Source organism: Poromitra crassiceps (assembly GCF_964638095.1).
Source record: "Poromitra crassiceps genome assembly, chromosome: 4".
Lineage (NCBI taxonomy): Eukaryota > Metazoa > Chordata > Actinopteri > Beryciformes > Melamphaidae > Poromitra > Poromitra crassiceps.
Window position 1 is genome coordinate 62363011 of NC_139626.1, and position 50467 is coordinate 62413477.

Sequence of the window (50467 nt, forward strand, 5' to 3'; positions counted from 1 at the left end):
ATATATTAGGGATGTCCGATATTATCGGCCTACCGATATTATCGGCCAATATTAGCATAAAAAAATTGATATCGGAAAATATCGGTATCGGTTTTCATGCCGATTTTTTTTTTTTTTTTTTTTTTTTTTTAAATACAGGGGGAGTCTCACTGAGAGCAATGTGTTAATACCTGGGTTATTGGAGTTATTGGAGTGGGTTACGGGATTTATACAATTGCTGTGAACTAATCAGATTGCTTGATTTGAGAGAGCTGTTTTATAAATATATATATACTGTATATATATTATAGATGGGAATAGATAATTTTTTTTTAATCTAGATTAATCTAGATTAATCCTGGTCATTAATCTAGATTAATCTAGATTAAAATGGGTCATTTGAAGTCTGTCGAAGCCATTCAAAATATGTGTGTGCAACATAAATAATGACTAGAAGTAAGTCCTTGTGAACAGGTTTCTGTTTATTCAATTCAACTTGAATAGCCAGTAGGCATTTAAAGGTAAGAAACAAGCAGGTTACACACATGGTTTGTCTTCATCTGGACAAAAGTTCTATCCTGAACTACCTGGAATGAGATCACCGGGATCACTCGTGAATATTCATGAGTGTGGCTCCCGCACGTCAGAGAGGCTGGGAGGAGGAGAGAGAGAGCATGATGCCAGAGCCCGGCTAGCTGCATCTCTCATGCACAGCCGGCACGGAGCATCGGGAGCGTTTGGAAGCGTTTGAGGGCAAATCGGCTCACGACTCGTGCTATAGCCTACACGGTGCCACACGACAACGATGGACTGACGGAGGAGAGCGCAAAAGAGAGAGAGAGAGAGAGAGAGAGACAGAGAGAGGGAGACGGAGAGAGAGAGAGACGCCGCCGCCTCGTGTTTTTGAAGCATGCACATTATTTAGAGCAGATGACTGCCAGGTCAGTAGTGTAGGCCACTGGAAGATGACTAGAGAGCAGGTTCGGTTGTTCACGCCCCCCCCACATTAGCCAGGATGGGGGAGGCAGACATAAATGTCCGCGCTTACATACCTGTTCCATTCTAAAGTGATAATCATCATGGCCTGCTCAATATAAGTGGACCCTGCTACCAGACAACTTTGAGAATAGATTAACGGCGATAATTTTTTTATCGCGCGTTAAGAGTCTCGCGTTAACGCAGCCGTTAACGGCGTTAACGATCCCATCTATAATATGTGATATGCAGAATCAGATAGTTGACAGATAATCGTTGAATCCTTTGTTTAGATTTATGTTGACATTCAGATTTTAAAGCACATTCTAAGTAAAAAAGGGACTTGATATTTATCTGAATGCTTGTAATTACTGATGAAAAAGTAGCCATGTGCAGTAATAATATAGAGAATTGAGGATGTGATACTTTGAGCTGTATCCAGATGCATCACGATGTATATGTACGAATATACATCATAGTCTCAGCTGAGACTATGATGTATATGTACTATTATAAAACGGCTCTCTCAAATCAAGCAATCTGATTGGTTCACAGCCATTGTATAAATCCAGTAACCCACTCCAATAACCCATGGCCATGGGTTATGAGTTGCCATGGCAACTCTCTTACTAAAAGGCTTTGGTTACCTCAAATGACAATGTACAAAAAAACAAATGGCGGAGACAGCTGTCAGATCCTTGTGAATCGATCTTCGCTTATAACTTTACTAATACTTCACAGAAAATTATGTTTTGTACAAGAATAGACGCGGGCTAATGTCTTTGCAAAAAAAAAGGCTGTTAACCCCGCATTTAACCCCGCATTTAACCCCGTAACGTTAGTTGGTGTCGGGCTTTCCAGAAAGCTCTCAGCTTCTCAGCAAGCGCCAGGATTGGCCAATGTCAACTTCAGTCTCCAGAACGATCCAATCAAATCACCCGCACGTTCTTGCGGTCCCGCCTTACAGTAGTGTTTCAACTGACTCTACCAGAATGCCATGGCAGTCGGACTTATAGTATTACTATTATTATTATATTATCATACTTGGAAAACCGTTTTATAAAAGCTCGAGCGTGTGTTGTGGCATATATCCCGCTGCTCAGCAGTTATCCCACTCGGCCTGCGGCCTCGTGGGATAACAGCTTATTTGCCACAACACACTAGCTCTCATGCTATATTGCTTAAATATACATCATAGTCTCAGCAGAAACTATGATGATAGTCTCAGCTGAGACTATGGCTGATGATGATCTGAAGACCGAAACGTTCTTTTTTCTGTTTGTATCACTTGTCACTTTTTTTTGCACTATGCTGAATTAAAGCCGGATTTTTTGCATCCGTATGCCTCATTTTCTGAAAGTGTGTGACCCCTCTTCACTCTTTGTATATTAGCCTATATGAACGAAACGTCTAATTACAGTAAGTGCAGGCTTTGGGATATATGGGGATATCCACTGCATAACTGCGCTGCAGCCCTTTGATGTGTTTCAAATGGTTTATCGTTTATCGATATTGAATCCGAACTTGTTCATCCTTGTTTTGTTTTTCCACTTGCCCAGAATTGCCTTCCCCCAGATGGATTATTTTCAATGTCATTTGTAGCATTGTGCTTTAGGAAACTATTGGCCTGCTTGTCATGTATCAAGTCTGCCTTTCTTATCTCTACTTCCCCTTTTGCCCCTTTATGTCTCAGTAAAAGCACCCTGCACTCAGCGTGTTGGAGGCTGCTGTCACAGACGTGAAGCTGTGGCTTTTAAGGGGGATGGACATGATCACACCTGTGAATACTTTTGGCCATAAACACGCCTATATGGAGGTTTGCGCCGAGGTGACGACAAGCGCAGCGGGGCAACACGACCACAATTAGCATTGCGTGCAACGTTATTCGTGCACAAAACGGGCGCTGGCGCAGAATTACTGCCTTTGTGACAATAGAGCCCTATATGTGACAATTTACTGACAGAGTCACTGTGATTTATTATTATTATTATTAGTAGTAGTAGTAGTAGTAGTAGTAGTATTTTTTTTTTTTTTTTTTTTTTTTTAAAGATCCCCCTTCCCCCCCATATTCTCACTAATTTCACTTAGCCAATTTTCCCCTTGCTGCTATTCCCACCAGTTCCCTTCCGCTCCAAACAGGCACCCCGAACGAACAGGGCTAGTGTGCTACAGTGACCAGGACACATACCCCTAATCCGGCTTCACACCCGCAGACACAGCCAAGTGTGCCTGTATGGATGCCCGACCAAGGTAACATAGGGGCATGAACCTGCGACCCTTGTGTTGGTAGGCAGGGAATCTACCGCTACACTACCCGGACGCTCAGATGTGAAGTTGTTTAAAGGGGACCTACTATGTTTTTTTCTGGATTTCAGTTAAATACACATTTATGATATCAGATATGTATGGCTAAACATGGTCAACATTTTACGTTAGGTTAACATGTAGAAATGCTGCCTGTAAGTCAACAGCCCAAGGTGATTAACAGCTGAAGTCAGGGAGAAATTAGCTGTGCTGAAAAAACAGCTAAAACTGAAATGGTAGAAGTGTGTGTTAGAGGGTACACAAAGGACAATACTCTCACAGAGGACTAAAGAGATAATTTAACATCTAAAGAAACCAGAACATTTCACATTTGAGGAGCTGGAATCAGAGAATTAGGACATTTTCCCTTAAAATAAATGGCTCAAAATGATTAATAGATCATCAAAATGTATTAAATCAATCAATGTAATATTTGGCAATGAATCGATGAATTGACTAATCGTTGCAGTTCTTTATCAGTTTTTATCAAATGTATTTTTATGCATTTTCAAAATACGTATTTTTTTTTTGTTGTGTTTGACATCAAAACTGTGCCACTCATAAGAGGAAAAACAAGCCAGTCACGCGCACTCACTAGCTGAGTGAACCTGAACAAGCTTACTCACACAAAGTCACTAGCTGAGTGAGAGCCAGGGATGTATTACACAACGGGCCTACAGCCCAGGGGCCCAGGGGCCCAAGAGCTCGGGGGCCCCATAGCCCACCAGCTGAGGTGAAGACTAAATGCCAAACCATTACACAGCATGAGTTAAAACAAACAATACACAGAGATCGAATGCAACTTCAGCACCACAGACAAGGAAAGCTCCATGCCACCAAATACAACCTCAATAACTGTAGCAGGCATTCACTTCAGGTGAATGATAGCCGCTTTCACACCGGCCTTGAAAGCCGCAAATTGCACGGAAAATAGGATCCGCGCCACCGATGTGAAAGTTGTGAACGCGGGTTGGTGGCTAATTGTTGTACGCCTTTCGTTCCGCCAGTTGACCTTGTCACAGCGCCGGGTTACCAGGCAACCCCCCTCCACTTGAAAGCGTAGGAGCAGCAAGCCGGAACGGTGCGAATGGTCATCTCATTCATAAAGAAATTACAGGGGAAATCACCTCATGCAGCAAGAAAGTGCATGAGTGAAAGTAAAAAAAGTAGCCTATACAATCATGACTGCAGGGATGCCAGGAGGAATGCTCCGTGCCTGTAAGTAGGTTAGGCTTTATGCTCAAACGATGTTGACATTAGTAGGTAAAATTAACGGATATAATAATATGCTTCAGAGGACTATAGTTGTCTGTGGCGAGTTGGTCTGAGGATATTCCCTCTGGGAACCAGCTCTGTGCATTCCCTTACAAAAACTACTAACGTTATAGTAGTCATGTGCATTTATAGTCTATAGGCTACTATTCCCCTGATGAACGTTATGCAGACTGCAGCTGTTTGATATGCGGGCGTCGTCTTTCAGAACGGGCCCTAATTAGGCTACTTCATGGGAATCATTTGCTTTACAAAAAACTGGAAGCAAAAGATAAGAATTAGCCTTGTACCTAATAGGCTACATGATGGTGCATCTGTGATCCATAAAGTCGATCAGATGAACATCGAAAGCCTTGTTACCATGCTGCACGTTGTTTTATCAGTTTGATCCTTAACGACCGCAGCTGCACGTCGTTGGCTGGGGTACATCAGCAATGTTTGGTTGTTGAATGAATTCGTTCATCATACAGTAGCCTAGGCTACACTAACCTATGAAAATATTCATTTGGGCTAGGAGGAGCTGGGTGGAAATGCCTCCGGTCGCCTTTCAATCCGGGAGCGGTGGCTGTCGCCTGAAAGCACACCCCAGGATGGGAATGTGGCGGTGCTGCTTGGCTGTGTGTGAAAGCAATTTCTGTGGCGAGGCTGCCGGCTTTGTGGGCCTTCTGAACTGCAATTTTGCGCGATATGTGTGTGAAAGCGGCTGAAGTGACAGTGTGACCTGCAGAAGGTGAAAGCAGCAGCACATTGCAGGATGAACCTGGACTTTAGTCCTGACCAGCCCACCACAATCAGCCAGACACTAGCCATCCTTGTTGATTATTTCACAACACAATCGGTCAGCTCCATGGCTCAGACTAAACTGTTCCCGGCTTGCCCATTAATTGGGTGGGCGTGGCTTTTTTAAGCACTGTGATTGGCTCGAAGGTCTGAACACCACCAGCCAGCAAACATCGCGTAAAAACTAACCAACTCTGTTGTTTAAGCCACCAAATTCTTACTGCTCTGTCATATATTTTTTCAGACCGTCATCAGATCAGTGTGGCCAACTGAATATATTGCAATGTATAAGCTGTCCGTTATTATGGTTGTTATAAGCATCAGCAACCGCACGTCCAGTTCAAAGAGAAAACCTTTCAAGAAGCATCAACTCGACCAGTTCGTTCTTCACTCTTTTAAGTTGTGATAATGATCTCTCACCCGTAAGTCGACAGTTAGTGACAGGGTGAGAGATCTTTAAATCGTGAAGATCTCTCACCCACAGTGAACAGGCAGGGTTAAGAAAAGCCTGACTGTGGTGAGCACACTTGGGGAAGTAGTTTTCAGCCTACCTTTTCTGAGCAGTTCCTCTAATCAACATGTTTTCTCTCACCACACAAAATGCCTGAACTGGATACATTCAAATGTGATGGAGGGGGGTGGCACCTACACACCAATCATGATTCTTTCTCATGATACATATATTCTTTTAGTATTGAAGATTAATTTCGGCCACGGAGTAGGCCTAATATATAAAGAAAATATGACGAAGCATATAAATAATTTAATTTGAATGTGTGGTGCCCCCCCCCCCCCCCCCCCCCCAACAAGGCAAATTGCCTGGTGCCCCGGGCACTCGCCCGATGTGATATATGGATAAACCTGCCCAGAATCTTGGTTATTATTCTGGCCTTAATTGTGTGCATGTGCCCTGTGAGGGGGGCCCATCATGTCATAATCTGGCTATAGAGACACTGTGGAGCGCGTCATCATTCAGAAACCACGCCCAAAACGGGGGAAAACAGAAACCCCCCCTCCAATCCTGGCGTTCTCCTATGTCGTGTGCATGGTTGCGTGTTGCACAAAAATATCGTACTGTATATACGGAAGATGAACACTCCAACTTACTTCCTTGAGAGCTAGTTCCAAATTTTTCTTCTCACCAATTCTCAATGGCTTCCTTGTTTTCCTCGGGAGTACAAAAAAACTTTAACTGACGATTTTTTACATTTGTTGTCTGCGCACTGTGCGCAGCCCACCACACAACAGCTTTTAACTATGTTTAATTCAAGGAAATTGATGCTGGTGTGTGGAAATGAACGGAGCTTTTCCCCCGTGATGGGCGTGGCCTATTTCATGCAGTGTCTCTATATGGTTGCGTGTTGCACAAAAAGATCGTACATACGGAAGATGAACACTCCAACTTAGTACCTTGAGAGGTATCCACATTTTAACTGGCGATTTTTTACATTTGTTGTCTGCGCAGCCCACCACACAACAGCTTTTAGCTATGTTTAATTCAAGGAAAATGACGCTGGTGTGTGGAAATGAATGGAGCTTTTCCCTCGTGATGGGCGTGGCCTATTTCATGCAGTGTCTCTATAGCGACACTGCATGAAATAGGTGTACATTTCCACTAAGGTGGACAATAAAGTAAATCAAATCAAATCAAATCAAAGATGCTACTGGTACTGTATGTATGTATGTATGTATGTATGTATGTATGTATGTATGTATGTATGTATGAATAATTGAATGAAATTAATAGTGATCAGAAGTTTTTGATTTGTCATTGAAATGAGAAAGAAACCAGTATTTTGTAAAAAAGTAAAATAAAATCAGCAAGTATTTGTATCAAAATACGTTTTGATGTATTTTCGCCCATTGGCCGGCCCGGCCCCCACATTGAGAACAACTGGAAAGTCTCTCTCCCCTCCTCTCTCTCTCTCTCCCCCCCTCCCTCACTCTTCCTCCCTCCCTCTCTTCCTCTCTCTCCCCCTCTCTCTCTATCTCTTTCTCCCTCCCTCTCCCTCTCTCTCCCTCTCTCTCTCCCTTGCTCTTCCTCCCTCCCTCTCTTCCTCCCTCTCTCTCTAAGTGCTGTTAGAATCCTCTGCCCGTAAGGTTTGGTCAGTGTCATAAGTGATGTTTTGCTACTGTAGGTGTCAAATGGCTGGAGGTGCAGTTAGACCCTTTTAGCAGCAAACAAAACTTTACTTTTACTGTTAGAGCTTTCATGTTTTGTTTCATTCAAACGTACGGGTCATGATTTCACTTGTGTCCTTTTGACACAGAAAAGATCTCACCCAGCCCTTTCAATCAAAATATATAATACTCATATTCACCCAAAGTAACACTTGTCCCCCTTTGGGTCCAAGCCCTCGAAACACCATAAACACAACATGAGAACATCATCATATTGATATGAGAAAGCACAAAGACTGGTTTGAAAATGTGTGTGAGGTTGTGGGTTTGAATCAAGCTCAGGACCTTTGTCACATGTCACCCCCCCCCCCCCCCAACACATGTTGAGCTGGATCAGCTGCTGTTACCATGTGTCAGCATCACCCAGATCTCTCTCTCTTCCTCTCTACCGCTCTCCCTCGCCCCTCTCTCCCCTCTCTCCCTCTCTCTCTCCCCTCCCTCTCTCCCTCTCTTCCTCTCTCTCCTCTCTCCCTCTCTCTCTCCCCTCCCTCCCTCTCTCCCCCTCCCTCTCTCCCTCTCTCCCCCTCTCTCTCCTCTCCCTCGCTCTCTCTCTCCCTCCCTCCCTCCCTCCCTCTCTCCCCCTCTCTCTCCCTCCCTCTCAGAAAGTGTAGGTAAGTTATGGCATCATGTTACTTATGAATAGAAGTATAGTGTTAATAAGGTATCCACCTTTTTGCTGGGGACCCTCTGGAACCTCCTCGAGGACCCCTGTGGGTCCCCGGACTCCACTTTGAGAACCACTGCAATAGAGTGTGTACTTGTGTGCCTCTGTCTTCACACTGTGGGCAGGGTGTTATTGAGTGGAGCGTCAAACAGAACTGCCAATGTGCTGATCACTGATAATGTCACCATGTGACACCATCTGACACCCAAAGGCGCAGTAGTAGCTTGTAACCATATATGGACATCGCATCTTTGAATCCAGCTCAGGACCTTTGGCAGATGTCACCCCCCCCCCCCCCATCTCTCTCTCTCTCTCTCGCTCTCTCTCCCTCTCTCTCCCTCTCTCTCTCTCTCTCTCTTTCTCTCTATCTCCCTCCCTCTCTCCCCCCCCCTCTCCCTCTCCCTCCGTACCTCTCTCTCCCCCTCCCCCCTCTCTCCCTCTCTCTCCCTCACTCTTCCTCTCTCTCTCTCTCTCCCTCTCCCCCCTCTCTCTCTCTCTCTCTCTCTTCCAGTGAAGCAGGTTGAGGCTTGGAGCCAGAGGGGTTCAGTGTGTTATAGTAGATTTGACAGTAGAGTTAAAACACATGTTGATCTGGATCAGCAGCTGTTAACATGTGTCAGCATCACCCAGGTGGCTGCTACACATCAGGCTGTATGAGATGAGTGGATGAGTTCATGCTGTCATACTAGTGTGACTTATGTCAGCATGTCCTCTGTCCTCTGTATAGCTGATGTGTGCTGAGCCTTCTGCACAAACTGACTGTCCTGCATCAGACCCCCTTCTCACCAAACACCATCAACTCACATGTACTCGCACTCGCCCTGTCAAGCCCCGCCCCGCTGCTGCAGCTTGGTTGGCTGCCTTGCTGTAATTCCGTCTTCATTTGGTCTATTTCGGTTTAGGCCCCTCCTCTCGTCTTGTCGCTTGCGATGTCCTGACGCCAGGTATCCCAGCATGCTTTGCAAGCTGGTGAGCGACAAGATGGCAGCGAGGGAAGGAGGGGCATTTTGAAATCGACCAATTGAAGACGGAAATACAGCAAGGCAGCCAACCACGCTGCAGCAGCGGGGCGGCGCTGACTGGGTGAGTGCGAGTACATGCGCGGGCCCATCACCCAGGTGTTACTTATGTCAGCATGTCCTCTGTCCTCTGTATAGCTGATGTGTGCTGAGCCTTCTGCACAAACTGACTGCCCTGCATCAGCCACAGGTGTTACTTATGTCAGCATGCATGTTGAGCTGACCTAAGTGCTGTCAATTGATATATATATATAATATTCATTTTCACCCAAAGAAATGCCATAAAAACAAGATGAGGAATCCATCATAAAAAAAGTTATTAGCAAAGAGTATCAAACAATAGTATCATTTTTTTAAGTCCATGACTGCAGACTTTGTTTGACAAAACACTTTCTGCTGTTCGACAGATATGAATGAACTTCAGGCAAAATGCAAATGGTTGTTGCTTAGAACAACAACAGCCAAACATATCAAGTCACAAGTGTATTATGTGATACTGTACAATACCTGACACAGCCAGAAGGAAGAGAAGAAATCCACTGACTCCTGCTGTCAAAATCATACTGGAGCTGGGTCCTCTCCTCTCTCTGTCCAGGCTTCAGAGACGTTCAACAGGTAAATCATGGACATAACATGAGAAGTCTATCAGTTAGTCACATCAAAATCAACTTTACTCATATTTAACTGGCAGTCTTCTGTCCGTTCTACCGCATTCATAATCACGCACCATGTGAACACAACTTAACCCAAACATGTTTTGGTCTGCAAAATAATATTACATTCAGTAAAATATAACATTTCAAATGTTTGTTAAATCTTTCAACTAAGATATAAGAGATAAAGAGTCTCACCGAAGAGGACGGCGTCTTGAAGGGGATATTTTGCTGCGTGGCTCCTCTGTGGTCAACAAACAGAGACACTGACTGAGCATAATGGCCACCTTCCTCTTTACATCGTCAACATGGCACAAAGCATGCTGGGAAATCACCCAGTTTAAGGGCATTTTCACACCTGCCTTATTTGGTTCGATCTGAACCAAAGAGACAGAAGGGAAGGACGTCATCTTGAAGAGGAACTGTGCACTTCTGTGGTCAACAGAGACACTAACTGATCATAACACAGCTCAGTGGCATAAGGTAGTCACAACAGGCCCTAGTACACATTAGTTACTAAGTGTACACACACACACACACACACACACACGCACAGACACGCACACACACGCACACACACCATTAGACATAATATAAATGTTTTACCAACTTGGATCTTACAGTTGAATGAGTTAGGCTATAGGGAAAATAGAGAAGTCATAGTGAAGCCATCAGCATGGTCTCATGGCAAGTGGTCTATAAACAAATAATATCAGAAATGAAAAGAAGAACAAAAAGACCCACACCCTGGCACCTGCTCACCTTCTAATATACTTCTTATTTTTGTTAACTACTCCTTATACTGTTTATTTAAAAAAAACTGTGAATGTTGTTTACCCCTGACTGAATAAATTCAATAAAGTATTTTAAAAAGTGACACCTGGTAACAAACAGTCAAGTCAACATGAAAACAAGCATCAGCACCTGAGAGCAGAGGAGCTGATGTATTTCACTGTGGTTCTGAAATGACCGCTGACTTCAACATGTTTAATGTTGATGAATGTTGAATAAGCATCATTTTGTTACAGATTACTACCAGTGTTGGGCAGTAGCTTGCTACAAGTAGCGAAGCTACATAGCTTAACTACATTTCTCAGTAGCTTGGTGGTAGCTTCACTACTTTTGAACCAAGTAGCTTTTTCAGTAGCTAAGCTATTTATAGACCCAAGTAGCTTGTAGCTTCCCGCAAAAGCTACAAGCTACTCGCCAGAGAAAATCCATGAGCAAAGCACGCAGTGGAGATTTCTGCTGCGGTTTGGATTAAATGGGAGGAGACATTGCATATGTCAAGTGTGCCTGTGTAGCCAATAAAGCACTTCCAGTTCCATTATGATGGACAACAAGTGTTGTTTTCTCATCCTTGCTTTTTAGCATCCTTGCCTCTCTTGCAGCAATACCCGGCACTACTCTGCCTCTGATTGGGTTGGGTCTAGGCAATGAAGACTGACGATTGGTTAAGGATAGGGCAAAATATGTCATGTGCTGGTGAAGTCACATCAGCAACGAACTGTGAAAGATGGCAGAGCCAGAGGGAGCCACTGGCAGTGATGAAGAAGACATTCAGGTTTTATTGTCTGTTTTTGAATATTGTGCCAGTGAGAGTTTCAGTGTGTTTTATAATATAATAAACAATCAAAATTAGATTTTCTTTTGCCTGCCTATTTGTTTGGTGGAAAGTTGTTCTTTGACATGAAGTTAATTCAATGTGAGAAAAAAAGTAGCTTTGATGTAGCAAGCTGCTTTTGCCATGTTGCTCATAGCTTAGCTTGCTACATTTCTCTGGGGATAGCTTCAATGTAGTTTAGCTATATTTAATCTAGAGTAACTGATAGCTTAGCTTACTACATTTTCCAAGTAGCTTGCCCATCACTGATTACTACTGACTATTTTACAACAAATAAGAAGAAAAGAAAAGCATGACAGAGATGGTTTTGTCTTTCGAGGGCATAATGTAGCAAATGGCACCACTTTAGATCTAATGTGTGTTCTTATTTCAACACAGGCTTATTTCTGGGGTGACAATTTGAGTCATTAGTCAAGAGCCCGTTCTCTGCCCAGTACGTTGTTAGAGAGCCTGCTCTCTCCACGGCCCCTCTACCCCAGGAGCCCCTGTTCCCCAGGGGCCTCTCTACCCCAGTGCAACCACACGGTTTATATTTACACCCCTGATACAGCTTTAACATGCATGGCACAAAGCATGCTCGGAAATCACCCATTTTAACAGTGAAGATGATACTGTAGTTCCTGATTGAACCACATTGATATCGTCCACAGGAGTCACAATTCACCATTCTCAAATCACTAATGGCCCATTTCCACCGCTGGTATCAGCGCGGCCCCGCCCAGCTCGTCTCGCTTTTTTGTCTCATTCCACCGATCAAAAACGTGGACAGCCCAGGTTGAGTCTGGGTTGAGTCATGCTAGTTTTGGTCCCTGCTTTGTTGAGGTTCCAGCACTGTGGACCCGGTACCATACAGTGATGTGAAAACACTGCAGACGACTGATTGGTCAGGCAGAATCGTGTTTACTGTATCTAAACTGTCAATGCTGGATACGAGTTTAGTGGGGCTTACCTTCTCTTCTGTTATTTCCATCAGTCTTTTGTGTTGCTGCCTTCGGTTCTGGTGAAATAAAATCGATCTCCTTGCTCAGCTTTAACATGGCGGTGGTTTTCAATTGTTTTGAGCGAGAAAAAGTCAGCTGCTCGGGGAAGCCCTTTGTAGTTGTGTGCAGCGTCGGCTCCGCTAGGCCGGAGGCGGGGGTTTAGTGAATCCGCGGTCTTGCCTGGTGAGTTGCCGCCGGGGAGAGGCTTCCCTTCTCCCTGTAGCGCAACTCCCGTCCCCCGTACAGTGCATGCATGTGAGTTTGAGTAACAACAAAGTGATATCCATTCTCCTGGCGAATTGTAACATTTGCCCATGTACACTGTAGGTTATTTAGAGGCACCAGTATTTCATAACCAGTTTAAAAGTTATGTGTATGGATTTCATTTTAACGTTATATGTAGGTTTAAAATACATGCTACAGCATGCGCTGGGACGCGTCATCAGTGATGTTAACTGGGGTCGTAAGGTGTTTCGGGTCTCTCAACATCTTACACCCTCGCCCAGTAGACCCAGCCGAGGCCAATTAAGACCCCGACTCACGTCCCAGCAGCAGCCGCTCACGGATCAGCCTTCCTACTCTGTCTGCAACGTTGCCCGCGGAAGGGTTGATCACGCCCAATCCGCTGCAATAGAGTTAGTGCTACACCGCAGTATTGTAAGGCCCTTTGGTGCATGGAGGGTCTAGGCCCTGTGGGTGACTCCAGACCGGGCTCCTCCTTCGTCTCACCAGACCCTCCCTGGGAAAAGGCAATCCTACCATAGACAAAGAGGATACCTCAAGGAGGCCTGTGCGCTGCACGTCATTCGCCTGCGCCGAGCACCTCGCTCTAGCCTGAAGGACCCCAGGCCGCGCCGTTCTTTACACAGATTTTCAGGAGGCTGATCCGTAGCGTTTGTGGATTTCTCCTCACGAGAGAGCCAGGCTGGGGTTATACATTATAGCCTACTTGGGCTATGGGCGGGGGGCAGATATGCGGTCGCAATGACGACCAGGTGTGGGCGGAGGCGAGTAAACTTGCTATGGAAACAGAGTCTATATCAAGTAGAGATGAGTAAGACTAGATCGAGTAAAACTCTTATATGTGGTGGAAATGAGCCATTAGTGGATTTTCATCACACTCTGCCACGCAGTTATGCAGAATGAAGGCTCTATCCCTGTTAACTGCAGGTGACATGATGCCTCCCTGGTGCCTCGCTGAAGACTCATCATGCAGACAACTTCAAAGTGGGGGCTCGTCCCTGCCTCTGATTGGCAATCATCACTGGTCATGCCTAAACCCAACCAATCATCACTGGCCATGCCTAAACCCAACCAATCATCACTGGTCATGTCTAAACCCAACCAATCATCACTGGCCATGCCTAAACCCAACCAATCATCACTGGTCATGCCTAAACCCAACCAATCATCACTGGTCATGCCTACACCCAACCAATCATCACTGGCCATGCCTAAACCCAACCAATCATCACTGGCCATCCCTAAACCCAACCAATCATCACTGGTCATGCCTAAACCCAACCAATCATCACTGGCCATGCCTAAACCCAACCAATCATCACTGGCCATGCCTAAACCAAACCAATCATCACTGGTCATGCCTAAACCCAACCAATCATCACTGGTCATGCCTAAACCCAACCAATCATCACTGGTCATGCCTATCATCACTGGTCATGCCTAAACCCAACCAATCATCACTGGTCATGCCTAAACCCAACCAATCATCACTGGTCATGCCTAAACCCAACCAATCATCACTGGTCATGCCTACACCCAACCAATCATCACTGGCCATGCCTAAACCCAACCAATCATCACTGGCCATGCCTAAACCCAACCAATCATCACTGGTCATGCCTAAACCCAACCAATCATCACTGGTCATGCCTACACCCAACCAATCATCACTGGCCATGCCTAAACCCAACCAATCATCACTGGCCATGCCTAAACCAAACCAATCATCACTGGTCATGCCTAAACCCAACCAATCATCACTGGTCATGCCTAAACCCAACCAATCATCACTGGTCATGCCTAAACCCAACCAATCATCACTGGTCATGCCTAAACCCAACCAATCATCACTGGTCATGCCTATCATCACTGGTCATGCCTAAACCCAACCAATCATCACTGGTCATGCCTAAACCCAACCAATCATCACTGGTCATGCCTAAACCCAACCAATCATCACTGGTCATGCCTACACCCAACCAATCATCACTGGCCATGCCTAAACCCAACCAATCATCACTGGCCATGCCTAAACCCAACCAATCATCACTGGTCATGCCTAAACCCAACCAATCATCACTGGTCATGCCTACACCCAACCAATCATCACTGGCCATGCCTAAACCCAACCAATCATCACTGGCCATGCCTAAACCAAACCAATCATCACTGGTCATGCCTAAACCCAACCAATCATCACTGGTCATGCCTAAACCCAACCAATCATCACTGGTCATGCCTATCATCACTGGTCATGCCTAAACCCAACCAATCATCACTGGTCATGCCTATCATCACTGGTCATGCCTAAACCCAACCAATCATCACTGGTCATGCCTATCATCACTGGTCATGCCAAACCCAACCAATCATCACTGGCCATGCCTAAACCCAACCAATCATCACTGGTCATGCCTAAACCCAACCAATCATCACTGGTCATGCCTAAACCCAACCAATCATCACCGGTCATGCCTAAACCCAACCAATCATCACTGGTCATGCCTATCATCACTGGTCATGCCTAAACCCAACCAATCATGACTGGTCATGCCTAAACCCAACCAATCATCACTTGTCATGCCTAAACCCAACCAATCATCACTGGTCATGCCTAAACCCAACCAATCATCACTGGTCATGTCTAAACCCAACCAATCATCACTGGTCATGCCTAAACCCAACCAATCATCACTGGTCATGCCTAAACCCAACCAATCATCACTGGTCATGCCTAAACCCCACCAATCATCACTCTGTCCTCATCAGTGGTGCAGTCTAGTCCCCATCGAATCCCCATCAAATTGATGAATTGTTATTATTTCGTTATTATTCATTATTTTATTTACAAGTTAACACAGCTTCAGAATAGTATTCATTACTATTCCATTCAGACAAAGTTAATACAATAAAAAAAGTATAGAATAATGACTGTTTTGATCAAAGTTTCACTGTTATCTCACTATACCTACAATACAAATTTGGAACTCTGGACAAAATCACCTTTCCCTGCAGTTTATCTACCTGCTATTTGCTAAACAAACTCTCTGAAGTGAAACGTCTTCTGTCACAAAACTATATTGTTATTCATCCTTGGATGAATAACTGCATAAATCATAAGTAAATAAATAAATAAACAAACAACCAGTGGATGAATGAATGATTGCATAAATCACAAGTAAATACATAAATAGATAGATAACCAAATAAATAACTAATATATCTCTTGCTACACTCCATTTCCTTGTCCTTCTCCTCAGGCATATGCTAATGAGCAAGAGAGCATGTGATAGCAAGGCAAGTGTAGTTGATCACTACAGCATTGTAGTAGTGACTGTGACTACAGCGTGTTCATGAGCCACACACCCTCTGACAGAACTTCTCAGATGGTATCAGAGGTGGAGAGTGGAGACTCCAGTCACATGACTTGCACTCGCGACGCAATTTTAATCACTTGAGACTTGACTTGCTGCGGGAAGAGAAGACTTGAGACGTGACTTGCTGCATGAAGAGAAGACTTGAGACTTGAGTCGCTGCATGGAGAGACTTGAGACTTGACTCGCTGCATGAAGAGACTTGAGACTTGACTTGTTGCATGAAGAGAAGACTTGAGACTTGACTTGCTGCATGACGAGACTTGAGACTTGCCTCGCTGCATGAAGAGACTTGAGAGTTGACTTGCTGCATGACGAGACTTGACTCGCTGCATGAAGAGACTTGAGACTTGACTTGCTGCATGAAGAGAAGACTTGAGACTTGACTTGATGCATGAAGAGAAGACTTAAGACTTGACTTGATGCATGAAGAGAAGACTTGAGACTTGACTTGATGCATGAAGAGACTTGAGACTTGATGCATGAAGAGACTTGAGACTTGACTCGCTGGATAAAGAGACTTGAGACTTGACTCGATGCATGAAGAGAAGACTTGAGACTTGACTTGCTGCATGAAGAGAAGACTTGAGACTTTACTTGCTGCATGAAGAGAAGACTTGCGACTTGGGTTCTGGTGACTTGACTCTGACTTGTTGACTTGAAAATATTTTAAAGTCTTGAGTGGAGATCTCATATGTGTGTAAATGACTTACCTCGAGACTGATAAGATCCCGCCCCCCCAGGAGATGACTGAATTGTCTGTTTTCTGGATTCATATGGAATGATTGAATTTATTGAAGTTGAAACTGATTATAGAAATCAAAACTCATTATGATCTGACCTAGTTTTTATCCTATTAAAACCATATTGCATTGAAAAGTCCTTATATTGATACTGGACTGGCCTGACTTGCTGTTCTACAGACTTGAGACTGGACTTTAATGACTTGGTCTGGCCTGACTTGCTGTTCTACAGACTTCAGACTGGACTTTAATGACTTGGACTGGCCTGACTTGCTGTTCTACCGACTGCAGACTGGACTTTAATGACTTGGACTTGACTTGGTGCTCAGGACGTCCTCTTCATTCCCTCCCTCCACATCATCTCCAGCAGCTTTCAGAGCTCTGCTCCAGCAGGATTGGTATAATACAGGTTTATTCACATAGACACTTTATATACTTGATACTCCTCACTTCAACACAGTGTCAGAAAACATGAGGGTTGAGGCATTGTGAGATCTTTACATCTGCGTAACAAACACAAAAGACATCAACATATTTTGGCAAAATGAGTGCAGCCATGCACCTGAACAGAAACATGTCATCAGTCTGAGATGTTCAGATCATTCCAGGAGCTATTTTATGCCGTGGAAAAACACATCAAACTACTGAATGAAGCCAGGAATGAAAAGTACATGAACAATAAAAAATGGTTTTTAATAGTGTTAAAGAGTTTTAGGGGGGTTTACTATACAGGCACTAAATACGATATTCAGCCCTACTATATGTCAGAAAACCACCACCTAGTGAGACAGGCGAGTAAAGCCGTTCTGAGCAGTGAAGGAAGCCACACCCCCCGTCTTGAGCTTGAGAATGAATGTGAGAGAGGGAACTGCCATGTTCCTAAAACAAGGTGTTAAGAGCATTTCTGTATTTCTGAAAGCACACACCCACTCCCACACACACACACACAGACACACACACACACACAGTCTGTCTGTCTGCACACAGCCTGTCTGTCTGCACACAGCCTGTCTGTCTGCACACAGTCTATCTGTCTGCACACAGCAGACAGCTGGGAGAGCGATGCGAGAGCATACAGTGTTGGAAGACATGCTATATACTGTATGGTTTAGTCTGATGCTGCTGCTCTAGTGCGACATCTAGTGGGCTAAAAATGCATTTAGTGCCTTTAAGTAACACATCTAACACATGAGGAAGGTCAAAAACTATTACAATGATGTACACACACACACACACACACACTAATTCTCTCACACACACACACACACACACACACACACACACACACACACACACACACACACACACACACACACACTAATTCTCTCTCTCTCTCTCTCTCTCTCTGTCACACACACACACACACAAATTCTCTCTCACGCACACACACAGCATTAATAAATAGGGTTATATACTGCTTCCATCCACAGGTGTGGCTAGCTGCTGTGTTCAGTCACGCTCGCCTGATGTTGAGTGTTGCTTAACCTGGAGGCTTCTTTTCACTAACTCCTCCACCACCTCCTCCACCACCTCCTCCATCACCACCTTCTCCTCCTCCACCACCTCCTCCTCCACCCATTAAAGCTGCACGAGGCAACATTGTGAAGTCAAACTGCAGCCGTCTTCTCAGCCTAAATCACAACAGCGTAATGAAGATGCTGTAAATGTCTCTTATTTAGCCACATTGGATTCTGCTGGTCTCCTAAGCAGCAGCAGAGGAAGCTGGCATGGCCTCACCAGCGCCTCCTCTCTCGTCTCTTTGGTGTCAAGCGGCACAGAACAGATGGCTTTACTGACACCACATCACCAGACTTCTGGGTAATGAAGTTTACATTATTCAAACCTCTCGCTCGCCAGTCGGAGGCGCCGACGTCTTGTCAAGTTGCCTTGTGCAGCTTTAAAATCCCCCTATAAAGAGCAGCAGAGCCAACAAACACCTTCTGACAAATCATTGTGAAAAAGCAACCTTGGTCCACAGCACAAAACCTTCTAGTTTCACAATAGCGCCTCTAAAATTGTTGAATGTGAACGTCACTTCCTGCCTGAGTCCACCGCTACTTCCTGCCTGGTTACAGAGCGGGCCGAAGCCCCACCGAGTCAGCCCGGCAGCGAGTTGCGGCTAAGCAAACATGACCTTCTAACATTTTTAAAGACGTTTTTTTGTGAAACTACAACGTCTTTGGGCTGAGGACCAGCGTTACTATGTCACAATTCTTTGTGAGACTGGGTTGGCGCAGCAAACAGCTGTTCTCCCACCGTTTTTGATACAATAGTTTTGATACAAATAGCCGAGCTTGCTGACTGACGCTCGCCTCTATAGGACGAGGCTTTCCTGTTTGAAGCTGATGTTCTTATAGGCAGTCCTGGGTCAGATCATCTCGTGTGCTGCTGGGCGTTTGCTGTGCCGATGAGCTGAGCCCGACCGCGGCGCCGCGCCTCAGTTGAACTCCTCCTTGTTGATCCACATCAGGCTTCGCGTCTCGTTGGGTTTGCACTCGTACACGATGTCGCTGGATTTGTTGCCGAACTGGCAGTGCTCCCGCTTGTAGTAGTTGTAGTACTTCACCTGCCACACCGTCTCAAACTGGCCCGCCTTGGGAAACTGAGAGAGAGAGAGAGAGAGAGAGAGAGAGAGAGAGAGAGAGAGAGAGAGAGACACACACACACACACACACACACACACACACACACACACACACACACACACACATGCTGAAACCTGTTGCAGTGTGTAGAGGACATCCTGGGCTTTTCAGTCAGATCATATTTGTTGGCTTGTAACCATGACAACATGACACATGCCCTGTCTCTTCAAAATGCCATCTTCTAAACCACGACATTTTCTGTGTGCAAGAGAGGTAAGTGTTTAATGATACCGTGTATTAACCACAGTTGAGTAGGTTTTCAGTGGTATGCAATAAATGTAACCCTCTGAATAGGAGGGTTGTCAACGTCCAGTATGGTGGACAATAGGACTTGCAAACTTACTTTTTAGCTGATTTTTGAGGAGACACACCATTGTCTAAATAGTAGAGAATCGTGTTGGAAATAGTTCAAGGAAGCTCCAACAAAGAGTTTTCAGATGATGAAGATGAAGTGGTACAGGTTACTGTAGAGTTTTCAGATGATGAAGATGAAGTGTGACAAGTTACAGTAGAGTTTTCAGATGATGAAGATGAAGTGGGACAAGTTACAGTAGAGTTTTCAGATGATGAAGATGAAGTGTGACAAGTTACAGTAGGGTTTTCAGATGATGAAGATGAAGTGGGACAAGTTACTGTAGAGTTTTCACATGATGAAGATGAAGTGGGACAAGTTACTGTAGAGTTTTCAGATGATGAAGATGAAGTGGGACAAGTTACAGTAGAGTTTTCAGATGATGAAGATGAAGTGTGACAAGTTACAGTAGGGTTTTCAGATGATGAAGATGAAGTGGGACAGGTTACAGTAGTGTTTTCAGATGATGAAGATGAAGTGGGACAGGTTACAGTAGAGTTTCAGATGATGAAGATGAAGTGGGACAAGTTACAGTAGAGTTTTCAGATGATGAAGATGAGGTGGGACAAGTTACAGTAGAGTTTTAAGATGATGAAGATGAAGTGGGACAGGTTACAGTAGTGTTTTCAGATGATGAAGATGAAGTGGGACAGGTTACAGTAGAGTTTCAGATGATGAAGATGAAGTGGGACAAGTTACAGTAGAGTTTTCAGATGATGAAGATGAAGTGGGACAAGTTACATTAGAGTTTCAGATGATGAAGATGAAGTGGGGTGGCTTTAGCTCAGGAGGTAGAGCGGGTCGGCCAATGACGCAAGGGTTGGCGGTTCGATCCCCGCTCCCTCACAGCTGCCGTCGCTGTGTCCTTGGGCAAGACACTTAACCCTCCTTGCTCCTGATGGTGTGTAGCCACCCTGCGTGGCAGCCTGCCGCCATCGGTGTATGAATGGGTGAGGTGTGTAGGCACCCTGCGTGGCAGCCTGCCGCCATCGGTGTATGAATGGGTGAATGTAGACTATCCACTGATTGTAAAGCGCTTTGGATAAAAGCGCTATATAAATGCAGGCCATTTACCATTTACCAAGTGGGACAGGTTACAGTAGAGTTTTCAGATGATGAAGATGAAGTGGGACAAGTTACAGTAGAGTTTTCAGATGATGAAGATGAAGTGGGACAGGTTACAGTAGAGTTTTCAGATGATGTAGAGTTTCAGATGATGAAGATGAAGTGGGACAAGTTACAGTAGAGTTTCAGATGATGAAGATGAAGTGGGACAAGTTACAGTAGAGTTTCAGATGATGAAGATGAAGTGGGACAGGTTACAGTAGAGTTTTCAGATGATGAAGATGAAGTGGGATTAGAGTTTCAGATGATGAAGATGAAGTGGGACAGGTTACAATAGAGTTTTCAGATGATGAAGATGAAGTGGGACAAGTTACAGTAGAGTTTTCAAATGATGAAGATGAAGTGGGACAAGTTACAGTAGAGTTTCAGATGATGAAGATGAAGTGGGACAAGTTACAGTAAAGTTTCAGATGATGAAGATGAAGTGGGACAAGTTACATTAGAGTTTCAGATGATGAAGATGAAGTGGGACAGGTTACAGTAGAGTTTTCAGATAATGAAGATGAAGTGGGAGAGGTTACAGTAGAGTTTTCAGTTAATGAAGATGAAGTGGGACAAGTTACAGTAGAGTTTTCAAATGATGAAGATGAAGTGGGACAAGTTACAGTAGAGTTTCAGATGATGAAGATGAAGTGGGACAAGTTACATTAGAGTTTCAGATGATGAAGATGAAGTGGGACAGGTTACAGTAGAGTTTTCAGATGATGAAGATGAAGTGGGACATGTTACATTAGAGTTTAAGATGATGAAGATGAAGTGGGACAAGTTACAGTAGAGTTTCAGATGATGAAGATGAAGTGGGACAAGTTACAGTAACCTCTACGTTCACATTTCACTCTTGAAACGGTTAGCCAATCGGAACAGAGGGGTCGTTAATATTAATGAGCCTTATAGACACGGCTACAGAAACAGCCTGTTGTTGGTAAGCCTTAGAGAGATGCTGCAAAATGAACGTGTCAAAATGGATTGAGAGGGTTTTTGGAACATGAGACCACACACAGCTTTGAACAGACCTCAATATACTAAATACAATTCTGGAGAGTGGAGAATATCAGAACATCTTGTTTACTGGAGAGTGGAGGATATCAGAACATCTTGTTTAGGTCTCAAAATACAGCATGACTCCTCTCTTCACGAGAGGTTTGCTCGCTTGTTAAAGGAGGGCTTTGGCAATTTCCAACCCACTTTGTATCATTACAATGTCAGTAGCCTTTACCTGCTCTTCATGTTTTCCTGAGCTGAGAGCTCTGCAGTTGATTCCAGGCACTTCTGGGTAAGAATGACACAAAACACGTCTGAGACAGAAGTGAGAAGATGTTCTGCTTGAGGGCAGCTGGTCCAACTACAGATTTGTTTCTTTTTATTTTTTCTGTATGTGCACATCCATAGAGAATCACATGGAGAGCCTTAACGAGCATTAATGACCCATACCAGCAGGCGGGGGCAGAGTTTATCCAGGCAGACAAACAGGGATTTCTCAATGCAGAAAACATGTAGAGAAGGTAAGCACTGTACACTGAGATTATAATGATACAAAGCGGGTTGTTGTGACTTTTGTGACAATTAAAGATAATTAAATGATAGTGATCAGGCAGTTGACAGCTTATTAGAACACAGAAAAAGCAACCACAGACAAATTAACTTAATTGTTTGGATCATAAAAATAGAATTGTCCATTATTTATAGTCTAGCAACAAGTCCTCAAAAAAGGCTTTAGTTTTTGAGATACCCTTACCCGAGGTAGAACAAATAACAACAATGATTTTTCTTATCTTTAGGGTCTCCCATTAATGAAATTGATTCTTGTCAAATTTAATTTTTTGGGAAAACATTTATTTTTTGGTTGTTCTTTAGAACTACCCCAATCCCTGAAAAGGAGCCAAATTAGGCCAGTCCGAATAGGGGAAAGGTGACAAAAAAGCCTATAACTTGAGAATGCTCACTCTTTTCCTCACCAGATCTACTGAGGTATGAACCAGGTGGCTGCCCTACGTCACCAAATAGTCAGAAAATTATTTACATAAAAAGATAATGAATTATAGTCCTGTAAATATAGCTTTAGTTTAGGCAGAAATTGTACTTTGTGGTGATAGAAACGTAGGACTCCATCACTTTTCTCTCATTTATCAGAAAAACAGAAATCCATGAAAAATATACCATTACTGAATTGTCTGGGGTGCTATTGAACACTGACCAGTAGTTGTATGGAGATATCTGGTACAGTTCTATTGCAAATTAGATTTCTTTAGACATACCTCTTCTCTGAAACAGTCAAATTATGTCATTCTGAATGGGGGATAAGTGGCATAATAGCCTATAAGTTAAGAATGCTCACCCTGAAGGTCATCATATTTGGAGAGGGAAATACCAGGTGGCTGAACTACATCACCAAATAGTCAGAATGTGGGTAAACCAATAAAATAAAAAAGTTGATCTAAATTACAAACCGCCTGGAGCAGCTGTAGCTCAGGAGGTAGAGCGGGTCGTCCACTAATCGCTTTGGATAAAAGAGGTCAGTGGTTCAATTCCCACCTCCTCCAGTCTGCATGTCGAAGTGTCCATGGGCAAGATACTGAACCCCAAATTGCTCCTGATGGTGTGCCAGCACCCTGCGTGGTGGCCTGCCGCCATCGGTGTATGAATGTACCTACTAAAGCGCTTTGGATAAAAGCGCTATATAAATGCAGGCCATTTACCATTTACCATAAAACATAGAAATACAAGGTGTAAATATTGGAAGTTTTATTTAAACTGGAACATTAATCCAAGTATAATAGTAATCATAATACATAATACACAATCACATAAACAGACTAGAAAAATGGACTAGAAAACAAAATAACGAAGGCAAAAATAAAAGAGAACAGCGAAATTAAAAGTGACTGTTTATTTGTCCAGGTATATGGACACTTTTTTCACAGCCAAAGTCCAAATATCCAAATATGAAATACAGTATCAGCCCTTTGTTGAACGTATTATGACCCTACCAGATTATTGTGCCAGTGTTTGGGAGTCTGGAGCACATTCCCAAGCTTATACTCCATGGACTGCAATTCTAAGGCTTGCAAAAGACTGATGCAAACAAAACTGTCTACATATTGTTCAGTCTGGAGGCAGCCTGTCTATCTGTTTAACTCATTGAGTGCCAGCCACTTTTGGAAAACGGATGCTCCCAGTGCGAGTTTCAGAGCGTTTTCAGTGATATCTCGAGGCCCACAGAATATTGTGTGATATTACTATGTAAACACCGAACACGCCCAAAGAACGATGAGACTCTCTTCTATCATCAGCAAAAAAAAGTTTATTGATATCATTTTCCGTTCTTTAGTTATGAGCCGGAGAAGATAGGTTGATTTCAGCAAAAAGAGACGTTTCAAATTAGAAGCTGAGATAATTAGCCTTTTGTGAAATGAAGCATTTCAAGCACATGACTGACTCTGAAGCTAATATTTTCTGATGTAGTCACACCTCAAAAATAATTTCCTTCAATAAAACAGTGAAAACAAAGGAATTTTGTTTGGCAAAATAATATTTTTTAGCTGCAACCAGCAGCGCTGGCCCCTGCGTGCGCTGCTGGTTGCAGCTTCTTGCTGGTCTTGATTTACTGCTGGTGGGCATCAGATATTCTAGCTTGCGTTTGCCAATCCTGTCCTGCTGTCTGGGTCTGTCTGGGTCAGTGTTGTATGCTGCCCTGCGTGCCCCACCCCGCTCAACTGCAAACCCCACCTCCGTGGGAGTGTCTCTGGTGGCTCTCTGCTGCGTTTGCTCTGTACTGAAAAGTGCGCTACATCCAGCTTTTTTACAGCGTTCCGCGTGTATTTGTCACCGGCTCCCATGCTTCCAGTTGAAAATAATAACAACTCCACAACTAATCATGCGGATGGGCTATCGCAGCGGACACAGAGGGGCTCAATTGTGGCAGCAGATTGGCTGCTGCAGGCACAGCTAACGTTATGCTTCATGCATATCGATGCATACGGATGCGATTTCCGTTTCCCCATGACTTCTTCTCTGTTTTTTCCTTGCCTTTCTGTAATCTGGAGAGCACTGTCGCCACCTAATGGGTCTGTAAAATAGCTTTTACACATTCAACATCCACCATACTTTCACAGGAGATGGATCAGGCTTTAATCCACGTCCCACCGTCAAAAAACGCAATTGACGACTTTAGTCGTCATTGGCACTGAACGTTACTTTTTAATTGATGACTATAGTCGTCATTGGCACTCAATGAGTTAATATACTGCATCCTTAGTATCATTGTCCATTTGTCAGATTAAGCTATCACAATGTTACATTCTTCCCTCTTCTGTGTATCATATTGTAACCTTTTTCCAAAGCATTTGGATCTTTCATTGTTGCTGCATGTGTATAAGATGTTGGAAGGCCAACAGAGAAGCACTGGCACTTTCCACTCTCTCCACAGTTTGGATCTTTGCAATACAAGTAAGTAATGTATCTCACTTCTGTAGGTGCTGGGGGTTTCCTAAATAGGGCTGGTCAAATGGCTCCATCTCTGACAATCCATCCCTTGACGATAGGACTCCATAACAGGGGTTTGGGCATGTGACTGTGAAACCATATCACTGTCTGATACATTGCTCTTGCTGTCTACCAGCATGCCATGCACTCACTGGCTGTGACACAACAAGTAGTTTGTACAGAATAGGAAAGACAACAGCATTCACCAAACTCAAGACCCATCTCAGTGAGCTCAAAGATCTGCCCCATTTTGGACTCTTCCAGCTTGGAAGAGTCTTTGCCAGTCGCAAGAGAATTTGCGCTTCTGCTTTACAGAAAAAATAAAAAGGAAAATGGACTGATGTGCACAAACTTGGATGAACTGAGGTTCATAATTGCATCAACAACATATGCAGCCTCTGCAAATCTGCCACCAACAGATAAGACAACATGTGGAAAGAGCAATGTATCAGACAGCGTTATGGTGTCACAGTCACATGCCCAAACCCCTGTTATGGAGTCCTATCAGCAAGGGATGGATTGTCAGAGATGGAGCCATTAAACCAGTCTTATTTAGGAAAACCCCAGCACCTACAGAAGTGAGAGCCATTACTTACATACTTGTATTGCAAAGATCCAAACTGTGGAGAGAGTGGAAAGTGCCAGAGCCTCTCTGTTGGCCTCCCCTGTACGGAGTTCTGTACCTGCTGTGCAGAATGTCAAAATGTGTCCCCAAACGTCTCTGAGGAACCTGACATTTGACATTCTAGTATCTATATACTTGACCTCTCACTGAAACACATCTTATGTACGCGCAGCAACAATGAAAGATCCAAATACTTGGGAAAAAGGTTACAATATGATACACAGAAGAGGAACAAATTTAACATTGTGATAGCTTAATCTGACAAATGGACAATGATACTAAGGATATATTAAACATGACTGTCTCCAGATAGACAGGCTGCCTACAGACTGAACAATATTTACACAGTTTTGTTTGCATCAGTCTTTTGCAAGCCTTAGAATTGCAGTCCATGGAGTATAAGCTTGTGAATGTGCCCCAGACTCCCAAACACTGGCACAATAATCTGGTAGGGTCATAATACGTTCAACAAAAGGCTGATACTGTATTTCATATTTGGCTATTTGGACTTTGGCTGTGAAACAAGTGTCCATATACCAGGTCAAATGAGCAGTCACTTTTTATTCCTCTGTTGTTTTATTTTTGCCTTGGTTATTTTGTTTTCTAGTCTGTTCTCCTGTTTTTGTTTATGAAATGAAATTAAGCACTGAGATTTGGGGCTACCATAAAACAAATGGAATATTATTACTATTATCCTTGTAATATTTCATCATGTCAAGACAGGAGATACTACTGATTTATAGTTTGGATTAATGTTGCAGTTTCAATCAAACTTCCAATATTTACACCTTGTATTTCTATGTTTTACTTCGTTTCGAACTCAAGCTCTCACTCTAGTGCCTTATCCGCTGCGTACGCAGCCACTGGAAGACTGTCATTTTCGCTCCGAAAATTACTTTTAACATTGAAACCGACCACCCACCAGTAGGTGGCGTGGTACCCCCTGGGGCTGAGGCGGCCACCCGCGTGACTACGTCACGTCCGCTCGCCCCAGGGACAACCACTCACCGTTTTCTTCCAGCCAGCTGAGGACGTGTCATTGCAAAGCTCCATGTTAGCTCAAATTAGCGCTCTTAGAAGCTAAAAGAAATAAGGGCTCGTTCCGTCTCACTTTGCCCACCTCAAGAGGTTTTGCGTGGATGAGATTCTTCAGGCTTCGGGGACCCGATCCTGTTCTCTTCACCAGCGGCGTCGGAACAAGTCATCTAAAAGCTAAGAGTGTCTTCTTTACAGTTAACACCTGTATAAAAGGCTACCGCCGCGTAGCGTGCTTAACGTTTCCCCGGCTGGGGTAGCCAATATTAAGTCAGTACTGTGTAGCACAGAACAATAGGCTAATTAGCAGGCTGCGTCCCCAGACAGGGTAACGCACCCAGTATTGTGGCAGATAGCTAGTGTGCACCCATGCAGTTAGTGTCTGTGTGCTAAGTACTTTAGGCGCCAGCTACCTCCGTGTAGGGGGCGCACGTTCACTCCGGCTGGAATAACGTTAAGCGAGAGTAGTAGCTAGAAGCTGTGCTCTCCAGTTAGCTAGATAGCTAGCTTGCTCCCGTGCAGCCAGCATCTAGCGTTGTGTAGCACTCCAGCTATCTTACCGTTGCAGGCTACTGTTAGTTAGCTTACACGGTATAACCCCCATTAGTTCCTGTTAGCAGAGAGAGGGGGGACAGCCAGGTGCTGTGTTAGCTGTGAGGCTACGCTGGCCGGTTACGACCGGCACAATGAATGTGTGCACTGCCTAGGGCATGAGCACGCTGCACAGACGTTGCTGGGACCTACATACTGCTTGTAGTGTAGCTATTACTGGCGTCGTCCCCGGAGGGGGCGGTCTGAGATATTAGCTGAGCGAATACGCTAGCTAGGTAAGCTAAGTGTGTTAGCCGCTTCTCTCAGTACTTACGCCATCTTAGCCAGCTTGCTTGTCTGCTAAGTGTTGCTTGCCGTCGTGCAAATAGCATCTACTAGATTGTAACTTCCTCTGAGGAGTTTCTTCTGAGATTGACTAGCTTCACGGGCCGCTGGCTTTCAGCTGGCTTTTCAGCGGTCACGCTCGCTTCCCCGTGTTACTCAGGGTAGAGACTCGCTGCACCGGCTTGTGCGCAGGCTTGTGTTAGCGCACGCTTGTCTCTCAGTGCTTGCGCTAGCTTAGCTAGTGGCTCTTTCACGCTTGTTCTCTCGGGTTAACAGGTTGTGGGTATTGTTGCCTTCCCTTCGGGCTGGGCTATTGCCGCTTACGTTACTGTTGCACGCGCACGTTCGCTAGCCTCCGGGTTGCTTACTGTCTAGCCTGTGCTTCTTGCTAGTTTGCTAGCTTGCTTAAAACGGTACTACCGCTAACAGGGTGCGGCCTGCGGGAGCTTGCTATTAGTGATTAGCTTCCTGCTTCTCTTGTGCTACTGAGCAGGGAAAGTCAGCGAGGGGATGGGCCGTGTGTAAAACTACATTGGCCGAGTATGAACCGGCACGATAAGTGCGTGTTCTGCCTTGGGCATGAGCACGCTGCACAGCCGCTTGAACCCTCGGTCTTGCAGCTGCTGGGCTATCTTCACGAGCGAGCCCTTCAAGGGAGCAGTTTGTGGGGCGATGCCCAGGGCTGCAGCTAAGCTCTTGAGAGCGGACCAAGGTCCGCTCTCAAAAAAGTGTGAAAGCTAGCTTGCATACGTGCAGATAGCATTAGTACTGTTTAGCACAGAACGATAGTATTGTTGCAGATAGCTGGCGTGCACCCATGCAGTTAGTATCTGTGTGCTAAGTACATTGGGACCGAGCTACCTCCGTGTAGAGCGCGCACGTTTACTCTGGCTGGAGTAACGTTAGAATGGTCTACAATAGACGTACCGCCCCTTGCTGGTGCTACGCGTCCAGCAGGGGTTTCAGCTCGCCAAGGTCTGGGCTCAGTGCCAGTGCTTTTGGCTTGTAGCTCTAAAGGACAAGCCCACCGCCCTTGGTGCCCAGGGCCCGGGGTGGTTGGGAGCTCTCCATGGGTCGCATTCCCTTTGTTGGGGCGCCCCCTGCAAGCGCAGGCAGCCTGACAGGGGGCACAGCGCACCTTGGTCCATGGCCACGGCCTGGCCTCGGTTGGCAGCGCTCAGGTCAAGCTCACCGGTTGGCTCACCAAGGCTTTAGGCCCACCGTCCTCGGTGCCCAAGGCCCGAGTTCGGTTGGGAGCTCTCCCAGGGTCTCATACCCGTCATCAAGGCTCGCCTTGGTCCATGGCTACGGCCTGGCCTCGGCTAGAGGCTCCTAGGACAGCCCACCATCAATGGCGCCGAGGGCCCATTGCTGGTCGGGAGCTCTCCTGGGGACCGCACTGTCGGACAAGTCCACGTGCGGCCGGACTCGAAAGAGAACGTTACCTCCGCAGTCCCCCCAGCCTGCGAAAGTCGCACGGCGGGGGGGTTACGTCGATACAACGCACCCACGGGGCGCGTCAGTAGGCGGAGCTTGCGTAACAAATTCTCCCCCAGCATGCACAGCTTCTACGGAACTGACCATGCGGCAGGGGCGCGTAGCCTCTCACGTCCCGCCCCCCCCCATCAGGGTACCGGATCAAAAGGTCCCGGTGCCCAACAATATACTCATGACGGGTTCCGCTCCTTTGGCCACAAGAGACCATCTTTGTCCAACAGGCTCGATGCCTGGGAGCGTCTATGTTCCCCGTCCCCATTACGGCGCACCCTCCAGAAAGGGTACGCTCTACAGTTTGCCAGGCCCCCACCCACGTTCGACGGGACCCCCGATCCGGCCGTGGAGGGGGAGGCCAGGGACATACTCCACAAGGAGGTTATTCGCTCCTCGCCAAAGGGGCGATTCGCTCGGTTCCCAAGGCAGAGGTGCGCTTGGGTTTCTACCACAGGTACTTTGTCGTGCCCAAGAAGGACGTGGACCGTCGGCGTCTCAACAAGACGCTGAGGAAGTTCCCGTTCCGAATGCTCTCTTTTCCCCGCCTGTTCAAGGGGTTGAGACAGGGGGATTTCTTACTTCCGTGGATCTGAAAGATGCGTTCTTCCTTGTCCACGTGGTCAGGAGACACAGGAAATACCTGAGGTTCTCCTTCTTGGGGAAGGCTTACGAGTTCTGTGTCTTGTCATTCGGCATGTCTTTGAGCCCGCGAACCTTCGCGGTGTGCGTGGAGACAGCCTTGGCTTCCCTCCGCACAAAGGGGATCCGCGTCTTCCTATATCTCGACGACGCTCTCATGGTGGCCGACTCGAGGGTCCGTGCCAGGGAACATATTAAGGTGGTGACCGATCACCGGCAAACCTTAGGGTTTTTGGTGACCTGGCTCCCTGCGAGCCTTTCGCCAGAGAGACAGGCTCTCACAGTGCGGACAGCAAGGACGTTAGGTCTGCGTCCTCAGTGTCAGTGCATCAGTGCACAGTCATGTTGGGCCTGATGTCCTCAGCACTGCATGTGCTCCCACTGGGGAGGCTACACATGCGCCGGACCGATCACCTGCAAACCTTAGGGTTTTGAGTGAACTGGCAGAAGAGTTGCCTCGTCCCAGCGCAGGCGGCGACCTTCCTGGGGCTCGAGCTAGACTCCCGGGCCATGCGGGCCCGCCTTTCGCCGGAGTGACAGGCTTGCACGGTGTGGACAGCGAGGGCAATAGGTCTGTGCTCCGCGGTGTCAGTGCATCGTGCACAGTCATGTTGGGCCTGATGGCCTCAGCACTGCATGTGCTCCCTCTGGGGAGGTTACACATGCGTCCAAATCTGGTTCCTCAGGCTTCGCCTGGACCCGGCCAGGGACCATCATCGCAGGGTTCCTCTGACAGGTCAGGCCCGGCAGGCGCTGGCCATATGGGCGGACCCCCGCTACCTCTCGAGAGGCACTCGGCTGGGCCCTGTCCCGCTCAGGTTGGTAATTCGCACCGACGCCTCCCTGTGGGGATGGGGTGTGGTGTGCGGACATTTTTCGGCAAACGGCCGGTGGGAGGCTCAGGAGCTTTGCCACATAAACATGCTAGAGCTGGAGGCGATTCGCCTGGCTCTGCTTCACTTCCAGCGGATCATACATGGACACCATGTGCTGATTCGCTCTGACAATACGGCGGCGATCGCCCACCTGAACAAACAGGGCGGTGTGCGGTCGAAGGTGCTGAACCAGTTAGCGGCGGGGATTCACCTGTGGGCGTATCCCCGTCTCCTTTCAGTGTCGGTGGTTTATCTGCCGGGACGGCTGAATTATGGCGCCGACCTGCTGTCTCGAGGCTATCCCCGTCATACGGAGTGGTGCCTCCACCCTCAGGTGGTGGAACAGATTTGGGCCAGGGTTGGTCGCGCCCGCGTCGATCTCTTCGCATCGCGCCGCGCGACGCACTGCCCACTGTGGTTCCCGATCCAGGAGGACAGCCCCCCGTTGGGACACGACGCACTAGCGAACGCGTGGCCACGGGAGGGGCTCTATGCGTTTCCACCGATCCCCCTGATCCGTCAGGTATTGGACAGGGTGAAGGAACAGTGCCTCTGGCTCGTTCTAGTGGCCCCGTTATGCCCAAGGCAGACATGGTTTGCAGACCTGGTCTCCCTGGCGCAAGGTCCACCCTGGGCATTGCCGGTACGGGCGGATCTCCTATCCCAGGCAGAGGGGGAGGTGTTCCACCCCTCCCCAGGCAGGTGGAAACTAGCAGTCTGGCTCCTGAACGGGACCAGTTGCTAGCCCAGGGCTTGCCCGATAATGTGGTATGCACTATTCAGAGTGCTAGGGCTGCTTCGACCCGCACTCAGTACATGTACAAGTGGCGGGTCTTTTCGCGTTGGTGCACAAGTAAGGGCGTGGATCCAGTGAACTGCAGTGTGCGACCAGTTCTCTGTTTCCTTCAGAGCCTGCTTGACGCGGGTCAGTCCCCGCAGTCGCTTAAGGTGTACGTGGCCGCGATTTCTGCTTGCCACATGGGAATTGAAGGGAGCCCCATGGGGGCGTGCCCTTTGGTCTTGCGCTTCATGAAGGGAGCGCGTAAACTGCGCCCGCCGTCGCGGTGCGTCTTTCCCAAATGGGACCTGGTTACGGTGCTGGACGGGCTAACGGGTCATCCGTTTGAGCCCTTGGACTCCGCCGATTTAAAAGTTCTGTCTTTAAAGACCGCGCTGCTGCTGGCCTTGTCGTCAGGAAAGAGAGTTGGTGACCTGATTGCCCTCTCGGTGCAGCAGGCCTGTATGGTTTTTGGGAATGATGGGCGCAGGGTTACGTTGCGACCTAACCCGGCTTACCAACCTAAGAATATTAATGCCAGCTTTAGGTCTATGGTCATAGACTTATCAGCATTCTGTCCCCCGCCGTTCAGTTCGGGTGCAGTTACGCTTGCACATTCAAGATTCAAGATTCAAGATTTTTATTGTCACTCCATGGTACAAGTACCACGTGTGAAATTCTTGTGCAGTGGACTCCGTTTACGACATAGTACAAATAGGCAACAAGCAATAAGTAATAGGCAATAAGAAATAGGCATCAATAAGCAATAAGACAGCAATAAGGCAATAAGAAATAGGCATCAATAAGCAATAAGACAAGTCGGTGGCTTATACGACAGTGGCATATTCATTGCACATAGGTGCACATGTCATGTGCATACGTTAGACGTGTTCAGACATTCCAAATTCGACGTTTTATACATACATGTGCAAATAGCATGTACCTTATTAAACATACACTTAAATTTACAATTAAACGTTAGGCACCTTATTAAACATACACTTAAATTTACAATTAAACGTTAGGCATCCGTAATAGTAGCAGCTGCAGTACGGTACGGTACGACTACTGCACTATTTTGTGCATATTAAGGAGTCTTGTGGCCTGCAGGAAGAAACTGTTCCTCAAGCGATTTGTGCGTGTTTTTGGAACCCTGTATCTCCTCCCTGAGGGTAGCAGGGAGAACAGGCTGTTGTGGGGATGGTTTGTGTCTTTGATGATCTTCAGGGACCTCCTGAGGCACCGCTGGTTGTACAGTTCGTGCAATTCTGGCAGTTCACCTCCTGTTACGTGCTGGGCCGCGCGCCTCACCCTCCGTAGCGCTCTGCGGTCCATGGTGGTACAGTTCCCGTACCAGGCGGTGAAGCCGCCTGTCAGCAGGCTTTCAATGGTGCCTCTGTAGAAGTCCCCGATGATTTCTTTCCTCAGCCCGAATTTCTTCAGGCGCCTGAGTCCGTGTAGTCGCTGTTGGGCCTTTTTGACAACAGTGGCGGCCCAGGTCAGGTCAGGTCCTGGTGGATGTTGACTCCCAGGTACTTGAAGCTGTCCACCCTTTCCACCACTGTGCCGTTGATGGTGATTGGGGGGTGTGCGCCCCCCCCTCTCCTGTAGTCTACAATGATCTCCTTGGTCTTGGAGACGTTCAGAGAGAGGTGGTTGTCCTGGCACCATTGTTCCAGTACCCCCACCTCCTCTCTGTAGGCCGTCTCGTCGTCCCCCGAGATCAGCCCCACGACTGCTGTGTCGTCTGCAAACTTCACAATTGTGTTTGAAGTTTGAGTCGCCACGCAGTCGTGGGTGTAGAGGTCGTACCAGAAGGGGCTGGAGACGCACCCCTGGGGCGCTCCTATGCTCATGGTCAGTGGGGAGGAGGTGAGGTTGCCCACCCTCACCACCTGGCGGCGGTCTGTCAGGAAATCCAGGATCCAGTCGCACATTGCCGTGTTTAGTCCCAGATCCCTGAGTTTGCTTACCAGCCTGGAGGGTACTATGGTGTTGAATGCTGAGCTGTAGTCCACGAACAGCATTCTTACATAGGTGTCCTTCCCCTCCAGGTGGGACAGGGCGGTGTGGAGCACGTGTGCTACTGCATCCGCTGTGCTCCTGTTGGGGCGGTATGCAAATTGTAGCGGGTCGTGGTCCGGGGGGAGTGTGGGGTGGATCTTTGATATGACCAGCTTCTCAAAGCACTTGCTGGCTATTGGCGTGAGGGCTATTGGGCGCCAGTCGTTGAGGCTGGTCACTTTTTGCTGTTTGGGAATGGGGATGATTGTTGCTGCTTTGAAGCAGGGGGGGACTCGTCGGAGGGAGAGGGACTGGTTGAAGATGTCTGTGTATATGGGTGCCAGCTGGTGAGCGCAGGCCTTGAGGACCCGCTCGGGGATGCCGTCCAGGCCGGCTGCCTTGCGTGGGTTGATACGCAGGAACAACCGGCTCACTTCATCCTCAGTGATGGTGAGAGGGCGGTCTGGATCTGTGGGGGTGGGGGGTGGGGGGGGTTGGTGGTTGGGTGTGCTTGCTGTGCCCCGTAAGGGCGCTCTCGGCCTATGTGGCCAGGACAGGCCACGCGTTCGTTCGTGGTCTGCTTTGGGCAGAAGGCCCAGGGTGGGCCCCTTTCCAAGGATCGCTTATCACACTGAATAGTGGAGGCGATTGCTTTGGCATACTCTGCCATGGGTAAGATACCCCTGGAGGGTATCAAGGCGCATTCTACACGAGGCGTTGCGACATCCTCCGCGTTGTTGCGTGGTATTTCGGTGGAGGACATGTGCGCTGCGGCCTCATGGTCCTCTCATCACGCGTTTGTTAGGTACTACAGCCTCGACATGTCCGGTTCGTGTTTCGCGCATGCGGTACTGTCAGTGGCAAGAAAGTAGTATCGTTGCCACTCTAAAATGTCATACGGTCGGTCAGGCATGAACGTTGCCATGCAGCCGTGGTTCACCGATGCCTCTCGGGTCGCCCTGTGGGGTGCTCCCGGCATCAAGGGCGTCATTTGGCACTAGAGTGAGAGCTTGAGTTCGAAACGAAGTAAAACGTTAGGGTTGTACTACAACCCGGGTTTTACGAGTGAGAACGAGAGCTCTCACTACCCAGCGATGCATCGTTGGTTGCACCGATTCTCAGCGGGCTGGAAGAAACAATGAGTGGTTGTCCCTGGGGCGAGCGGACGTGACGTAGTCACGCGGGTGGCCGCCTCAGCCCCAGGGGGTACCACGCCACCTACTGGTGGGTGGTCGGTTTCAATGTTAAAAGTAATTTTCGGAGCGAAAATGACAGTCTTCCAGTGGCTGCGTACGCAGCGGATAAGGCACTAGAGTGAGAGCTCTCGTTCTCACTCGTAAAACCCGGGTTGTAGTACAACCCTAACGTTTTAGAGGTTTGTAATTTAGATAAACTTTATTTTATTGGGTTAACCACATTCTGACTATTTGGTGATGTAGTTCAGCCACCTGGTATTTCCCTCTCCAAATATGATGACCACCAGAGTGAGCATTCTTAACTTATGGGCCACAGTACCCATCTGACCTGAACCACTACTGTCCCATTTCCAACCTCCCCTTCATCTCCAAAACTCTTGAGAGGGTGGTTGCCGCCCAACTCCAGTCCCACCTCGACTCAAACAACCTCCACAAACCATTTCAATATGGTTTCTGCCCTAATCACAGCACTGAAACAGCCCTGGTAAAAATCACTAACAACCTCCTCCATGCAGCTGACTCTGGACTCCTCACCATCCTCATCCTCCTTGACCTCTCCGCTGCTTTCGATACCATCTCCCACCCACTACTTCTGGAGCATCTGGCGAACATTGGAATCACTGGTGTTGCACTTCCCTGGTTTGCATCCTACCTCACCGACAGACAACAGTTTGTCCAACTAGGGAACCACACATCCGGGTGTTCTGCCATTTGACCCAGGGGTCAGTATTGGATCCACTCCTATTCATCACCTACCTCCTCCCCCTGGGTAAAATCCCCCGTCACCATGGTGTCCATTTTCACTGCTACGCCGATGATACCCAGGTCTATATCTCCACTAAACCCACCACCGCTCTTCCTCCCACCTCCCTTACCACCTGCCTCCAGGACATCAGGAGCTGGATGAGCAGGAACTTCCTGAAGTTAAACGCCAGTAAAACCGAGGCCTTGCTCATCGGCTCCAAAATCATCCTCTCCAAAGCTCAAAACACCACTGCCCCAAACATCATCATTGACAGCTTCCCTGTTCCCTTCTCCACCCAAGTCAAGAGCCTCAGCATCATTCTGGACAGCACCCTTTCCTTTGCACCCCACATAAAAAAACATCACCCGGTCTGCTTTCTTCCACATCCACAACATCTCCAGACTCTGCCCATCCCTGTCCCAACACAGCACTGAAGTCCTCATCCACACATTTGTTACATCCCAGATTGATAACTGCAACTCTCTTCTCTCTGGCCTACCCATCAAATTGCTCAACAGACTCCAAATGCCTGGATCATCACCCGCACTAAATCATCTGACCACCTCACCCCTGTCCTCGTTCAACTCCACTGGCTTCCCATTCACTATCGGATTGACTTCAAAAACCTTCTGCTCACTTACAAAGCCCTACACAACCTAGCACCCACCCATCTCTCTGACCTCCTCCAGGAATACACCCCTTCCCGCTCCCTACGCTCTTCCTCAGCTGGCCTCCTGACCGTCCCCACCTCTCGCCTCAGTACCATGGGTGCTAGGGCCTTCAGCTGCTCTGCACCCAGACTCTGGAACTCCTTGCCCCCACACATCCAACAGTCTGACTTCATCACCACATTCAAATCCCACCTCAAAACCCACCTGTTCAAATTGGCCTACTCACTTTAATCATATAGTTATTCGCCTGCCGTGTGTATCTCCTGTCTTTTCTTATCTCTACGCTCGTCGTATTTGAATGGTGCTGGTGTTTGCCATGCCTGTTGTTTTTATGTATGATCTTTTAGAATGGTATGTCTCTTTTATGCACTGTACAATGACCTTGGGTGTTTTGAAAGGTGTCACCAAATAATTATCATTAGTATTATGCCACTTATCCCCCCGATTCGGAATTTTGACTGTTTCAGAGAAAAGGTAGGCCTATGTCTAAAGAAATCTCATGTGCAATAGAACGGTAGCAGATATCTCCATACAACTACTGGTTAGTGTTCAATAGCACCCTAGACAATTCAGTAATGGTATATTTTTCAGGGATTTCTGTTTTTCTGATAAATGAGAGAAAAGTGATGGAGTCCTATGTTCCTATCACCACAAAGTTTTCAATTCACAAGTTCACAAAACTAAAGCTATATTTACAGGACTATAATTCATTATCTTTTTAGGTAAATCATTTTCTGACTATTTGGTGATGGAGGGCAGCCACCTGGTTCATACCTCAGCAAATCTGGTGAGGAAAAGAGTGAGCATTCTCAAGTTATGGCCTTTTTTGTCACCTTTCCCCTATCGGACTGGCCTAATTTGGCTCTTTTTCAGGGATTGGGGTAGTTCTAAAGAACAACCAAAAAAACATTTTTTCCCCAAAAATAAAATTTGCAAAGAATCAATTTCATTAATGGGAGACCCTAAAGATAAGAAAAATCATTGTTGTCATTTGTTCTACCTCGGGTAGGGGTATCTCAAAATCTGAGGGCCCTTTCTGCTAGACTATTAGTGTGACTGATCTCTATGCTGATTGGACAGTCTGTCCAGTGTGACTAACCTCTATGCTGATTGGACAGTCTGTCTGTGCAGTGTGACTGACCTCTATGCTGATTGGACAGTCTGTCCAGTGTGACTGCCCTCTATGCTGATTGGACAGTCTGTCCAGTATGACTGACCTCTATGCTGATTGGGTATGCTGTGTGTCCAGTGTGACTGACCTCTATGCTGACTTCTATGCTGACTGTTATAGTGTTCAGGCAAACATCAGACTAGAGCAGAATAGGACAGGCCAGACTAGGCTGTAGATTAGCTAGATCCCCTATGTCCCAGTTAGCTCTGGTTAATGTCTAGAGTAGTCAGTGTGTCTGATCTTCTCCCCCCCCCCCCCCCCTCTCTTTCTCTTTCCCCCTTCCCCCGCTCCTTCCCCTCTTCTCCCTTCCTGTTCTCTCCTCTCCCACATTTCCCATTCCCCCCCACCTCCTCTCTTTCCATGCTCTTTCCTCCCCCACATCCCACCGCCCCCCCCCCTTCTCCTGCTCTCTCCTCTTTCTCTCCTCCTCTGCTCCTTCTCCTTCTCCTCTTCTCCCCAATTTTTCCCCATTCCCTGCCACTTCCTGCTCTCCCCTCTCTCACATTCCCCCTGCTCTCCCTCCCCTGCACCCTTCCACCTCTCCTTCTCTGTTCTCTCCTCCCCCACATTTCCCATTTTCTCCCCACCTCCTCCCTCTCCCTGCCCTCTCCTCCCCCACATCCCCCCGCTCTCCCTCCCTCCTCCACTCTCCTGCTCTCTCCTCTTCCCCCCTTCCCCCACTACCCTAAAGCATAGTACACATTCTACTCCAAAGCATGGCACCCATTCTATCCCCTCCAATATTCCGCCACTATTTAAAGCATGGCACCATTTCTTCCCTATAAGCAAGGCACCCATAAGCTCTATATGTGAACATGTGTTTATTTGGCAAAGGGACTCACTACTAAAGGCGTGCAGCCAATTAAATTAGGCATAGTTTGGTTGCTAAGAAATCGACATATGTCCGTTTGCAAGATGTGTGTCTATATTTCTCTATCATATAATTGTTCGATGTGTTATTATTACTACTGTCATTTGTTAATGTTGTGTCAGCTAGCCCTCCTTTCCCTGTTCTCTCCATATAGTCTCCCATACTCCTCTATACTCATACTCCATACTCTTCCATACGCTCTCTCCTCTCCCACATTTCCCATTCTCTCCCCACCTCCTCCCTCCCCCTGCTCTCTTCTCCCCCATATCCCCCCCCGCTCCCCCCCCCCTTTCCCCTCTCCTGCTCTCTCCTCTTGCTCCTTCCCCACCTCCTATACCCTCCAACATTACCCATTCCCTCCCCACCCCATCACTCTCTCACATTCCCCCTGCTCTCCTCCCTTCTCCTGCTCTCTCCTCTGCTCTATCCTTCATTTCTATATTTTCTATATTTCTCTATCAATTGTTCAAAATGTTATCTTTATTCTGTATATTCTTGCTACTGTTGTGTCAGCTAGAATTAGCTAGACATATTTTCTGTGAAGCCCTCTGAGACATGCTTGTGAATTAGGGCTATATAAATAAACTTGACTTGACTTGACTTGACTTGACTTGGACAGGCTGTCTGTCCAGTGTGACTGACCTCTATGCTGACTTGGACAGTCTGTCCAGTATGACTGACCTCTATTCTGATTGGACAGTCTGTCTGTCCGTCCAGTGTGACTGACATCTATGCTGACCACTTGGACAGGTTGTGTGTCCAGTGTGACTGACCTCTATGCTGACTTGGACAGGCTGTCTGTCCAGTGTGACTGACCTCTATGCTGATTGGATATGCTGTGTGTCCAGTGTGACTGACCTCTATGCTGACTTGGACAGGCTGTCTGTCCAGTGTTACTGACCTCTATGCTGACTTGGACAGTCTGTCCAGTATGACTGACCTCTATTCTGATTGGACAGTCTGTCTGTCCATCCAGTGTGACTGACCTCTATGCTGACCACTTGGACAGGTTGTGTGTCCAGTGTGACTGACCTCTATGCTGACTTGGACAGGCTGTGTGTCCAGTGTGACTGACCGTTATGCTGACTTGGACAGTCTGTTTGTCCAGTGTGACTGACCTCTATGCTGATTGGACATGCTGTCTGTCCAGTGTGGCTGACCTCTATGCTGATTGGACACGCTGTCTGTCCAGTGTGGCTGACTTCTATGCTGATTGGACAGGCTGTCTGTCCAGTGTGACTGACCTCTATGCTGACTTGGACAGTCTGTCTGTCCAGTGTGACTGACCTCTATGCTGACTTGGACAGGCTGTCTGTCCCCGCTCTTGGTGTGTGGGACGCCCTCCGTGTCGTACTGCCCGTGATAAACCACCGCGTCCTCATCCTTAGACTGCTGCTCCAGAGGGAAGACGATACCTCCGATGTTCATGTTGCTGTGAGGAAGAGAAGGTGATTATGCAAATCAGTTTGCTGTCATATAAGTCAAAAGAAACCAGAAAATTCACATTTAAGAAGCTGGAACAAGATAATTTTAGTCATTAAATATGTATCCAAACAATTAATCGATTATTTTAAAATATATATATCTTCTGTCTAATCGAACAATCGTTGCAGCTCTACTGGAGAGATGGGACACAATTTCAAAGCTGCTATCCTCAGGGTCGTCTGGTTGAGGAACAGTCTCTCTCACCACGAGAGGTTCAGGGTCGTCTGGTTGGGGAACAGTCTCTCTCACCACGAGAGGTTCAGGGTCGTCTGGTTGAGGAACAGTCTCTCTCACCATGAGAGGTTCAGGGTTGTCTGGTTGAGGAACAGTCTCTCTCACCACAAGAGGTTCAGGGTCTTCTGGTTGAGGAACAGTCTCTCTCACCACGAGAGGTTCAGGGTCGTCTGGTTGAGGAACAGTCTCTCTCACCATGAGAGGTTCAGGGTCATCTGGTTGAGGAACAGTCTCTCTCACCATGAGAGGTTCAAGGTCGTCTGGTTGAGGAACAGTCTCTCTCACCATGAGAGGTTCTCAGTTGTGCAATAGAAACATATTAGAAACATGGATCTCCATTGTTTTGATACAGTCTTGTCTCACCAGCCCATATGGGAATAGTTTAGTTGGTGATGATTTACTATTGAATGTGACAAGCTATAATCTCAGAGATTCCATGTAAATAAATGTCTGTTAACTCACCATCTGATAGTGAGTTAACACAATGGTGATTGAGCCTATGGCCCATTGATGGAAGCCTTTGCATTTTCAGTATTGCAGCATTTATGAACTTGGTGTCTGTGGAGACACAGGGTGGGCGGAGCCATCACAATAGACTCACTCTGTAGGTTACTGTAGGTTCACAGGGTGGGCAGAGCTAACACAATAGACTCACTCTGCAGGTTACTGTAGGTTCACAGGGTGGGCGGAGCTAACACAATAGACTCACTCTGCAGCTTACTGTAGGTTCACAGGGTGGGCGGAGCTAACACAATAGACTCACTCTGCAGGTTGCTGTAGGTTCACAGGGTGGGCAGAGCTAACACAATAGACTCACTCTGTAGGTTAGTGTAGGTTCACAGGGTGGGCGGAGCTAACACAATAGACTCACTCTGCAGGTTGCTGTAGGTTCACAGGGTGGGCGGAGCTAACACAATAGACTCACTCTGCAGGTTGCTGTAGGTTCACAGGGTGGGCGGAGCTAACACAATAGACTCACTCTGCAGGTTGCTGTAGGTTCACAGGGTGGGCAGAGCTAACACAATAGACTCACTCTGTAGGTTACTGTAGGTTCACAGGGTGAGCGGTGCTAACACAATAGACTCACTCTGCAGGTTACTGTAGGTTCACAGGGTGGGCGGAGGATTAGACCAAACCCTTGTGCCATCAAACAATTTATTTCCACCTAAATAAATATATGACACATAGTTTATTGATGTGCTCACCTATTACAATGGGTATTTCTGTATGTTTTCAAGTATTTTCCTGTGCCAACATTTTAAGACAGAGATAATTTCACCAACATTCAGTATTGAAAATGTAAACAAATAAAAATACAAAAAAAATTAATACACCAGGTCAGGGTACTCAAGTAACCCATTTTCAATGGTTGTACATGGAAAAAACGAAATGGGGAAAAAAGTTGTTCCGTTTTTGTTTTTCCGTTTCAAACTTTAAAGTCGAGGTGAACCCGTTGCATCTGAGTCCGTTTCAGACTGAAAACAAATTAAGAGGTGGACCATATACCGTGTCGATGATTTGATTGGACAATTCTGTCGACTGGCTTTGGCATCGGCCAATCCTGGCGTGTTCCACCCCCAAATCGGGTGGGATTCAGCGTGTTGTCGTGCTACGCGAGTGGGATCCGCAGAGTACCAGGCAGCCACCGGCTTCGTGCGGAGCGAGCGGACAATCCGAGGCATGGGTGCTGCCCGCCCGCCTGGAATCTCCGAGAGACGACCCCTGACAGCCAGGGAGGCGGCCAGGCTCGGAGGCGCGCGCCATTATCGTTATAAATGTAAATAATATTCCTGGAATGCGTGTTTTAACGAGCCAGTTACATTTCTTTGCATTCTTAGAGATTATAGTTTTTGTTTTTTGTTCATGTTTCTAACAATTGGCCAAGTTAGTACTTAGTTTATGGGATAGGAATTCTGCCAGATGACAGGCACTAAGCGCTATTTTCTACTTCATTTGGAAGAGAAAATTATCCTGAAATGAAGATTTGATTGACAGCTGCATGTCGTGATATGATTGGTTGAAATGGGGTAGAAATTTGATAGTACTAGGTGACGTTTGTCAGGATCGGGGTTAGACATGTGGGTCTATTCGCGGGTTGTTGAGGGCCAAGACACTCTCCAAGAGTAGGGGAGTTGTGGAACTTGATAGCTTGATAGCTGGGGCTGCACTGTTCAAGGTTTTGGGAACGGTTGCAGAGATGGCAGAAGTTGCTGGTTGCAGAAGTTGCAGGTTGCAGAGGTTGCCGAGATTGGTATGATCCTTGACGTGAGTTTATGAATCACTGGCGAGAGCCTGCCGGAACAGGCCCTTATAGATGTGAATATGACATCACCTGTGTTATGACATCACCAGCGAAAGGCATGAAAGAAGCTTATGAATCATGACATCATCAGTGATCGATGACATCATAGCAGGAATGACGACGTCAAGGTAGGAATGATGACGTCATCCTAACAGTACCCTCCCCTCAATGGACGTCACCTGGCGTCCAATGAGGCCATCAAGGATGGCATCTGGGAGACAAAAATCCGTAGGTTCTGGTGGAGGTGCTCTTCCGCAGGTGGTTAAACGCAGGTGGTTAGGCCCCAAAGGGGGTGTAAGAGAGTGAGGTGCTCTTCAGCAGGTGGTTAGATGCAGGTGGTCAGACCCCAAAGGGGGGGTAGGGCAGTGGAGGTGCTCCTCCCTAATACAGGATATCGAAGCCATAGATGGACCGATACGTAGATAGAACTTCCACCGGGTCCGGTGGATCCTCTGGGGCCGGCCATCCCCCGGGGCACGATCCAAACACGGGAGGCTGGAGACCATCAAAAGGGTCAAATGCCGCCGTCTCCGAAGGCAGAGCCGCAGGGGGATCTGACACAGCGAGGCCTGCCCTCCCGACCTGTAGTTTGGGGAGGTCACCCACCGTCTCCTCCTTTAAACGCCTCTTATTTCTTCTTGCTCTTGACCGAGGGCTGACGACACTACGGGAGCCTCCCAGCATGAGGCTGGAACCTACGTGTTGGTCAGGGACAGGAATTGGCTGCTGCTGGTGTACGGGTTCAGGCTCGGCGAGGGGAAGGTCCACAGGTTGTGCCTCAGGTACGGGTTCAGACTCTGCGAGGGGCAGGTCCATAGGTTGTGCCTCAGGGCCAGCAGACTCGGAGGCCCCCTCAGGGGGGACGGAGCCGATCTGCAGGCAGCGATTGAACTTCCCCATGAGACGATCGACAGTCCTCTCCAACTCCCTAACCCTCTTGGAGACACACTGCCACTCCTGGGTCCTGCAGGGAACGCTACCCAACCGTACAGATTTCTTGGCTGGACACGTAGAGTCTTGACCCACTGAGAGTACCACGGGCCGGCGAGCGGTGGGACCACTTACTGGACGCCGGGAGCAGGAGGAGAGGTAATGCCCGGCTCGACCACAGTACAGGCAGCTCCGGGTGTCCAAACGGCGCTGCCTCTCCTCTGGTGTGATGCGAACCCTGCCGGTCAGATCGCGGTACAGACGGCTGCTGGGGCTCAAATGTGGCTGCCCCTGCTCTGGGATGACGCGAACTCCCCCCCAGAATACGCGCTTAGCAGCTGGAGGCGACCGAGAGGCAGGGCTAGAAGCCTTCCGCTTAGCAGCTGGAGGCGACCGAGAGGCAGGGCTAGAAGCAACGGCCGCAGTGACTGGGGGGGTAGCAGGTCTGGAAACCTCCGGGACGACAGTGCCCTCGGAAGCTGGGGCAGGAGGAGCGGAAGGCTGTGGAATGACACCCTCCGGGGGATTCAGTCCGTCGAGACGATCCAGCCGGCCAACCAGTTCCACGACAAGGGAAATCAGAGCCTGGGTTGTGCTAAGCAGGAGGGCGTGCCGATCATCAGCCTCTTTTAGAGAAGAAGGCACAAGACGAAAAAGGTCTCGCAGAATAGAGGCCTGCTCTCGCTGAGTTGCCTGCAAGTCTTCGAGCGTGATAGGATGGGGGGAGATATCAGGATGAGTGGAGATATCCAGCTGACCCCCAGCTGAAGCGACCGGCCGGGTAACTGGCCTCTCGGGGGCTTCCTCCTTGATTGGGGTACCCGCTAAATCCATCTCAGAGTGGCTCACACTCTGAAACTCATACCTGCCCAGGAAGTTCGCCAGGCGAACTTTCTGGGTGTCAAGCAGGAAGCTTGGAGCGGCCAGCGGGAAAGCTGGCGTCTCAGGGTCTTCCTCCTTGATTGGGGGGAGAAATTTGCCCGCTAGATCCATTTCTGAGTGATTCATACTGTCAGGATCGGAGTTAGACATGTGGATCTATTCGCGGGTAGTTGAGGGCCAAGACACTCTCCAAGAGTAGGGGAGTTGTGGAACTTGATAGCTTGATAGCTGGGGCTGCACTGTTCGAGGTTTTGGGAACGGTTGCAGAGATGGCAGAAGTTGCTGGTTGCAGAAGTTGCAGGTTGCAGAGGTTGCCGAGATTGGTATGATCCTTGACGTGAGTTTATGAATCACTGGCGAGAGCCTGCCGGAACAGGCCCTTATAGATGTGAATATGACATCACCTGTGTTATGACATCACCAGCGAAAGGCATGAAAGAAGCTTATGAATCATGACATCATCAGTGATCGATGACATCATAGCAGGAATGACGACGTCAAGGTAGGAATGATGACGTCATCCTAACAACGTTAGCAAACTGTAAATTACTGTTATCAATGAAATCTTGAAAAATGAACTTTTGATGTGAAAAAGTGTGAAAAACTAAAGAAATTAGACTTTTGTGATTTTTTTTGCATACATTATTAAATAGGTGCACTGCATACCCAGGTATTTGAACTAAAATAAAATAAAAGTCATTTTTGGGTTCAGCTCGACTTTAAAATGGAAAAACGGATTTTTTTTTTTTTTTTTTTAAAGCTTCACTTTTTGTGTGTGTGCTAAATTCATGGCGGGCCACTTAAAAACGGGCAGCAGGTCTACAGGGACCATGGGAGTCTCCAGACCACACTTTGACGACCAAAGCAATCCATAACTCACACACATTCCGTTTTTATCCCCCACCAAAGAGACTATGGATCGGTCTGTCCATTTAGTTCATTCGTTCGTTCGTTCGTTCGTTCATTAATTTGTTAGTTTTGTTAGTCACACTGCAATGTTGACTTTGTGCCACTAGGGGGCAGCTCAGTGGTAAAGCAAGTTAAATTGATCATAGGTAACATAATAGTCTACACCAGGGGTGTAGACTTCTCATGAAGGGCCAAAACTCAATCTGGGTGGAGGGCCAAGGGCCAAAAATAAACGTTGTGGAATTACATTAAAATGTATTGTGTTTTATAGAAAATTAACATTCTAAATCTAAAATAACATTTTAATATAATAATCTACTTTTTATCTGTTTGGTAATTGTAATAATTTGCAATTGGTTATATATATTTAAAAATACATCTGCATTTGTGGGGAGCTTAAACATTTAATCAGTAAACACCCAGTTAAAAACAGTTGTATTTTCCACCTTTGTAATCAAGAGAGAAATTTGACTTAATTCACAACTTGAAAAATCCTCAAGGTACTTTGAAAATCAGCTTTATTGTCCATCTTTTGTAAACAATTTGCCATGACAATTTGCAGGGATGCAATCTCAGGAGTGAACACAGCAGTGGCGGCCGGCCACTAGAGAGCGCCAGGGCGCCGCCCCACCTACTTTATCCACATGAAGAAGAGGGAAATAAAACGTTATAGGCTATATATATATATCGCTGCTGTCGTTCCAGGACCTCGAATTTCCAAAACAGAAACTTTTCAGGAAGTAAAAAAAACCTGTTTGCTCTTAAACTACTGAACCAAATGTCGTCAAAGTTGGCACATGTCTTAATTATAGTTAGTTTCCCGCTGAATGTGTCATTACTTTATAAATATCTGACCTGGATAAGCTCAAATGATGTTGTTTATATTATCAGTCCGACTTGGAAGCGCTTTCTCATGGCCAGTCAAGCGGGAGGCAGCCGCATCCTCATGCACGAGCCCCCAAGCTCCAGGCCGCGGGCGCGCGTGCAGGAGCAGCAGCATTGCCCCTCGCCTCTCATGGCCGATTTGGGGCTTTCGCATGGGGTGAGAAATAGTCTGACATAACGTAACGTTAACGTTACATTATTCTCGTCAGAAAGCACTCCGATTTGCATGTTAAAACAAGTTTGCAGCCTAGGAATAACTGGAAAACATTTGATTGATATATTAACGTCAGAGGAAGCCAGGATGAGTCAAAACGATATGAGAAATACACAGCGCGTCTGCCGTGTGTCTTTTCCGGGTTTAGTGTCCTGCGTGGGGGGGTACACACGGAGGTAGGGGGGGGATTTCGAGGTTTGACTGACAGATTGAGGGCGAATGGCGTTACGAGATTTACTCACAAGCTCGTTTTAATGCTTTTCCATTGGTTGCATTTGTTAAAAACCACACAGAGACGTGAAGGGTGACCAATGGCATTGATTCATGACAAAAAGTAAGAAAGTGAAAAAAGTGACATTCGAGGTCCTGGCCCGACACCGACGATATATATATATATATATATTTATTTATTTTTATGAGCGAGGTGAATATTAGATAGTGAGTATATAATCTGCAATAAATATGTAGATTCATAATTATCTACATGTGTACTGTTTTGGGGTCAATATTTTCTTGCACCGAATTGCCACGGACGCCGTCCGAGGACTTCCGGTTTACTTCCGGTTTCCACCAGTGCAGACCATTAGAGTATCAGGATCTGTGTAGTTGCACATGCGCTGTTCACTCTCAAAAACAAAGAGATTTGGAAGGGCTCTGGGCGCACGTATCTAGCGACCGGGTGGAGGTGGGGTCAGGTACAGTGAGTGTCGTGACGTAGGCTAGGCTACGTAGATGGGTAGCGACCATAGGGTAGCGACGCAGTATATATAAACACTAGTAGCACTCCCACGCCGACGGCTTTGCAGCACGCGCGCGAAGCAAAGAAGTTTGTTTTCAACTGCCATAAAACACAAAAGACATTTTGCAAGAATGGAGAAAGAAAATTCTGTGAAGTCACTCAAAACGACGCCGTTTAAGAGATGGAATTGACAGGAGAAGCATCGAGTGAAAGAGCTTGGACCAGATCACCCTGAGCTCGCCATTAAACAACAGGCTACAGACAGAGGAAGAAAATACACTCGGGGTCTTTTTCAGACGTTTCTAGTAGCTAGTAACGTCCGTTACTACTTGCTTGATTTAGGGCTGGAGTGGACGATAATTCAATAGCCTATTATTGTTGTCTTTCAGTGGAATCATCGTGATGATATGAAGTTATTTTAATAGTGACATTTTTGCTGTCTAAATTGATGATGACAAGCAAATGTTACTTAAAAACTGATCAAATGAGGTATGGCAGGAATATTATTTGAAAATATAAGGTTTGTTTGACATCACCATTCAGTTCAATGAGATGAACACTGATTTTGCATACGTGAAACATAGATATTGATATTGAGAAGAATCCTTATGATTATCATATTGATTTCAACCCCATCGTCCACGCCTATATATAGCCCTCCCTGGACAACAATGCACCAGCCGCTACTGGAACACAGTATATCTGCAGCCACATTCAGACACTGTTTCACAAAGTCACCACATGAAAAAGCTTGTCCACCCTTTGCAATCAGTGCAGATATCTGATAACTTGCCCGAGTTGCATTCTGGATAAAAAAAATCGGGGGATTTTTATTTTTATTTTTATTTTCAAAATCCGTGGCGGGCCGAAACAAACAGAGCTGGCCCGCGGGCCCCACATTGGGCACCACTGGTCTACACGCTCTACATACTTGGAGACATCAGTCTGAGTTGATGTGTTGAAGTGACCGTCATTTGAAGAATTTTTGGGTGACATCTTAAAAGGGCTTTATAAAAGAAACTTGATTGATGTAGGGCTATGTAACTGTGAACGAACACGTCACTGAAGCACACCCTCTCATGTCATATTTATTTATTTATTTATTTATTTATTTATTTATTTATTTATTTATTTATGTATTTGTTTATTTATTTATTTATTAACCTGTGGATCCTGGACCCATTCCTCACCCACCTGAGCTGAACAAGCACACACACACACACACACACACACACACACACACACACACACACACACACACACACACACACACACACACACACACACACACACACACACACACACACACACACACACACACACACACACTGACTAGGCTACACTTTCACCTACACACAGGCTACTTTACTGTGCACTGTCAGGCAAACGACGCCTCCTGTCACCAGCTGCCATGAAAAATACATTGTCCAGCAGCATCCAGGTCCGTCCAGGCATTATTTATTAACGCAGATAGCCTATCAGGTGCAGGCAGCAGGAAGGCCACCACGAGAAAACATGCACCAGCTTTACTGCTTTATTTTCAATTTATTTGCGTCAAAATGTCAAGGGCCTTTCATTGATATCCTATATCCCTGTGTGGACATAGCCTTTGTAGGTAGGCTATAGGCTATATTGCGGGGAATTAATTCTATGATTAAATATCTGACCCAACACACTGCATCCCTAACATGAACATATAACACTAATAGTAATCCAAATATGAGAATGAATGATTTGTGTGTTGATTGCATGTCGGCTTACTTACGTGGCCTCCGTGACGCCAGGCTTCACCACCACCTCTATCTTGTACTTGGAGCCTGTGAGCAGCTTGATGGTGCGGGTCTGGCCGAAGCGGGTGCCATCCACCTTGAAGAAGACCGGCCCGTCGTTGGGCTGGATCTTCAGGCAGATGGAGATGTTGATGATCGGCGGCACGTCGTCCATGATCCCGGGTTATTTCTGCTCGTGTTTGGTCCCGTTGGGCAAGCGAGAGCGGATGACGCGGTGATGCTGAGGAGAGAGAGAGGATCGACCAGCAGGCTCACAAGCTAGCCACAAGGAAACAGTACGAGTTCCGGTCGCAGCTTTCAAAATAAATGCCTCGCTGGCGCACAATGTAGAACAGTGATTCTCAATGCGGGGGTCCATGGACCACCAAGGGAAAGTATGTTAAATGTAATTGTCAGATTTGGGTCTGAGACTAATCAAATGGGGGTCTGTGTGGCTCTAACATCGAGGTCCTTGATAGTGTGTGTGTGTGTGTGTGTGTGTGTGTGTGTGTGTGTGTGTGTGTGTGTGTGTGTGTGTGTGTGTGTGTGTGTGTGTGTGTGTGTGTGTGTGTGTGTGTGTGTGTGTGTGTGTGTGTGTGTGTTTAAGAATCGCTGATATAGAGTAGTCTGCCATTAGTGGAAATTAATGAATAGCCTATTTTTTAGCAAATAATGTGTAGTAATTGTAGTAAACTTTAAAATCAACAAGCAGTGGCACATTTGTTCCAAAAGCAGTGCTGGGGATTAGAGCCTAGCAAACTAAATGTAGGACAAAGAGTAGGCTATGTTTGTGTGGGACAATGTGGGGCATGTTACAATAGGACTGTAACTAACAATTATTTTCCATTGATTAATCTGTCGATTATTTTAGAATAACCAATGAATCGTTTGGTCTATATAAAATGTCACCAAATGGTGAAAAATGGTGATCATTTTTCCCCAAAGCCCAAAATGACATCCTCAAATGTCTTATTTTGTCCTGACCAAGAGTCAGTGTAGTATTTCTTGACATAGGCTACTCCTTTTGGACATGTAATATTGTGTTATATAGGGTAAAGCGGGGTAATAAGCCCCCCCTTCAGGACAAAGTCTATTTTCTTTTAAAATACATACTTTGAATATAAATATAATTTATACAGAAGAAGCATGCTAAAATGAACACATTTAGAGGGTAGTTAAATCAGAAAGACATCTTTATTATTATATTTATATTGTAACCCGGGGAAGATGCCCCCCCCCCCCCACACACACACACACACACCAAAAAAAGACCAAAAAAGCATTGCTCTCAGTGATACTCACCCTGTATAAACAAAGGTTAAAAAAATCCATGATTCTCATATTAACAGTTAAAAAAAAGTTTGTACATGTACATTATATCTTTGTAAAAAAACGGATGTTTATTTTGTAGGCCTACGTCAACATATTAGATCACTTTACCTCAAAACCACTTCTTTCCATTTCCTCCCACCAGTCAAATTATTTTTGATGCTTTTTCAAATATTAGCAAGGCAAATACCATACAAAGAAAATAGCTGCAAAGAAATGTGGCTCCATCTAGTGGTCAGGAAGGGAAACAGAGGGATTCTTCTTACCTTGGAGGATTTGATTGCTGATGTAATGGTCATATTTTGTGTTTGGTAAATGGCCTACATTTATATAGCGCTTTTATCCAAAGCGCTTTACAATCAGTAGGTACATTCACCCATTCCTACACCGTCGGCAGCAGGCTACCACGCAGGGTGC

General features: G+C 46.6%; 1 protein-coding gene across 1 annotated transcript; it reads right to left on the reverse strand.

The window, feature by feature from the left end:
• Window positions 1–19228: 19228 nt before the first annotated feature.
• Window positions 19229–48896, reverse strand: cnrip1a (cannabinoid receptor interacting protein 1a; the record flags this gene model as incomplete). The annotated part of the gene is made up of 3 exons (XM_083634545.1): window positions 19229–19393; window positions 39660–39804; window positions 48718–48896. 3 exons carry the CDS (start codon window positions 48894–48896, stop codon window positions 19229–19231), a joined length of 489 nt encoding a protein of 162 aa, XP_083490671.1.
• Between the last annotated feature and the right edge of the window lie 1571 nt (window positions 48897–50467).